The sequence below is a fragment of the Melanotaenia boesemani genome, chromosome 2 (genome assembly GCF_017639745.1).
Source record: "Melanotaenia boesemani isolate fMelBoe1 chromosome 2, fMelBoe1.pri, whole genome shotgun sequence".
NCBI lineage: Eukaryota > Metazoa > Chordata > Actinopteri > Atheriniformes > Melanotaeniidae > Melanotaenia > Melanotaenia boesemani.
Genome location: NC_055683.1, coordinates 29,257,040 through 29,325,834, shown reverse-complemented (window position 1 = coordinate 29,325,834; position 68,795 = coordinate 29,257,040). Strand labels below are relative to the sequence as shown.

The following is a 68,795-nucleotide window of genomic DNA, read 5'->3' as shown; positions in this document are numbered from 1 at the left end:
TTTAAAAAAAACAGTGCTGGGTTGACTCATTACAGCACTGTAAATGCACTCATTAGTCAGACTCTTTGGGCATTCAAAACAGCTCAAAAGTACCTTAAATGGTCACCAAAATTTACTGTGTACTGAGGCATTAGGATCATTCTTCAGAGGAGGACAGTCTATAATTCATTCTTTGAGGTTCATTGTTATTCTCATTGGTGAAGGGGACACTGTGGGGAATGTGATAGGGTCTTTTCTTACTATTAATTAGGAGAGCAGAGAGGTTGGTTTTTATTTTAACTTGTCATGAATGTGACACAAGACCATTAGGCGACTGGGAAATTTGAGTTATTGCAATATTGTAGAAACGCAATCCAGTTCTTGTCTCTTTTACAATGAGAGTGAATGCTTCAAAGCTCCCTCTGGATTTGTCCACTGCCTCATTGTGTGGTAATGATTGTGTTTAATTGTCAGGTTTCAGGGACACATGGAAACCTAAATATGACATGAATAAACATGTATCAGTGTGCGAGAGGCACTTTTTTTCTGTTCTTTGGCATTAAACCAACTAACAGAATACACCAGAGATTTTTTATGTGAAGCCATTATTATTTTATCTCTCTGTCAACCACTCTGATCCTTTCCAAATGTGCAAAATGGAGCCATAAGAATGCAATGACAAGTCCCTGTCAAACTCTATTAAAGCAGCAATTCACTTATCTTCAGTACACAAGGTTCTGTTTTTTTATGTAAATATAGGAATTGAGAAAGCTCTTTTACGCCCGAGTCATTAGAAATGCAGAATTTTTTTTCCTGTTTTAGAGCTGCAACGTTAAGAAGCATTAGGTTTTAGACTGATTTACAGACATGTACAATGAATTACATTTGTGTGTTACGTGTATCCTCAAATGTTTATTTCCGTTTGTTTAATGCAACTCTTTGTGCTCAGCCTGACAGAGCACTGTCAGGTTGCACAGATACTATTGTAAATAGTGAAAAGAAACAGGAATAAAACCACATGACAAAGTGCTACTTATAGAGATTTGACAGGCAATAAAGGATCCTGGACCAAGCTTAACAAATATATTACACCATTCCCCAAAGCTCAGGGACACATTAGTGCAGTTGGAGAATATTCATTCATAAATAAATAATGGTGAAGCAGCTTATGGGGGTTTGTGGCTTTATATTCATATTAGTTTCTGTGCTCAAGAAATCATGTATCATGATAAAGAGGATTCATGAATGCTGTGCTTCTTTTGAATTTGTTCTTTAAAGCCTTTTGTTCCAATGGAAAGGCATAACATAAGAAGTCATGTTACATTTATCTCTCAAATCCAGTAATCTGTACTTTTCAGAGCAAAATCGAGAATACATCTTTAAAAAGGAAAAATCTTAAATCAGATTTTTTTAAAAAAGGAAAACAGCATATTTGTGTTTGAGAAGGTTCAATTAAATTATAAGACACTGCAAACCTTTACAGATTCTGCTTTACTGTCCTCTAATCCAGCAGGAGACCATATAACTATAATGGTTTTAATAGTAACACACAGGACAGTATACTGGGTGCAGGATCATGATCCAGTCTCACCAGACCTTTTTCCCCATGTCCTCTTAACTCTTCTGTGGCTTCTGTGTTGATTTCAAATAGCTAATTTCTATTTAGTTTAGTAGAGAACTAATGATTTATTTTTTATTTTTTCATAGACATGTTGCTATTTTATTCAACAGTGTGCTATAGAAGTCTTTTTTTTTCCCAACATGTGAAAATTGCCATCTTCCAAAATGCTACAAAAATCTTCAATGTTGTAAATTATCATGGTTTCTCATACATACCACTTTGTCCTCTAGAAAGCAGTAAACCTGCAATTGCTGCTGTTAGGAAATCGGAATGGCTTTATGCTCTTTATGTTTTTTTAGTACATGTGAATGCACCTTTCCACAAAAATAGGTACTCAGGTATTGGTTTGCACACTTGCAGGTTCAGCCATGTTTTATGTTTTATCCCATGTTGAAAGGAAAAAAGAAATTTACCACTGGCGTAATTATTAAACACATTAAAATGCTGTCAGTAGAGGGGTTATTGCAACCATGAAAATTATTTATTGTATGAGATGCATGTCAGGTTTTTTAGTTTGGCCATGAGCATTTAAAGACTGTAACAGCATTCATACATTCACCTCCCCACTAAATATATACACACATCCTGAAGTGGAGCTTGACCCCTACCTGCACATGAACTTTTAAAATCTCTATTGTGACACTGAGCAAATAATTTCTTTAACCGTGCTGTTTTCATAAGAGAAGAACAATAAGTAAGGGCAACGCCGCAGCGACATTGTGATTGCATGTTCGTGTGTGCTCACATCTATATTAAAATCAACTCACCGTTTGGGTGGCTTTGATCAAAATCTGGAAGAGTGACAATTTATCTCACTGCTATCTTTGCGTGTTTGCTTTGTCTGGAAATACTAGATAAGGAAGGAGAGGAAATGACAGGACGGAATGATAAAAAAAAAAGAAAAAAATTCAATAAAGAAAACAAGGGACAAAACAGAGAAAAATAGCTTCCCATTTTCGTTGGATTTGACTCATCTTAAACAATGATGGGTCCCTTGGTGGTGCTTAAATCTAAGTCTTGAGGTGGTGAGTACCATTCAGCTGGCTTGATGACAGGGAGGACACATGCTTTCAGCAATAAGACCACACACACAAACATACACATCATTGCGGGATTTACCACATCTGCAGCTGCTCCACCTCTGCCCCACTCTGCTGTTGCCTTGGATCACTGGTCATGCCGTGCAATGCTGTTCCGCCTGGGAAAGATCTCAACTATCAATCTCCAAACTGTCAGGCCTGCTGACCCACCGGACCTCAGACGAATCCTGCAACAGAAATCAAACAACTCTCCCTCTCTGTTCTCAAAGTCTGTTGCTGTCTTGTTCTCCTTTGAACATTTTCCTGGGGGGTTGACTGAGAGGTCTTCGAGGAAAAAAAGGAATAACAAACACACAAAAGTGAAAATAGACGACAAAAAAGGAAACTATGTGGCTATTATGGGGGAATGGCACATATTAATACTCATTATGCGGCAACACATATCACATCATATTTTATACACTATTTTCCACGAGAAGAGAACATGTAGAAAGCCTTTTGTTTCACTTGCTATATGAAAGTACTTTTAATAAATAAAATTCCTGATGAGAGATGGAGCCACATTCGCAGTAACCATTATTCTTCTTTTATGTAAGACCTCAGTAACCATGAGGCCAAGACACCTTATAATGTGCTGTTACACAGAAGTTCATGTTGGTGACCTTTATCTCCAGCACATGCGTATATAGCTTAGTGTCTTTCACCTCTTTGCTGGTTCCTCTCTGTCTCTGTCTTCCTCCGGTCCTTCCCCTGAATTCTAACCTCCTTTCCTTGCCTTGTAAAATCAATTATTATTGATTTCTTTGCACTCTCTAGGGTGGAGTCAAAAGAGGGGACAAAGAAGATAAAACCACAGGCACTTTGCCAAAGTAACTTCACTGTGCCACGGGGGACTGAGCCGATCATCAGAAAGAAATCGGGTGCTTGTTTGACTCAACTTAAAAACACTGGAGAATAAGAATAAATGGCATCCGCTGCTCACCAGGAAATGTAAACTGATGCATGATGTGGATCTCAGCCAAGCTGACCGAGTGTCCTGTTTTATAGTAATACACATACACATACACACAAACCCCACACAGACTGACAGCTAAATATACACACAGAGATACTAAATGACTGGCAGCCATGATGAGCGATGCTTTCTTTCTCAGGTTATCTGGTTTAACCACCTACATCATTAACTTCTTTATCAGACCAAACTATAAAAGCTATACCACTCCAATTAAAAGATAAGCTGCCATCTGAAAGTTAACAGGGAATTATTTAATGATTATAAATATTTAAACAAATTGTCCATCATAAGAGAAATTATTGATCTTTTCTTTACAAACTGTGATAAAGAATATATCATGATCGTCCACTGTTGCAAATACTTTATTCACACATTTAAATATTAAGTTGTAAAAACTTGTTTAAGAATAATTGTGTTGATGCAAGGGATATCTGGGATACTCCTACTTCAAAATGTTTCTCTGTTCATGTTTAACTTTTTTCCCGCTAACTCTTTTGAAGAACACTGATCTTTGCGATGCACATCGACTGGCTTGAAACTACCCTGGAGTGCCTGGGGTCTGAGATGGAACAGCTTATAACTTTGTTTTCCATCCCGGCACAACACCATTTTGCTTTACAGTTCCACATGACATGCCAACAACTACACAATGACAAACTTTTCCCATTATAAATGAATAAATAAATAAATAAAGAAAGGTTTTAAAAATAAAAATAGTGTGGCAAATGAATCAAACAGACCCACGGCAATGAAGAAAAAGAGGAAATTGAGGAAAAAGAAATAAACTGTGCCAGTAATACACAGGACAAGAAGAAACATCAACTTGGATTTTACTACTAGAGAGATCTCAGAGAAAAAAAAATCAGGATGACAGAGCTAAAAAAGAGCTAGCTTTGTTGTTGCTATCAGTGGTTAGCTCTCTTCTTTTGGGTTATGTTTGCTTTGTTTGGTTCTGTCTGTGAAGTTGACGTTTGGTTTCATGGACGCCATCCAAGCAGCTGCTATATGAGAGACACAGCACACCCCGGACAGGTCGCCAGCCCATCGCAGGACCTTTTTGCCATAAATGATGAATGAATACATTGCATATGTACAATTAAATATTTCTAATATATATATATAGATAGATAGATAGATAGATAGATAGATAGATAGATAGATAGATAGATAGATAGATAGATAGATAGATAGATAGATAGATAGATAGATAGATAGATAGATAGATAGATAGATACATACAAAAAAATAGATTTTTTTTTGTCAGAGATGTCACATAATAAAATATGCAGTTTTATTATTGTTAAATCCTACATTACCATCATTACCATATAAAGCCTTTCTTCTTATTGTTTCTTTTTTGTTTTGTTTTGTGTTGTTTTTTTTTGTCACCATGGTCATCATGGGCTGACTGATTTCATGACAGTGGTGTCCCATCCTACAACTGTAGGAGGCACCAAAGATCAAAAACAAACTCTGTAGTGGGAAGTAAATACTGTACATAACAAATTTCCACTTAGGAAATGTATGGAAAATATAAAAAAGGTCCAAATAAAGCAGTCTGTCTGATGTGATATCACATATATGCTTATTGACATGCATATATTTATTTTCCAACTAACAGTGATCAGCGAAATTCATTCAATTAAAGAAAGAGTCAACCAAAAACGGCTCAAAGCTTGTGGTTAGAGTTTTCAGTGTTGAGCCTCGTCATAGGAGCATGATCCACAATTCAAATTCTCAGTTAAGCCAAAACTAATCTTTACATCACTGTCCAGCTAAGCTATGATTTTATCTTACTGACATAGGAGTTAAAGGTGTTATATTAGGATTCTCCTCATCATGAAAAGCTAAGCTCAGACATGCTTGCATCTGCACATCCCTGCTCTTGCACCTCTATATCGTGTGACCAGGAAAGCCTGCAATAATAAACCTACTAAGAAATTTAGGGCCACTGGTGTATTGCACAGCCTTGCAATCTCAGATAACGCAGTCTCTGCAGTAGGAAGCAGTGGATTTGTGCACTTTGGAGCAAACACAAAACCAGCTGATCATGAACTGGTTGGAAGGAAAATCTATTTTAACTTTAAAATACTGCTGATGTAGAACAATTTGTGACAAGTGAAATAAAATAAATGCTTTGTGGCAACAAAAATAATGGGGCTAAACTGCAAAACTGAAAACACAAATGAGTATTTACATTCACTTCAGCCCCAAGAAGAGACAGGAGGCTTCTGTAGAAATAATAATCTAAATACGTATACAAGCAAGTTTTAATGCTGCATCAGAGAATCTTTTCAAAGTGATGAAATCAAAGATCTGCGTGTTGCATAGCATCAAGCTGCAGACCGATTCATTTGAAGAGGGCTCCCTCTAGTGTAGAAATAACTATGAACACATCACACTAAAGCAACCAGTCTAAGAGTGTCAATAGTTTTAATCAGATTTTTCATTTTGTACTTGCATGGATAGAACAACACAGTATATACACATTTGTCCTTTTGGAGGAGAAAATAAAAAAGAAAAGTGCAGATATGATAGTAAAGATAATAAAAAAATAATAAATTAACATAGAAGTTTGACAGTCTAATGAATATACAGCTAAAGAATGTCAAAACTAAAAAAGACTGAAAATAAACAGGCATTGGCCGAAAGAAAGGTCCTAATGTTAAATAAAAAAATACAACTTTGACAGTTGAGATAATGCAGTTGTGATTAATAATGACCCTGATAAGACAAATAACGAATTACAAAAAACTTAAAAATGAAAACAAATCTCAATAAATGCAAAAGATTGCATTTTACAAAATCATTTGTGAATATATAAAACGTAAAGGGCATAAAAGTTAAAAAAAAATAATAAAGGACACGGAGGCATGCCGTGCATTTAGTACAATAGTATTCTTTAAAACGGCTTAAAAATAACATTTCACACAAGACATTCATTCATTACACAGCTCCCTAATTTCTGTCATCCAACAATACAAACTAACCGTTACAGTTTGTTTTGCTTAAGGCTTGTAAAAAGTTTCTATATGCTCCATTTGTAATGCTTACATTGGAAAAATACCCCCGGAGGCTTCTCAGAGCATCCCTCGTCCTAATAGCAAGGAGTCCACTCAGGAGTCAAAGGGGGTGTATGACTGGAGCGCTACAGAATCTGCTCGACCTCAGGATGCTGGAAGTTTAGCATGGGGGTTACTGCAGCTATAATTTTACAAAACAGCTGCAACAGAACAATAACTCCATACAGGATTGTCTAATCTTAATTAGCTTCTGCAGTGAAGCCTCTATTTACTTTCCCAGTTTACATTACCAGTCATCAGAATAAGAAAAATAATAGCAAACCTTTAAAAAAAAAAAAAAAACAGGTTTGTTGATGAACTGCTTCAGAATTAAACATATGTCGACTGAAATGTAAGTCGCTTTGGATAAAAGCGTCTGCTAAATGACTGTAGAATAGAATAGAATAGAATAGAAATGATTGATGTCATGGACACTGAAACCAGCATTAACTGAATATTTGAATGTTATTTTTGATAATTATAAAACTATAGATTTACTACTTCTCCTTATTGCATTTAGCTACATATACATAGAGCTTTTATACTAGAGGATAACCGCATCTTTGAGGCAGTCGAGACCATGGCAACAGCGATTTACAAACTGTTATCACTGAAGTAAACTAACGAAATGCTTTCCACAACACATACATACATTATGAGACTATTTAGTAACCACATAGATTATCGCAGCCATAGTGTTGTCTCTGCTGGTGTACAACAGTATTGAGGGGAGAAAAAAAAAGTAATTATAACCCACCAATTTGGTAGGAGCACCCATAGAGCACAGATCAGCAGAATTAGAAAAATAAAGTGAGAAAAAAATCTATAAATTATATAATACCTAAAGCAATTATGCTATTGTGTTTTTTTTCCAGACAAGATTTTACCGTTTAATCTTTTTACATAGAGATGAAATATTCTGTTTTACAGTTTCTAAATATTGCAATGCTGTGCAAATTAAGCGATGGGATATACGAGCCATGCATTGCTCTCTATTTTAAACTGCAGATTATTGCATAGTTGATAAAATACATGCATTAGCATTTTCATGCAATACTGTATTACGTAATCATTCTCAGTTTTGTACATTGACAAGTTTACAACAAAGTAAGAAAAATAAATAAACGCAGACAACTGCTGGAAAGAAAGCTAAAAAAAGGGAAATAATTAATGTAAAATAGTTTTACTCCAAATTTAGCATGTTGCACTAGTTTTTAAACAGTTAAATGAATAAATTCTCTGGATAGATCTTTTCCTGTGAATGCAGAACTCTTCTGGTCATTAGTGGCATTTTTGACCTTTAAAAGTTGACCATGGTACCTTTTCTATGTATCAAATAAGAATTAACTTAAGTAAACAATTGTAAAATAAACTTAGATCCCAAGCATTTTTTTTCATTTTTGTTTTCTTAAAGATGGTAGGCTAATAATTAGCAATTATTACATGGTTGGTAATTTGTCTAATACACTATATACCCTTTAAATATTGATGCTGTACAAAATATCCACGTTTCTGCTTGCCATTAGAATCTTAAACTCTAAACTACATTTTACATATCACTCTGTGTTCTACATCTCACAACATTATATGTTTTATATATAAAACAATGTCAGCAATATGGTTTTCATTTAAAAAAAAAATGTTGGAAACAAGCTGTGGCTTTTAGTGTTTTACATAAAAAAAAAAAAAAAACTTAATGTTTGCTCAAATAAAACTAAATTTACACAATATTGTATGACTCAGATTGCCAAGAGCCACCTCAAGAAAAAATTATTCTAAAAGTGAAGAGGCATCAAATTCTAATGCACTTGTTTTTGGCTATATGAATAAAGTCCATGATATTTATCTTCTTTTTTCAGGCAAGTATATGAATAGACTAAATAATGTAACCGCATGATACTAACAAACAACAGCAACTCATTTAGAGACTTCACAAAAAGGCAAATGAGACGAAGAAAGTCAGTTTCGCATGAAATCGTCCTGCTTTGATCCAAAGTGCTGTGCACATGTTCCTGATAGTAAATCGAGTAAAACTGAAAAGAGCAGCTACAGGAATACCACCAGACTTAAACATTCTGGATGTTATTTCTAGGACATATGAAGGAACTGGTTGTCAGCAAAGTGTTAAGTACAAATCATTATTATAAAAACTTAACCCCCAAGTATTGTATACTATATGTTGTTACCATGTGCAGCATTGCTCTGAGTCTCATGTCCGGTGTCCTATTTCGTAAAGAAATTTCCAAACCAGGTATTTTCCAGGTAAAAATAATTATTATTGTTTGCTGGTATTTGAAGTTATTATTGCTAATAAAAAAGGAGGTTTAAGCAGTTATTAGATCCAAATGTTAACTACTGCTGTTAAATTTAAAAAGCCAACACCCTGTACAGGCCACATAAATAACACAGTAATGTTTAAATTAGGTGGCATTTCCTGGAATTATCTGAGAACCTCTGTAAACCTGACAGATGGTACAAAGACATAAAGAAATACTGTAGAGCTAAAACCTAAACACTATTACTTTAAAGTAAAAATGATTTTGTGATTTGAATTTCAACATTATAACCACATTTATTCTTTGAAAACCAACGATGCTGGTATCTAAAGGATTAGTAGGCAGCTCTACAATGATGAAGCTCATTGTTCACAAACAGGCCAGCAAGCATCATGAAAGCTGCAGTGATCGTATTCTGCCTCTGCTTCTATCATTTTAGTGTAAAACTAATATTTCATGTAGTGTCCTGATAGTTCAGAAAGTCCAGCATACACGTCCACAACTCCCAGACAGCATCAGAGGAATCTTGTTAAATTACCAATATTCTGATTTAGGCAAGTGGAAAAAAAAAAACAACAAAATGGCAAAGTATATCTCCTATGAGGTACCACAGGTTATGATAAACATTGCCAACAGCTTTCAGGCTTAATGAAATGTGTCGTCACAGTTCTGAACATCATCTTTTGAGCGTGTACCCTTAAGAATATTTAGTGCTAGTGAAGCAGTGGCCTGTTGGAGCACCAGGTGTGATAAAGGGATGGTCTCTTTACTAAAGAACGACCCCTGACACATTGAGGTGAATGTACCCTTTTACCATTTCAAGCCTGTTGATTCTACTTTAAAATGTCTTGAACTCATTTCAATAGTTATGAGATTATAATCGCCATACTACATTATCAATACAAAGTGCGAACAAAACATTCCTACCCAGTGGTGCATACAGTAGAAGACTTCTATGTTGCCAAAGGCAATTATTTGTTTCCATCTACAGCATTGAAAGGCGCTTAAGATCATTTTCATCTTGCTCATAAAGAGAGAGAGAGAGAGAGAGAGAGAGGGGGGGGGGGTTAACATACCATATACTTTCTGTCAATATATGTACAGATGCATCTACATTTATTTACATACGTTAAAGGGTTTCATTCCAAAACATACCATCTCTTTTACGGAAAAATGACTGAACTGCAAATAACATTTCATAAAATACATCTCTATCAAAAGTGTACTCTTTTAAAAAACTAAAGTTTGAAAATATTGGAAAACTTTCTGAATTTGTATAATAGTCTTTTCTTTATCATGCTTTTTTTTAATATTCATTTTGGTCCAGAGCCCATTGTCATCTATGCATTATATATTCCTCAAATACTAATGCAACAGTCTCATTCGTTCCTGCTCCTCTTTATCAATCTTAGACGCTTTCAAGACATTTAGGGTCAAATTACCCGACACAGAATTGATTATCTTTTCCTGAAGAGCTTTTGATCAAAAGAAAACTCACTTAAAAAGGACCCTTATTGACCAATAAATAGGAAGTAGATATGTACTTATCGCTTTAAATCCTAAAATAACTCAAACTTAGGACTGTTTAGCCACAGTTATTTCGGAATGAAACTCTTTTGTATCTGCTTGCATGTCTACAAATCCCTTAAGTCAGTTTCAATATGAGAGGCTAATTTTAATGTTATGGTTCTGTTTACTCAGCTGTTCAGTTTCAAATGCTTAGAGTAGTGATTAAACATCAATAACCACCTTAATCCCTCTTAACCTGGAGAATGAGTCTAAATCAATGAGAAATATTATTCCACTACACTAATTCTGCATTACTGGTGTCTAATAGGGAATTACTACTTGGACAAGTAATCTTAATATTTAAGCAGATGCATTTGAGATTGTATTGGATTGGATGTGCCAGTAAGTAAATTAGGTTTTATGATCCTTTAATGCTCACAATAAACTAGGTTGGGTGTCATCATCTAAATCACCCCAGACTTTAAAAAAAAAAAAAAGTAAAATAATTAACAAAACAAACTCTTTATAAATCAATTTTGGCAGCATACCTTTGCATGTGCTTGGCACCCAGGTAGTGCTTTCTTTATCCAAAACAGCTCAAAACTGGTGTGAATATTTATATCTCAGAGCCAAATTACACATCTAAAGCCAGTGTACAAAACCATAACATTAAAAAAATATGTCTTAAATACATCTGTTTCTGACTGAAACGTAGGCACAAAAAATAGCTGCATTTGTTTGTTTAATATCATTACTACAGATGTATCATTGAGGCCTCTGTGCTGTTCGTGCAGGAGATTGCATGCTCGATGACAGCTTTCGGGAAGATGCCATCCTCTCAAGAGGTTTTTTCCCATTTGAAGGAGACTTGCTACTTATGTCAGATGTGGAAGACTTGGACTTGCCTACGTTTAGTAGACTGCGACTGAGAGAGCTGGGGGGTTTGGAAGACTCCTTTGTCACAGACTTTGTCTCACCTCCATGAGTTTCCATGGAAGTCTGCAAAGACGCTGAATCTGCTGTCTTTCCACCGTCACCACTCATCTCCTTGGCTTGTCCATTCTGCTTGCATGTCCTCTCTGAGGCCTTTTTGCTAAGCAAGGTGCTCTTTCCCAAATCGGCCGACCGGCGGCTTTCCCTTTGTCGGAGGGCACTCTTGAAGAAAGACAACCCTTTCTCCTCAGATTTGCTGTTACGCTGCAGGTCTCTGGTGGACACACTAGGTGAGCGCAGGCTAGTAACTGAAGAACTGCTGCTGGAACTTCTCACAGACCTCCTCTCAGGCCTGTTGCCTTCCCCGTTCTTGATAAGTGAAGAGCGAGCCACACAGCTGCCCCGGAGATTGTCGACCAGGGGGCTGGTGTGCATAGAATCTCTGCTGTAGCTCCTTTCGACCACTCGTTTCCGGCTGCTTGTGGAACTTTTCTCAGCGACACTTTGATTCTTCTTTGAAGTCGGTGAGGGTGAAGCTGAAGACTGAGGTGTGGAGCGGACGCATGTCTTATGTTGTGGTGTTGCCTCTTGAGACTGACTTGAGTCTTTTGTTTTGGAGGGAGTTCCGCTGGGTGTTGAGGTGCTTTTCTTTACACTTACACTTTTCTCTTTAGTGTTGTTTAGCTTTTTGCCTTTCACAGGTGTACCGGAAGACGTCTCAGAAGCAGAGGTCTTATAGGTTGAGCACAAACGTTTTTTAGAGGTCTTGCTTTGCTCCACTTTGCTGGAACTCTGTGTGGAACCTGTGCTTTCTGTCTTCAAGCCAAAACCTCCAATACTACTCTTTCTTTTCTGCTCTTTGGAGGGTGTAGCTTGAGTGGGTAATATGTTTTGATCTATAGCTGTAATCTCATTGTTGTTCTCAGTTGCTTCGTTTTTAGTGCTCTTCTTTTCTACTGGAGTGGGAGCTCTGCAATACATCATATCACAGAATCTTTTACTGTTGTCCTGGTCACTTAAGTTGCTTTCCATCATGGACAAAGGGGTCCTGCCACCAAAGTAACGTTCATGTCTACTGTAGCTGCCAAAACAGGATGTAGAAACCTTGTCATCACATGCCTCACCTATTCTCTCCAGGGGAGGGGAACACCGAGAGTCGAGGGAGAAACGTGAGGGTGAGTTGGATCTCATTTGGAGTTTGGCCGAGAGAGACCAAGAAGGTTTTATTCCACTGTCATTAAAGGCTAAAGGGCTGGCAATAGATGACCTGGACGACAAGCTCTGACGCTGTATACTTCTGACAAAAGGACGCACAGAGAATCCGCCTAAAAACAGGGAAACATTTATGAAAGACAATCATTCTTTGTTAAAGTAATAAAACATATTTTAGCTTTAATGTTAATAACATACATGCAAAGAGACAATATTTAAAATTACACAAATTCAACAGACTGGACATATCAGACTAAAAAAGATGCCTAAAGCTTCATAATGGTGTGCAACTTATGTTAATTAGTATATTAACATTATTAACAGTTGCATTTACTCACATTAAAAGCATCAGTGAATCCACAACATAAAACAATTCCCCCGTTGTTTTAAACAAGTTTTGACAACATTTGGCTTAAGACTAGAGCTAAGATGTTACCTAAATTTCAAACAAAATGAAAATAACAGATTTGTATCTTTTGATTCATATATTAATGGGTATGGCACTCCATTCGTACATTAATTAATTAATATTTTCCTTCACTTGAAGAAGTCCGATGTTGTTTGTGTGAATAAAACAAAAAAAACTCTAAGTGACTCCTGTGAATTAAAAGTTATCAACTGTAAATGTAAGGCTATCCTCACCATCATCCTCACTACGTTCTCCTGGAAACTCTACCGACTCGGCAAGTGAAGCCAGAGAGGTGCGTCTGGACGAGGCTCCAGAGGCCAAGCTAGCGGGTCTGCTGCCAGGCAACCTGTTAATCCAGTGGTCACACAGGGATGAACTTGTGGAACCTGTTTATAAGAACACAGTTGAACAAATTTTTCATTTACAAAGCTACAATAAAGCATTATCCCCAAGTAGGGCTGGGCGATTAATTGATAAAATCGATAAATCGAATTTTCCATTTTTGGAGATTTATTTTTATGAAAATCTGGATTTTTTTCTATAGTTAGCAGCAGATTTAGCCCTCTCTCCACACCAGAACGGTGTTTGTCTGACAGATTTTCAGTGAAGTGACCCTTCACTCATTCCTGGGATTTAGCTGTGCGCATAACTGCTGTGAGAAATGCACACACACACACACACATATAGGGAGACAGGTTATTGGCTGATGGTTGGATGGAACTGTTCCTTCTGGATCAGGATTGTCCAGCCTTCAGTTAGCCATTCAGGGGACCAACAACACATTGAAGCTCATGTCAGGCATCATAGCTGCTAAGATAAGTGGGCACATGGATCAATACATGAGCGCAGCACAGAAAGGCACTGGTAAAAATACCAGAGGAGCAAAACACCAGCTGCTGGTAGATAAAACAGTCGCTCGGGACTGCAGAACCAGGAATACCAATCTGTGCACTGCCTGGATTGATTAGAAAGCCTATGACTTAATGCCACACACATGGATCATGGAATGCTTGGAGATGTATAACATCAACAGGACTATAAGAGCCTTCATTGCAAACTAATTGCAAATGTGGCATATACCAAGGAGATGCCCTGTCCCTTGTGTTGTTCTGCATAGGTCTGAACCCCCTCAGCCAAATAATCACCAAGACTGGCTATGGATACCGACTCAGGAATGGGTCCACCATCAGTCACCTCCTCTACACGGATGACATCAAGCTGTACGCCAAGAGTGAGCGAGACATTGACTCACTGATCCACACAACCAGGATCTACAGCAATGACATTGGAATGTCATTTGGACTTGAGAAGTGTGTGCGGATGGTGACAAAGAGAGGGAAGGTAGTCCTTACAGAAGGGGTCTCACTCCCAGACGGCAGAATAGCAGACATTGAGGACAGCTACAAGTACCTTGGAATCCCACAAGCAAATGGCAACCTCGAACAGGCCACAAGAAAAGCAGCCACAGCCAAATACCTCCAACGAGTAAGGCAAGTCCTAAGGACTAAGCGCAAGGAAGGAGGTAGAGGACTAGTGAGTGTCAGAACCACTATCCAGGATGAATTGAATACATCAGGAAGATGGCCTTAATGGAAGAAGTGCTCGGTGAATGTCTCAGGCAGTGGAAAACAGATCATGTGTTGATGGAGGAACCATCATGGGAGGAAAAGCCCCATCATGGGATGTACCACCAACAGATAACTGAAGTGGCTGATATCAAGAAATCCTACTAATGGCTAGAAAGGGCTGGACTGAAAGACAGCACAGAGGCACTGATCATAGCTGCACAGGAGCAGACCTTGAGCACCAGAGTAATAGAGGCCCAGATCTACCATACAAGACAAGACCCCAGGTGTAGACTGTGCAAAGAGGCCCCTGAGACAATCAAGCACATAACTGCAGGGTGTAAGATGCTGGCAGGGAAAGCTTACAAGGAGCGTCATAACCAAGTGGCTGGTATAGTGTACAGGAACATCTGTGCGGAGTACAGACTGGAAGCCCCGAGGTCAAGGTGAGAAACACCTCCGAAGGTGGTAGAGAATGACCGAGCTAAGATCCTGCGGGACTTCCGGATCCAGACCGACAAAATGGTAATGGCAAACCAGCCGGACATTGTGGTGATGGACAAACAGCAGAGGAAAGCCGTTGTGGTTGACATCGCAATACCAAGCGATTGCAACATCAGGAAAAAGGAACATGAGAAACTGAAGAAATACCAAGGCCTGAAAGAAGAACTTGAGAAGGCCTGGAAAGTGAAGGCAACAGTGGTGCCCGTGGTCATCGGAGCACTCGGGTCAGTAACCCCCAAACTGGAAGAGTGGCTACAGCAGATCCCAGGACAAACCTCAGACATCTCGGTCCAGAAGAGTGCAGTCCTAGGAACAGCAAAGATACTGCGCAGAATCCTCAAGCTCCCAGGCCTCTGGTAGAGGGTCCGAGCTTGGATGGATGAGACCGCCCACGGAGGGCAAGGGGACTATTTATATATATATATATATATATATATATATATATATATATATATATATATATCATTATTTTATTTTTTTTTTTTCTCATCAAAGAAGAAATAGACTATGGCCAGTCTGTGAAGAATCACGAAGTACATGGAAAATGTTTCACCACCTGCAGGATGGTTAAACGACCCTAATGTTTATCTAACATAACATTGAAATTAAATATTATGTCATTTGTTATTTTACTATCATGTATGACTTGGTCTTACAACGTAATGTGACGCGTTCACTGAACGTTACGTTATACAGACGAGAAGAAAAAACTAAATACATCTTTTGTGACAGAAAGTTTTGCTGTTTAAACACAGTCAACCCAGCATGAGATGCATGGCTTTTATTCGTTGGTGTGCAATAGTCACAGTCTGTAGAAGAAAGCGTATTTAGTTCAGATTTGTGGTCTTTCTGTATTTTTACTGTCCCAGTATTATTTATGTGTCAAACAGCAGCTATTCTACTAAAGGAAAGCTGGAAGTCAAAGCTAGCTAGATGTTTTTCCTGGGTTTCTAAAGTAATGTTTAAAACAGTAATGTTAAAATTTTTATAATGCCGTTTCCAGAAAGAAGCCTCCCATGTTGAGGTAGCGGTCCTGTAGCATTTAACATATGTCTTCTCTGAGAGAAATCCAGAGTTAATATGCAGAATTTATTTATTCTTTAGGAAATTTAGTTGGAATGAGACTTTATTATATTGCTATGTTGGCATCAAAAGAAATAAATAAATAGAACTTAAAGACTTTTAAGCAGTTTTATGTAGTTTTACATATTTTTAGTGTTGGGAAATTAATCAACACAGAATAATTGTTCTAATCGTAAAATCATGATTATTTCTTTGACAATAATCGTACCAAGAAGCATGACATCCCTACTAATAATGTGAAATAGATACTGACCAGCAACAGAGCTGTTGGCAGACCAGGAGGGGATAGCAGTTCTCCTCTGATAGAACAGTATGTAAGCCGTCTGCTGACACACGTCATCATCAGCGATTGGTGAAACCTCGCTGTCATCAAAGCAGTACCACTGCCCATCGATGGAATTTTTGCAGTAAGCTGCAAACACAAACGAATGAGAAAATGTTGAAATGGACAATAACAATATAGCTCAACAATATTCACACAGTAGCAACAACAGATTACCAGTGTAGTGGCCTCCATGCATATTGCCATGATGGTTGCACACAGCATACAGGTCATACAGGTAGTCGTCAGGGTTTCTACCCAGCCCATAGGACCGTCTCCATGGTGACCAATGGGAGGGTAAACTCCAGCTACTCTGGCTTCTCTTGACCACATGTGGAGCCATGTCCATCCCCATTAGAGGAAACCTCACCATGTTCTGCATCTTCACCCTCCGGTCCCCCTCCTGGAGCCCAGACACAGGCTTTGATTAATAAACAATACTTTTCTTCTCCTAAAACAGAGCTCATGTAAAATTGCCTCTAGCATGTGTGAACATGCACTGAAGATACTGAAGATATATGAGTATATCGCAGGAAACTGTTGTATATTAGATTGTATTGAAGTCCAAGTTGCATAAAGGGGCTATATGAAAACAAAATTCAGATACTTTTCTCTCCAAATTAGTCTACCAACCATAATTGGATATGGTCTGAGTGGGTGTCCTTAATCTTTGAAAAATATAAACTTTAAAAACATGAAACTAAAATTCTGGTAACCAAAAAAAGCATCTAAGTTAAAATTCTAGTCCCACAAACCAAAGAAAAAGCTCATGATACGGTGCAAATAATGCATATTATGTCTGTTTTTGCACTTAATAACCAACGCATACATTATTTTTTTTATTTAAAGTGACAAGATGAGCTGGACTACCTGTCTAAACCTCTTGAGATGCAGTATGAGCACATCCGGCAGCGTCCACAGGCTGAGCTTTATACGACCCTGCTGCAGCTGCTTGCAGTGGGGACAGCGCCAAGCATCGTCTGGGGCCAGCTAAAACACACACACACACACACACACACACACACATTAAGCCCAAGAAGCAGCGATGAAAAACAAGTTCCAACCACACAGCTTGTAAAATAAGCTTCACACAGGATGAGGCCTGCATTTTCCTCCAGTTTGAATCTATTCTCCTCCAAAGCAGCTGAAAGCAAGTTAAACCACAATGTAAACGTTGGTCTCCGCTCAGAATCTCAACTTTATTTCAGACACAGCATCAGGAATAAATACCCAGTAAAACCATGGTGACTTAAAAGCTGTTTTGAAGAGAGCAATAACACCTTTGAGGAGAAAGCACATATGACACCACAATTCTTATATCAAACTACTGACAGGAAGAAGTTTAGGTTCTTAAATGCACCACACACCACAGTGACCGGTATGTTTGTGGTTAATATTGTTACCTGCTCTTCTTTTGTGTAGAGATGAAAGCACTGAGCAAGGGTGCAGGCCTGCGGCTGATGATGTTGTTCTCTGTGCAGATAGACACTCTCGGCATCTGGAATATACTCCTCCTCAGTGTGTCCAAACAAACTGGGAATGTAAAAAAAAAGCGAATTTAACTATAATGTTTTGCAAGGTTCCTCAGATGCGCAGTAAAACTTTGTGTTTTTTCATGTCTGTCATTTTAACAGTTGATGTAATTGTTAAACATGTTACTAGATGACAGCATAACATCTGCTAAATGAGAATCTACAATAATTCATGCAAAGCCAACATCTACAACCAAGTGCCAACATAAGAAAACTGATCAAGGAAAATTCTTAAGGAGCAGTGACTTCAATTTTACTAGAGGGGCCGCGTGTTAACGACACAACTGAGCCCTTAGCAACAGAAAGACAGCAGACATCTGACTGTGTGGGCAGAACTTCATATTGTGGTGTTTGGTTTAAAACCACTACGGTTTCAAACAAAGCACATCTGCTTGTAGATTGTGCAAGTTTATTTTTTCAAATCTGATAGTGTGGAAGACACCGAGGGACCCAGAAAAGGCTGAGAACTGTAAAATAACCTTCAGCTTTGGGGCACGTGACTTCTCAGAAACATATAACAGTTTAATTAATTTAATTTAGTATGTTTTCTGATCCTTTTTCAACAAATATTGTTTTATTAACTCAATTTCAAACAACAACAAAGTAAATAAATCAGACAGAGGTACATATTGCATATTAATCTTGTTAACTCACTAGTCCTTAGTCTCTTTATCCCACTCAACCACAATCTTCACATGAGGTGGTCCTCCTTGTCCACAGGACTTGTATGCTCTGTAGTGAAAACAATATCAGTGGTATTATTTATTTATTAAGTCTTTTAGAATGGTGCAATTTATAAAATCAGTATCAGTCCATTCATATATTTCATGCAGGCAAGTATTAAGAATGTTTCTAGCCAAAGTAAGAGGAAGAACTTTGATTTTACTGTGATTTGGACACATTTATGGACAAGCATTGCTTTCCATTAGTAGAAGATGTTAAACTAGGACATTAATAATAAAAAATGGTAAAGGCATGTCTTAAACTGATTAATGAGAGGAGGAAACTGATGGCGCATGCAAGTAAAGGCAAACGTAAAAGAGAGGACTAACATATTCTGACCTCACTCCCAACACACAAGATCAGGTATGTCTTTACTTTATATGTTAATTTTTCAGCCCATCTCACTTTTAAATGTGACTGAGATTGAGAAAATATTCAGGATATGATAAAAATGTTAAACAGTATCCTTTAAACTACTATAGCAAAAAGCTATCTAATTGTACAAATTGGTTTCAAATCTATTTTGTAAAAGCAACATTTATTTATATTCATAGACTGTATATGTTCATTTAATTGATCAGTTTATGTCAAGTTTCAATTTATTATTATAGTCACATCTCTGTTAAAAATAACCAAAATATAACAACAAATTTCAGGACTGACCTTTCAACAGTTGGGTGACACAGTGGTCGTTCGTCTTGGGGAAGGAGGTAGGTGATACCAACAACGCCAACCACCCGAAGACTGAAAGGTCCAATCTACAAAGAATAAAACACGAGGCCCCACCGTTAATATGTCTAGCCATTCATTAGTGAAATTTCAAACAGAATTACCAAAGTTGGACTTTACACAAAAGACCAACAAAGAGTTGCTCTTCCTACCTGAACATAGACCCCAGGCCTCAACAGGTGGCGCATTTTCTCCAGGATCTCTTTTTGTAAAGCATCCCAGGTCACAGTGCGCTCCATGTACAGTACAAAAGGCAGGCCAAACCTTTAAAAAACAAAATTTATAACTTGTATGTGCTGTCATTAGTTGTCCTATTTATCACAGACAGACACAAGACATTTATTTGGATTCATAAAAAGACAGGGGACAAGTTAAAAACACAGAGCATAAAACACAGTGAGCTGCAGTACCTCTTTCCTTGGTGGCCAGTGCATGCTCTGTTACACACCAAGAGGATCATTTTTTCCGGCCCTAGATTTTTATTGGGTGATCCAGTTACAGGAGTCATGGCCCCCTGCATGAAGGATGGAGTCCTGCTGATTTCTGTCCCATATTTCAAATTGTTATGATTCAGGTTTGCCAGAAGGCTTCCTTTAACAGAAAGAAAGGCATCTCAGTGGTTCCCAGTTTATTACAGCAAGTGTTAAAAAGGGAATAAAGAGAACAATATTATACAACAACTGTATAAGAGTTACCTCTTTTTGTGCGTATGTTTTCCAGTTTAAAGGTCTCGGGTGTCTCAAAGGCAAAGATGGAGTCGCTCTCTTGAATAATGTCGAGATCATCATCATCATCACAGAATGAACGATGAAAGCCGTCATAGTACATTTCTGTCAAAACAAACTTCAAGAGAAAAGGAAAGTACATTTCAGAAGGTGCAAAAAGAAGAGGGCATATCAATCTGTAGAACTTGCCACATCCTATCTCTGCTGTCATTTACATTTAAATTAATTTAGTCAAGAGCAAGTACTACAGGAAAAACCCGTCAGATTTATGCATTACTTCCTAACAGCAAGTAGAACTGGTTTTACAAACTCTGCACAGACACCTCGAGCCTGTAATATAGTCTCTCATTGTCAGACCCTGACCAGAGACAGGAATAGCACCTGGTCCATTGGGATCTTGGTCTCACGTGACACAGCATCTCTGAGGCGATAGACAGTACTTTTGAGAGGAACAGCAACTCCAATCCTCATACAGTGAGAGTACTTGCCCTGGTAAACCACCGTCACATACAGGGGCCTGGAGGAAAAAAGAAAGAAAAAAAAAACTGTCTATATTAAACTGTTTCCTCTGCAAAAGCTCACTCTTTTTAAAGTAGCTGTTCATTTTTGTTAATATGTGACCATGAGAAAGTCTTGGAATATTGCCCAAATATTTAGTAGCAACAATATTTGTTCTTCGGTGTCTCTGCATACTGTACAAAATACTGTACACACTACTTACAAAACATTAGGGAAATTCAGCTTTTTCTTTGATGTCAAAATGCACCTAAAATGCACTATGACTTTTACAGGTGAACTTGTGTAAAACTCTTTAATATTTAAGTACTTATTGCAAAACATGCTGTTCCCTAACAAGATGCTTAACCACCAAAAAACTCTAAGAATGATTTGTACCATGAATCGATCACTAAATTCTGGTTTAATGACGGCTGGTGTTCCAACAGTTCTCACATTAAGACATCAGACCAAGAAGACACCTCACACATTGCAAGTTGTCACGACATTGAGATTTTATGTTGTGGTATCCCAGTACTGTTGTTGTTTCAACAAAGTGTTTGAGATGAAGGATTTAACTTTGTATGATGCTACTCAAATACGCTACATTCCTGATTTAATATCAGCAGCACAAACGTTTTACATTTTCTGTAAATTTAGGCTGGAAGTTGAATATCCCTAACTGAGTACAGTATTACTATAGAGTATACAAAAGTGGAAACTGTAATATACAAAAACTCAACAAGTATTCTCCCATTTTCTAGTTTTTTTTTTTTTTTTAGCTGTTCATTTGAATGTAAACCATATATCTTTTACAGCTCTTTTAAAAGTTTTTCTTTTTCTTTTTTAAGCCTCGTCATTACTGGTCAACTCCTCAAATTGCCAGACAACCACAGCAAAGTAGTCAGCCAAGTCTTAGGCTGGACTTACACCAGAAGACTTTTAAAAGATTTGCACAAGACTCTGAAAAACTACCAGCTCACATCTAAAGACCAATGTTTAGTCTTAAGTCTCAGCCTAGTCTCAGACTGAGATTTGACCAAGACTGTGAATCTTGTAGGGTCACAAATTACAAGACTGCAACTAGATTCTTTTAGCATTTTATTGTGATATGTTGGACAGCTGATCTCAAACAGGGCTGATCTGCCCACAGTAAAGCAAACAAGGGGAGAATTTCACTCCAGGAGGGAATTACACATCATCATTATTAAGTGTGGCTTTACATCTCCACCAGGTGTTACAACGACTCATCAGAATCTGGAGGGATGAATGAGTTTCTATTCTTCTCTCATTTGTTAGATCATTATACTGTAACACATAAATGATCCACAGCAGACGTTTACTTCTTAATAACATCCGCTTCTCTTTCTGGACGCTCCACCAACAACGTTTCATCACCGCTTCTTGTTCATATTTTTTCTTTTTTTTTTTTTTACGTCCGTTTTTGCTGGTGTTCTTACTGTCGGGATTCTTGTTTCTGCTTTTGTCAGAGCTCATCTATTGGTTGTTGATCGTGTTTCGTCACTGCGACTTGCGATAATATCAAACATGTTTGATATTGTCGCAGATCCAAGACTAGAGTAAGACTGACATCAAACAGAGCAGATTACCAGCTTACACCTAACCACAGAGATGACGGGAGCGCGCTGTGACTCCAGAAAAACTCCCAAGATTTCCTGAAGACTTCCGTTTATAGTCTGCAATCGTGAAAATTGTTTGGTGTGAGCCCAGCATTAGTCGCATGTAAGCTTTCTTTTGCTTAAAGCTGAAAATATGCTGCTATGTCTAATTTTGAACAACATTTAGAAAAAAAAATGAATTTTACTAAATTCAGGAGCTGAGATGTGAACTATAACCATTATTTCATCTGGAACTCAATATGTTTGAAGAACAAAAAGAGCACAGTATACAATCTCAACTTTTTGCTCTATAACATACCAAAAACATCTCACTTTTGTAGTTTTTATTAATCTTTTTCCCCTGTATGTTCATAATTTTTCATGTTTTGACATATTACCTAATGCTCCTGCACCTTAAACCTTCCCACACACTCCTGCCAAAGCAGGTTACATTCTTCCTTTTGTAACCACACACATTCACTCACTGAGGTTTGCTTCACATGCCTGTAAACTTGTCAAAACACATACATACACAAACATACAGTTTGACCTTCAATGAAAGCTGTCAGCCCTCTGAAGACCTTTAAATGCAAGGTGTTTGCTTACAGTCACTTCTAAGAACAAAAACAAGTATATTAAGCAGCAATAATCAATCAGAACATGTAAGAATCTGTCAAACCAGAACTGTAAATTGGTCACTCCCTGCACAAGAAACTCACCGTGTGTGTGGAAGTGGGATTGGTAAGGAGATACAGAGGAAGGGATCAAAAGTGTTGCTCTGCTTTTGGCAATGTGGACAGGTAAGCGAAGACCTGTGAGGAAAATATCAAATCTCTCAATATGATGAGATAACCGACAGAGTGACCAGATTTTGTGAGTGAAGAACCTACCGGTACTGTGCCTGAAATAGTTCCTGTACAAATGACCCAGCAGAGAGAGGAGGAGATGGCCCCTCTATAGTTTGGTCATCTTCTTCAATAGGGGGCTGGTGAGACACAAACAGGTTTTATTACTCTGATTACTGGTCTATCGGGTTTATAAGCCAGATTGCTTTCAAGTGCCTTGTTATTATCAGTTAGAGTTAAACGTAAGTAAATAGGGCCAGGAAAGTCAATCAAGTTAATAATTAATCCATAATAATTAAATCTTCACACAATAAAAATGATCATTCACTGTTTGGCAAAGACATTTGGGTAAAGACCCTGATTTTACAAATTAAAATCTGGCCAGTACTAACAAACTAAACATTAGCCTTTGACCTTATCATTGCTCAAAGGATCTCTTAATTCACCTTTATAGTAGGCCTGCTGTCGGGGTTCACGGTGTTGAGGTCCTCGTGTACTCTGTCCAACAGCCACAGAAGAAACTCTTGAGCGTCATGCTGAGCGTTCCCTTTAAACTGTGTGGCATTTTTGGACACAGTATTCTGGGAATAAATAGCATGATTAAAAACAATCATGATATCTGGCACAACTGCTAAATTATTTATGCTTACATGCCTAAAAAGAAACCTTTTATAACAAGATATCCAAGGTCAGCATTGTCACTTTCAGCTTTAGCTTATGTCAGTATAACAGCTTTTTTCAGCCTGTGCACCAATACATAATAATTTCTAGTCCTTTCTTATATATACACATTTTACATGTATACAAATTTATTAATTTCTTAATCAAAATGTAATGAATAATCTCTCTGCAGCCTTGCAGAAGAGTTGGATATCAAACTCTGGTGAATACACAACAAAGTCCTAGTTACTATACTATCTTGCTTTGTTTGATTCTCACCTTGAATTCCCTGCTATGCTGGGGGGTATACTCAAACGTCCACAAAGCCCGAACAAGTCCTGACAGTTGCTCAGTCACTTCTCCTTTGGTCAGAGGACCCTTCTTCTGCAAAAACACGCCATTTGTCTTTGGTTTGTCCTCATCCAACTCCTCGCCTTTATAGTGCTCCAGAACGAGGTACTCAGCAAAGAGTTCAGTGTTACTGAGGCACTGCAGAATTGCATTCATAAAGCAGGTATTCCCGTGATTTTTCAGACCTGACACTCCAGGAACTCTCTCCCCAGATAGGAAGCACCCCAGGTGCCCATCTTCCATGGGAACATCCTTATTTCCAGATTTAAAGGTGGAAAATCCTCCATCATCCTTTTCGTCCTCGGTCTGTACTTCGGATCCAAAGTGTGATAAGGCTGTCAATGTCCTCAGGACTCTGCTCATAAAACTGCCCACGGAACGTACAGAACCTCTCCTGAACAGCTTCTTGCTGAAGCTGGACTTCTTGTCCTTGGTTGCAGCTTTACAAGACATGATTTCCCTTTCACTCAGACAGATGTGCTATGCTGAACGAGTCATCTCACTGGCGATCTGCTGCTCCATCTCAAAACATGGAGACAGCAATAACGCCAACTACTGGTTAACATTAAAGTCCGTCTGCAGGAAGGTTGAGAGTGTTAGCTAACCTTAAACATCATTAGCATTTTGACCGAGTTCTTTTTGTATAAGCACGAAGCAATTAATCTGATAATTTCACTTTTTCAAATAATGTTAGCCTGTCGTGCAAACTATCGATTTAGGCCATTTGCGCAATAACGTTAAACAAACATTACTTTAGTTGCTTACCCCTATAACTTAATCCAGAGTTACCTTGTTTTTGCGGTTTACTGCCCCGCAGCAACAAACCGACATCAGCGACGCTGGAGTAAAAACAGCAGCGTTAGCTAATTCAGCCAAGGCTAGCGCTAGCTCCAATAACAACACAGAAACAGTGGCAGTCCTTTTCCGTTGAAAGTCCAGCAGGAAACTATATCTTGCTATGGTACGCAGGCAATCACGGTCAGAGTCAACTGTGTGAAATTTGATTAACCTCACATCTCTAATACATTTGGAGGTACATTCTGGCTAGCAGGCTTGCTTTACTTCTTCTTCCTCTCCTTTCAACGACTAGCAGAAAAACTAGCCTACTTCTCAATTACTGCCATCTAGTGGACTAAGATGAGAACTGCAACCTAACCGTTCAACCTCTATCCATTTGTTTCATGTTTGTTTTTTTTTGTTTGTTTTTTTGTTTATTTGTTTGTTTGTTTTTTTTGTTTTTTTGTTTTTGTTTATTTATTTATTTATTTTATGTGCTGGATATTTTAACTGTTAGTAATTAAATAAATACCAGCTACATTTCCACAATCTACTTTAACGTTAATATAAAGAACCAATCTAAACAGTAACTACACCTTAAACTAATAATGTATCTTTACACTATTTTCAATGCATGGCAAAGACATTAGGCTACTTTTGAAATGTTTCACTCATGGTTAATTTTTTTACCAAAGATTCTAGATTCCTATTCATGAAAGATGAGCATTATATTATTTCTGTAAAATCATATCATGTTTTGAGTGAGACAATGAAGTGGTATGAGAGAAGCTTAAAACTGATCACAGTTCAGATCAAACATGACTAACAAAAGGCTGATGATGTTATATTTTTAAATCCTTAAAAGCTGGCATAGTAACTGATTTCTATTTCAGTTCTTTTCTATACCTGAAGGAGGCACAATAAGCATGGTGAAAGAAGAGAAACAGAGGGAGACATTGTGTTAAGCAGTGTATCTAATTGAGTACATTTTTAAATTAAAAAAGCTAGACTAGAAGATAGTGAGTGTGTGTGGTTTGCACACATGTGTGATAGTGTTATCTACCACAGGACTTGACAAGAGCTTCACCTTGTCTGATGCTCAGACTATGAAGGCTCAGGTGCTTTTTCAGGCACTTTGTTGGCAGTTATACCAGAGTGAAGTGTTGAGAGCAATTTGTGTCTTGTTTGCTGAAGAGCCGTTATGTTGTTTTAAGTTGTGCTGACCTTGGCAAAGACATCACTGATAATCACTACGTTTGAGGCAGCACTTTCATCACTTATTTCAACTGGCAGGTAGTGTACTGAACCCAGTTTTTTCCCCAAAAAAGAGTCATGCAGAACAAAGTAAGGCAGATACTGAGACATTTGAATGAGATAATGACAAAGCAGTAAAAGTGACTTGAAGACTGAAAAGTTGTGACAGTTCCCTACGTGTTAGATTAAAGCATAATAACATGTATTTAATTTGTTTATATTTCTTAGAATTAAAACCTATATAGGACTGGATTCCATTAAACATAAAACATATAAAAATAAATGAAATTAATTCTCAAATGCAAAATATCCAGTAAATACCCTGTTTGTTTTTTTTTTGTGGTTTTGTTTGTTTGTTTGTTTGTTTGTTTGTTTGTTTGTTTGTTTGTTTGTTTTTTGTGGTTATGGCCAAATCCTTCACTTGCTATTTGCCATCAACACTTCAAGCAGTTGGAACCAGATGGGGAAGTTCTCTAATGATGTGTCCATGGAAACAAGGCAAATGGTCACATGTGTTACATCACTCAACACAGGGAACGCCTTCTGCTGGATCCTGCTTGGGATTTTGAAATGATATCGAAGCATATTGCCTTTTTTTTTTTGCTGTTATTGTTGTTTTTCCTCATTAGTGTATTTGATTTTGAGTCCTTGCTAATCTGTTCTGTCATTTTATTATTATTATTATTGCTATTATTATTATTATTATTATTATTATTCACCCCTAATCACATCTTTATAGACACTCACAATCAATCATAATGAAAAATTACCCTCTCTTAACAGGTAGTTAAAAAAAAATACAAAAAAAAGAGAAAAAATACTTAGAGTCTTAATTAATTATCCAATCATGACCCACCCAAGGATCAAGTATTAATTAATAATGCACCAAAACAGCCAGTGTGGGATTAATATTGAATGCTGAACTACAGATATTATGTGATTTTCAATTTGATATTCAAATTACTTTAAGTTACCATGACCTTAAACCTTTGGAGTAATTTGCTGTTTGCGGCACTTATATACTTCACTTTCTTCAGAACAGATTACTTGTTATTTCATGTTGTCTGGGCATGATAAATACATTTCACTCATGCAAACCAGTCTAAATCGTTTCCTTCCATACAACAGAAAATTTAGTACTGGCTGTTCTGGGTATTCTTGATGCAGATCATTCATGTAAATTATGATAAGGTTAATAAGATGAGCTTGTGGATGCTGATGAATAGCTGCATCTGTAAATTACAAGTACTACGCTATGAGATGCTGCCTGTTTGCACCTTCTGCTAAAATGATCTTGTGTGAAATGCTTTCTACACTAAGAGACAGTCACCTATCCCCCTGCTGGCATAAAGCTAATATCCCTGTGCCTATTTAAAGCGTTTTCTGCACATGTTCTTCCATTTCCATTTACTAATGAGCAAACAGAGGAGTGAGAAAACACTTGCTGGACCTTATGTACAAGCTGTAAATCTGACGTACACAAATGATGATAATAATAAATCCTCTATTCATTTTAATGACCATGACATAAATTCAGTTTCATCTTAAATACTTACTTTGTAGTGATTGTGTGGTAATATGTGAAACAAACTAAGTTTGGCCAATGAATCTTAACTTTCATTGTTCACTTATTATCTGATCTTCTAGCCTCTTTCTTCTGTTTTTTTTTTTTTTTTTCCTTCTTTTTTTTTCTTAACGATGTACCCTATAGTTTCGTGAAATTCCTGTGATGTCTTTTTGGTCTTCTGGCTTCTTTCTGGTTAAAATTAGCCGACATTAAACTCTGTTTAGGTGTAACGGAGTCGTTAAAAGACTGTATGAGCTAATTAATCTGAAGAAAGAAATATCCATGGATTCCATTTTGATTGACAGCTGAACTTGCTCCCCTCTACCAGGGAGAGGATTTTTTTTCTAGGCGACGTCCCTCAGCAACAGTCAAATGATGCCTTCACGTACATTCGGTTAAATAGTGTTTCATAATTCACTCAGTGGCTTGTGCCGTGCTGAGTAGTAAACATACTCGTGGGAGAATACTTTTACTCTTGAACTGAAGTGAAAAGTCCGTTAATCTAGAAAAATACGTATTATTAAAAAGTCAAAGTATTTTTTAACTCTAATATTTCAAAATATCTCAAATAAATCTTTAAAAAAATATTAATTGATGTAAAAACATGTTAAAGACGTCTACAATGTAGTCATAAATTGGTTCTACAATGGCTAATTGATTTAATAAATTTTGAACCACTTATAATTAGAATGCAAGCTCTGTGTTCTCCAGCAACATGTGGCAATACTGAAAAGTTTTTACAACCTCCCAAAAACTAAAGTTAAACCAATAGGGTAATAGTTGCCTACAAACACATGTAAAAAGTAAGAATTCGTGTTCCTTTTTTTAACTCACGTCTTTAAATTTAATTTGTCAACTATTTCTAAAAACAAAGCGTTCATTCCCTCCAAAACATCACGATACTCCCAATTTTATAAGGGTTCAGCCGTCACACTGTAGTTGCGCTATTTCCGACAGTGGGCAAGGACAGTGAAGTCTCGTTGCACTTCCCATGGCCATATTTGGGTGAGCATAGGGGGAGCGTGAGCCCAGTAAAGCATTTCGAGGGGGTTAATATGAGCTTTTGTCTGTCGTCTATCTCAAGAAAAATATCCAAACGGCGTATTTTCATAAGTTGACTGCGCCACGTTCACAGCGAGAAGCGACGTCCTGATGCAGTGATCAGAGCTTTTATTCCCACGAACTCTGACACACGCAGCAGAAAAAAAAACACTTCACACTGGAAAACTGTCAGCAGACACAGGTAAGATTAATTTTATAATTTAGCTACATAAAAAATAAAATAAAATAAGAAAAAAAAAATCAGCATTCGGAAAAAGAAAAAAAAAAGAATAAAATGAGACACCAACTGTACTGGCTCCTACTGATATTTTTAAAAGGATGTTAAATTGACACCTGTTAATTTAATTTTTCTTCACTTGGAAAATCATATAAAATTGGCCTTTTTGAGGACGATAAAGTTCTCCTGATGCTCAGATAGTCTACATAAAAGTATAAAGGAATATGTAGATGATTATTGATGGAGTTTATAAAGATGTATGACCCAAGAATTAGAATTTCTAAACCTATTTAGGGAAAAAATATATTTACTGCACCATATGTCTGTTTTATGAGCGGAACTTTCCCCTCTATTAAACATTTTACGCATGACGCTGAAGACCGATCAGTAGGTCAAGTTGTCTCAGAGTGATACCAGGCAGACAGCACTGACACACATTCAAATGGAAAAGCTCAGTCCAGTGAAATGTCGACTTTTATCAAAACCCTGAGAGAGAGAGAGAGAGAGAGAGAGAGAGGGGGGGCGTCTTACCTGTTTTTTGTGCATATGATTTGGTAAATGTCCCTTGTTTAAGAAGCCTGCCCCTCAATTTTTAGAAATGCTCCACACCCTTTAAGACACACAAGCACCCACACATACATACATGCATACAGGTGCAACAATGCAGCGTCACATAAAGGTGAATTGCAGACATCCTGGTCCTGGTTATAAACAAATGGCATTTACTCATAAAAACATTTTTGGCCCACTTTAGAGCAGTGCTTTAAATGCTGCTTTTAAAAGATATTTTTTAATAATTGTAAAGGGGAAAAAAAAGCTTGGTTTTGTTCAGAAATCTTGATCTTGATGCAATTTTCTGCACTTCACCAGCTGGCTTTCAGAGCTTCACACTGGGTATAGATCGATCTTGTGCTCTGGAGAAAACCTGTGGATGTCTTTTGCTCACACACACTAATCCATGCACACACAAGTACACACCAACATCACAGCTCAAACTATTTTTCTCCCTTAAGTGAAACCACAGCAATTCAGTGCCTTTAATTTACCTGTGCTGTGTAAATTGACAATAATTAAAGTTGATTAAAAAGGTAATAAAAAGCATTATGTTTTATAATTTATAGGCTAAATGAAACCGCAGGCTAATAGAAAATAATCTCTGCTCTGTGCCGAACGTAATCATCATGAATGTCTGTATTTTTGAGAAATCATCTTTCATAATTCCTCATCTGTGTGACTCTGCTTATTGTCTAAAGAAGCAGGCTGGTACCAGCAGGTCGTAGCCTCACTTTAGGCTAATCATTATGAGTCCATTTGTCGTTATTTACTCATTACCTCTTATTTTATAGTAGTTTTGTGGTTATGCAGTGAGGCAAGACTAAAAGGTTATAAATTACAAAACAGCTGTGTTTATGAACGCGACATTAATTATAGCCCTCATGAACAGTTGTATGACTTCAGAGCATTGTGTTGTAGCACAGTGCCTTATAGATGCAGATTGATGTTTTTGTGTAAACTGTGGAGGTGGTGTTATTGCATCTGCAGAAAGACTCAATGGCTGCTATTTTTGACAGGAGTGTTAGTGCTGGAGTGTTATCACGGTGACAAAAGATGTATTATCTGTGTTACAATGAGCAAAGATTTGTGCCATTGTACAAGTTTTAGATTTGAGGCTGTCAGTGATTTGGGCTGCTTTGTTGTGCTGCAGGCATTCTTTACAAAAGCTCACAACCTTCGATTCCTGGAGTATTCTCTGGCAATCAATTCTCAAGCCAAAATGTCTGTCATGTGTGTGTACTACAGATAGTGTGAGCTGCTGGGAATAGATATATACCATTTTTTTTTTTTTTTTTTTTAGCTGGATTATGGATTATGTGTTATCCACAGGTGCATTCATTATAGATCACTGTCATGTCTACACTTTTTCACATCCATCCCTCTGGAAAGCTTATTAAAGGTTTGACACAGACCTGGCGGTTTGATCCATTTAGCCTATCTGTCCCTGAGGGCTTGTACGTAATAAGGCTAATGATCAATGATAAGGCTCTTTGCCTTGTCTTAAGGGTCATCTGGAAACATAAGCAACACTACAGAATAATCTACTTTGCGTTATGATATGATTTGAGTGTGTATCCACTCTGGCTGACATCATAAAATGAAGTCTTGAGGAATATAAAGGTTGTAAGTGCATCTTCTTCTATTTATTTATACTAACTGAAAGTATCTTTATGAAAGGAGAATTTTTATAATTCCCTTTCATTTCACAGACTTAGTAGGAATGTAATATGTAATGCTCTTAATTACCGTATATACTAAAAATTATCACATAAATTACACAAATCTACATGTGTCTGCTTGAAGCTAAAACTAATCAATGAGCTTGATCGTCATTCCCTAGCCCTTTTTGGATTTATGTATTTTGGAAACATCAGATAGGAATAACAGCTGTGACCAGTTAAAATGTGCAACCTGATAACTCACAGACATATTCTCATGGCTGATTGCACCATTAGCTTTAAAATTGAGAGACCATTTAGGTGAGGACTTGTTGTATATGAACCTTACACGATGTGTTACAATCTTTGTTTCTATCCTGGTTGTAACAGACTGTTAAACCTGTCAAAATAACCTGTTTTTACAGGTCAACACATTTTTTCAGCCTTTGTAGAATTCCATTACCTGTATTTATCAGCTCCTTTCCCTCCACTGTTACCATAGAGACACTCCATCCCTATCAGCGAGCCGACTTTGGCTGCAGGGCTCATTGGCTCTCAAAGGAGAGACACTGGAAAGCAAGTGTCTTACTGGCATGACTTCAGCACCAATGTAGCGAGAAAGGCATTTACTTAGCTTTGACAGTGTTTCCTTGGCAGCCGGTGCCCCAACGATGCCGGCGCATCGCTTCGTTTTGTCACTATGAGTTGACGGCTGAGACAGTGTGAAATCCAGCTGGGAAAAATCCAACCCTATAATTGAAATGAGTTCACCTGGGAGACAGCTGCTCTGAGCTGCCTGTTAGCTGTCACAGTCCATGCTTACGCTTGCATATAGGCTAGATAACCTGACAGAATCCCTCGACAGGTCTCATTCGCCCCGAGACACCATCGTTTGAAGGTGGGACGCATTTTTTCATTCATCACTTCATCCACATATGTGGCCTGCTGATGGTGTCGTGAACAGCACTGTTAAATAGATGTTACTAAATTGCTGCACTGTACAGGGAAATTTTACAAATATACAACAGCAACACAGCCTGAGGCTAGAAGTGCTCACTCATGTGGATAACTTTAATCCTTTTCTTGCTTTGACTTCTAAAAAAACTCGTTAAAGTTTTAATTAAAGTACAAATAAAGCAATTTAGATATCTGCATGCAAGCTATGCTAGGTATTACATAATAGCCCCATAAACTGAGAACTACTGTATGTTGTCATGGATGTTGGCAGGTAAACCTTGAAACAGTTTTTCACCTCAGGATTTTTAGAAAGGTCTGAAATTTGCTCCATAACTCAGTGAAGTATGTATTAAAGGCAAGCAAAAGTCAACTCAGCCCAGAACAGTGAAATGTTGAAAAAAAAAAAAATTACAAAAGCCCAATTGCATTAGATATGTATTAGCCAACCATTCTGTCTAGCTGCATATCTGACAACTGTTCTGCCCTCATCACGGTAATGTGTCTTCCTTTGGCAGTCTAATTAAATAGCAGAATAATGAGACAAAGAATTGGATTCATTTTATGAAGAGAAAAGTTGGACTGCACTATCTAAGATACCGGAGGGACGTAGTGGATTGAAAGACAGCATTAACTCACTGGCGGTGCATATTGTGGGCTAACTTTGTGAAGATGCAATGCCAGACTTCTCAGGTTTGAAAGCCATAACCATTGTGGCTGCAGAAGTATGGCTAGTGGACATTTGATGGATAGATTTGGTGCAAAACCATAATGAAGGGAGGCTAAGAATCACTGTACCACATTTTTCACCTGGTTTTACAAAATTTTACCAAACAAAAGTTTGGACGTAACAGCTGGAGGGGACTGAAACATTTATTATCTGCAGTCTGCAATTCAGTTTTCACATTTATAGTTTAGTTTGTTTAAAACAAGCTCTTCTCTGTTGCCTCATTTGTGCAGTTTATGTATCCAAGATCTGTTTCCTGTGTGAACACACCCCCATCTCAGAGCACTACTCATTTCTTATGATACTGAAACTTGATTTTGTGTACTTTTGTTTGTCTCAGTAGTTTATGACATGATCTTCTGTGACATGACAAACAAATTGCCTTCAGTGTTATCATCTCCTGTGAGACTTCCTAAATACATGGGCTTAACCAGCAACGCTGCCTCACTTGTTAACCAGAAAAAAAATTGGATTTCTACTTTTTAAAAGAAGGATATTGCGAGTGCAAAGTATGGATAAGAATTAGAAGTGACCTTTCCTGAATATTATCATTTATTTCTGTCTCTGGACCTTGTTAAAAACATTCAACATTTTAGTTGGGAGTCCTCTTTGCAACACACTAGCCTTGTTTTTGATTGGGCTTAATCGAGGTGAGAAAATGCTGAAATAATTATAAACACATTGTAATTATACCAAATAAGACATAATTTGAAGTGTTTCATAAGGGCCCTACAAAAACAAATCCATGTTGAGTGGTCTGCTCAAAAAGTTATCTCTAATTGTTCCTTGTCCTTGTGATCATTGCATTTTAGAGATCCTAAACCGAGGTAACGTTTTGTTATTCTGAAACGTGTCATTGGTTCAAAACCATGTTATCATGCAATTCTTATTAAATCAGGACAATCTATGTCATTTTAAGATGAACAACGTAACATATTTTGCTTTTCAGGAGACCTACAAACTTAACCTTGTATATCCGTGGCAAGGATACAAATATTCACCCTTAATTTATCCCTCCGGACAACTATATTCCCATTATGTGAATTTGTTGCACTGTTTGCTCTAACAACACAGAAGGAAGAGCAAGACCTTTACTTGCACAGAGTCAACAAAGTGAATCAGAGCTGCAGTCATAGATGCTCAAAAATGGGCTGTGTGATCACAAGCCTCTCACATACATACATGCTTCATGGTGTTGTGGTCTACAGCAGTTGGTTTGTCATGCTGTTATGTTTAACTAGTAATTAATGGACCATGTGTTGCAAGATCGTTCTATTCTTACATAGATGTGTATCTAAATGTAGTTGTAATGCCTTTTATGTTCATGTCATTTGCTTTTCAGCTACAAGGTGGCATCCAAAAAATCTACAGGAATAAATAACAATGAAAATAATCCATTATTTATACAGCTGTAATGACTAGAGCTAGCTTTGTCACATGCACATCCACCACATCTGATTGAAAACAGTAACTTTATACCTAACTTCTGCCATTAAAGTAAATCAATAAAAAAGTAAAAACTTTGTGATGCATTTGAAATGGCACATTGATATTAGACACAGAGGGAGTATTGACCCTTGAATCTAACAAACTGTACGCCAAGCAGATTACTGTACAGATGGCAGCCTTCTAAATCAATAGCAGATTATTCTTTGGCTCGACTAATAATGCAACTTGTACCACAAATTTCTGGCGTACTCCGAGCTGGAAAGCTGAGTGCATCCCGCTCGCTGCGTAGTTGGCACAGAGCACTGGATGATTGCACTCAAACAGGCCAATATGTTTCATTTGCTGGATCCATTTGGTGTAAGCACTGTAAATCAAAACAGGCAACCTTCTATAGCGCCATCCAAAAACAAGAAGGAAAAAAAAAGTTAATCAGCATTGCCTGTAAAATGGGCTGCATCAGCACAGACTTTCTTCCTACAAGCACACAAGCTAATTATCCTCTATTACCGACTTTCTGCTGTGTTCGGCTGGTGGAAAAATCAGAATGAGCCTCAGCCCATGGCCCATCGCTTCTTTTTCATATAAATGTGCTGTCATCTTTTGAAAAGATCGTCTAACTGTCTGAGTGTGTCTGTCTGAAACAAATTCTCCATCAATCAAACTGTCTCTGTTGTGTCTTTGTCAATTCTTTTTTCAGTGTTCTGTCTCCTCGTCTTTCACTGCTGCTCGTGGCACATCGACTGTTGGAGTTTCACAAAAGACATGCAGTCATCCAGGTGGAGCAATATCAGTTCTCTTTATACCCACCTTACATTACGCCTAAAAGGACATGCAGGATTAAAAGGAGATGCTCCCTCGTTTCTTTGGTACCTTTTAAGTCTTTTGCTGCACAATAATAATGTGTGATTTAAAACCTGCAATCGGATCTTTGTAGTTTTTAACTTTCATGCACAGCAGTGTTTCCCCAAACATTATACTGGGGGGTGGGAGAGGTTAAACGAGCTAAATATCAGACAAAAATAAGGAAGCTTTTTAAACTCTCCCATGGAGGTGAAGATGGAAACACTCATGCTCCAGCGAGGAGCAGCCGGAATATTTTTCATGCTCTACCAGCTTCCCCTACCCCGGTGTTACCTAAAGAATGCTATGCTCATCACGAACATGCACAGCCAAACAAGCTGAATCTACTGTCATTGTTTCTGAGTTGTATTATGGCCTAAAATGGATCCAGAATTCTTTGAAGGTGTCATTTTAAGTCAACACGTTGTCTGAGATCTGAACTTTTTTTTTTTTTTTTTAGTCCTTCATTAATGTATTTTATGGAAAATAATCTGCGATGAGGTTTGAAAATGTGACATGGCTTCTCAGCTGTGTGTGGCTGTCAGATGACAATTTACCTGTTTGCTACAGAGTTCAGCAGAGCTGGTTTAAGGCTGAGATTTACATCCTGTTGTTAGGCATGTATGGAAGTTACACATATGAAACATAAGAGTCAAAACAGACTAATTATTATCAGTCTGTTTTAGCCAGCCAACTGCAAAACGAAGCTTAAACAGCACTGTAAATCATTGTATTGCTGCAGTAATTGCATGTGATATTGCTTTAAAAAATAACTTTTTGTGGCTCCTGTGCAGGTTGGATAGCCGACTGGTATTTACAGACCACCAACCTTTTGTTGTAATTAAAAGGATTAACTCCTAAAGAAAAGGTGGATACTGCATATATATATATATATATATATATATATATATATATATATATATATATATATATATATATTTGACAAAAGAAAAAGGTCATAAATGGACATTGCACAAATAAAATAAAATAAAAAATCACTCCAGTATTGGCTCTTACAGCTTTGTGAAAGGCTACAGTGACTTCAAATATAATGTTTGTTGTTTGTTCAACAAAGATGTAAAGTTTACTTCCTGTTCATTTTCTTTCCCTTTGCCTTTACCCTAATGTGTAGTTTCATTAAATATCTCCAAGCAGTACAGTTTGTCTCATTCATTCTTTGACTCTTCCTCTGTGGAGAGCAGTGACAGCACACAACATGGTAACAAGGTTATATGATTCAGTTATATCTGGAGGACTCCATGAAGCCAAAATGAGAATTTGCTTTATGGCAAGCAGCTCTGAGAGCCACCAGTCTCAGAGCATTGCTTAGCAACACAGTGCTAATCTTTTTGAGGTCGCCAGGTGGGCTCAGACTTTTTTTAAAAAAAATTTTATTAATACTTTTTAGTCACAATAACCCAAAAATAACTTTTCATCTGCAAATAATTGGAAGACATTTCTACATTAGTTGAAGAGAAAAAAACTCTTTCATGTGTTATCTAAAATAAAATTAATAATTTACTTTGTATTTTCTTATAATATGTGTGTGTCCTGGGTGCAGATAAATTTCTATCTTGTCTTATTGGTGCTACACAAACCTACAGATGGATTAATCAGTGTAGTGAGCTGAGGAAAGATTAAACAAATGTAGACCTGGAAAAAAAATAAAACCTTTATTATACGTATATGTTCATATTTATACCTTTTGAGCTGTCACTGGTCTAAAGATACAAGAGATGTGCTTTAACCCTTTAAAGAAAAATCAAACATTTTAGTGTTAGAAGAGGAGAACAATGCCCCCCTCACTGTGTTAAGTTAAAAGTCCACACAGGTGTTAACATTAGAAGGACCGGGAGGAAAACTGACAAATGTCCACCTGTGAATTGTTTTAATTTGTAGCAGGAATTTTTAAAATCTGATCTTAAACAGTATGAAAAGAGTCAACCTGTCTGCATGTCAGCTGAAGCAAATCTCATTAACAAGCTAAAAAGCACTCAGAGCGTAAATTCCACCAAGCCAATGTCATTTTTTTTTTCCAGTGATGGTTAGTAGCTCTAATGGCAAAATCATCCCATCTACCCATAGTAAAGAATCCTTTAAAAATTCCTGGATCCAGGCAGTAATCCGGATCACCTCCAAAATCTAATCACTTGTTCCTTATTGCATTTCTGTGATTTCCTGAAGATTTCATCAAAATCTGTCCATATCTTCTTGAGTTATGCTGCTAACAGACAGACAGACAAACCAACGCTGCCGAATACACGACCTCCACCTTGGCAGAGGTAATCAAAACAAAGTTACACAGTTATTCAATTTTTATACCTTTAAAAAATATCAGTCTTCATTATCAACTACCGACAAACTTATTGAGCCTAAAATCAAATTAAACTTTGCTACTATAACACTATAATCCTCATAAAAAATATATATTTAAATTTGAACAAATTAAGTTTTACAGTGTCGTTTTTAAGTTTTCAGATGAGACACAGACAAGTCTCATCTTGTGCTATTCTGTTTTTGTGATCAGTTATTGTGACACTGCTCTAATGTATTTTCTGCTCCTCCGCTTAAGCTTTTTTTATTTGCATATTTAATAAAAACTGTTATCCCAAAACTGGAGCTTGTTTGACTGTGAGCAGATCAGAATAAATGATAGAAGAAAAAATTTCATGCTCTGCAGCATCATTGTGATTCCAACAGAAATTAAACACACAGAAGGCTTGTTTGTTTAATTGCTAAGAAAGTGGCTATGAAGTGGATTTGATGAAGAAAAAAAAGTAAACCAAGTATATTTCTAAAATCAACTATTTTCATTATACCCCCCTCTCTGTTTTATTTTACTGAAATGTATTTTTTCTTTGCAGTTGCAGCACAGTCTTTATATTCCCTCTTTGTCTTTGTGTCAGTGAAGCATCATGACAACATTACTGGACCTGAAGAGTAGTGTGCTGAGGCAGGTGCAGAGGAGCCAATCGCTGAGAAGCCGGAGGGAGCCGCCTCCCACTGCCAGCAGCCCCCTCACACACAGTCCGGAGTCCTTACCCCGCAGGTGAGTCACTGGTGTGAACTATTTCACACATGACTTTATTTACTGAATGGTTGAGGTGATGATTTTACTTCTGATTAATTTTACATCCCAAAGTTTATTTCCCTTGAAGTTCATTATCTGCCACTTGTCTGGTGTTTTCTGAGAAAACTTAAAATGTGAGTCATGATATAAGATACAGCGCACTCACTTCTTCTGCTTTTAGATTATCTGCTGTATTACTGTTTCACAAAACCTTACATGAATGGAAATTTGAGCGAGAATCAGTGGACAGGGTCTCTGAGGACAGACACTAAGATTTTAGCTGCAATAATAACTCACTTGATTGAGACCATTAAAGGACCAGCAATCACTTTGATTATAAGAGCCTTTTTTGGGGGAAATTAAAGTGCAGTCAGGAAAGCTCCACAGATAATCACATCGCTTTGAAGAAGGCAGCACAGGCTCTGAAGCCATAATTTATGAATGTTATTCATTTGTTTTCCATTTGCCGTCTTGCTGAAGCAACAGGTCATAATTTGTTGTCAACACAATGTTTTAAAAACATGGCATTTATACCAAAGCTGCAGCCATTCAGCCATTCATTAACCACACCATTACATGCAGGGGCAGGCTCTCAGGAGATTGCAAATGCTACTTCCTTGTATATCAGTTTTACACCACATGATTCTAATGTCCAAATGTCTGCTGCTTTTATCTGCGTCGTAGAGCATCTTTTTTTTTTTTTTTTTTTTGATGGGGCAGGAGATCAAACCTCTTATGCATGTGTGTCAATGTATATACACATTTTTATGTACAGTATATGGGTTTGCTTGGTCGTGTTTGTATGTGTATTAGAATGTGTGAATAGTGCCATTTTTTAGTAACGGTTGACTCCATTGAGATGATCTTGTGGCTGAATGCTGATGGCTATGGTTTTAGTTTATAATTATCCCTTCAGAGGAACGATTTCACTACAAATCCATACAAACTTCCAATGAAAAAATCTGTCCTAAACAGTGTGGTTTCTTCTAAGCTGATGCTGTCTTAACTTAGATGCTTTATACATGAGCAGCCATCACAACCTGCCTGGGTCCATACCTTTCAATCTGCCCACTTCACTTACTGATTAGTGTGGCATCATGAAATGTTAAAGTCGGTGCAATGAGTCCCGTATGAAGACTATTAATGGGCCAATCACTGCTTTGTGTGTGATTAATTGTGTTTTGTTGCTGCTTTTTAGTGTAGGCACACTGCTTCAGAGCCAATCGAGGGTCAGGGACTAGTTTGGAAAAATCAAATCTACCCAACTAAAATCAGTTCAAGAGCATTGAGTACAACCTCACAAGTTGCACACAGGTTTTTATTAAACATGTATGTAGGGCTGTGATTAATGTGGATAAGAAGTGATGTAAATGGCCAAAGTGTGTTTAAGATAGAAGAAAGATGCAGAAGAAAATGTAGAGACCTCTAAAGGAGCAGGTGCTCCAAGTCACAAAAGGGGCACACCAAACCTGATTTTAAAAGACTAAATGTGTGGCAGGAATCTGGTATGACACATCTGTTACAGTTACAATGAACTCCATGCATGTAACACAGTGTACTGTTATATACTGCAATACATTATATTTTGACATGGACATCACAATTACAAACCAGATGCAAAGTGAAGAGGGCAAAAGAATCGGGATGGTCATGACTGCAAAAGTAACAGCGTTTATTTTAACACCATTATTCCTACTATCACTATCACTATCCCAACATGAAAACATTGCATGGCATGGATACTAACGATCTCATTTCAGTCACTGACAAGCACTTGCTGGCTACAGGACACATGTCCAGCTGGGGTGGTCAAGTCAGAAAAGTAAGAAAAACATGCATATTAATTAGCTTTTGCCATGATTTGGCAGGCTCTTATGTAAACATGCCTTCATTTTGCAAAATAAATGAAAAGCATTCACTTAATTTATATAGACTGACGGCAACTGCTCTCTGCTCTGTTCTGCTTTACTCCTACTTCTTCTTCTTCTACTTCTTCTTCTTCTTATTATTCTCTTGATTAAGAGCGGGTTACAAACCAAAGTAAGTAGATGCATACTGCCATCCACTGCACCAGAGTGTGTTGAGGTCAATTTCCACCAGGTGCATGTGCACCACATTCCAGCTGCGCCACGGCCTACATGGCTATTTGCGGCTGTTTTAGTCAATGGTTTGATTCACACTGGGGGCGCGGCGGTGCGTGTCAGAAGCATCCTAGAGGCGCCTTGTTGTGGCTTACCTCTAAACATACACGCCGAGTCTATTTTTGACGGAGCGAAGATAACACGTCAAGCATTACGTCATTAATCATTCAGGGGCCTCAGTGTTTATATTTTCATAATGGATGACGAGACGTTTATCATGGAAGTGGAGAATCACAAGATTCTCCAAATCTCATTTTAGCTAGGATATGTACTTGCAGGCACTCCTCATCTGATACACTCCTGGTGTGAATTGTCCCGTCGCTGAGGTTGAAACGAAACCGCAGCGCAGCCGGAACACAGCACACACAGATCCAGTGGAATTTGGGGGTTACATCAGGCCCTACAGGATTCCCATGGCTAGTCAGCTTTGCATGTCACGGTAGAATTTAGGTGAAGGGTCATGTGGTGACATAATGGGAAAGTTAGATCATTTATTATAAATCACTAATTATAATTCTTCTTGTGAAAGACAACAGAAGGCCTGCACATTGAAAAAAAAACCCTTTAGAAAAGGATATTTGGGCATCTAGGAGCAACAAGAAACAGTGCTCCAGTCTCTTTAGCCCCCCATTAGCTTGACGCCATTTTGTTTTTTGTTGTAGTCTGGAAGAAAAGGACCCCAATTTTTATACTCAATGTTTACACTTTATTATTTATTTATTTATCTTTTCTTTACGTATATTTATATTTAATCTATTTACTAGTTATTTTTGTTTTGTTTTTTTTTGTCTAGTGGAGAGATGGAGGTGGAATTTTTTCTGTGCCAATCTTAATTTAACACATAAAGTAGCTCAGGTGAAAAGAGTCATTGGATTTTTTTCACTCTAGTTTAGAGCCTCATCTGAAGCCAAAAGTGATAGTATGAACCTGTGGTTTCTATAGCAACCTAAACAGGCTGCTGTCACGATGTGAACTTATACTTGACAATATAATGACAACTATGTCTATTTTTACCTCAATGCTGTGATGCACACTGCAAATTTTGGATTTAAAAGGCCAATGCTGAACATGAATCTTTCTTTTTTTTTGGCTTATTTTTCTAAATTTGTTTAATATCTAAATTGATCCAATGTTATTATGTTTTAATTATATTTTATAATGCAAAGAAAAGCTACTCTTTATTAAAGACAAATATGAACTGACAGTATCTCACCTTTCTCTCATTTCATATAGCAGCTCCTGGTGCTGCTGCCTTCCCACTGAGCCTCAGTCACAGCGCTCATCATTAGGCTCAGGCTGTTGATCTTTGTTATCCATTCACACTGCAGCGGACCTGACTGCACTTTCACTTTAATTGAGAATTTGCAAATGAGGTTGGGTAGATTTGGACTGCACCATCCGCAGCTGTTGACCCAGTGGTACAGTCAGCTGTCTGAGCTGAGGCTCTCCAAGCAGACACTGACACATTAGAGATGAACCATTTAATTCAGTGGAACAAATTATGGTTTTACCTCACTGTGATCTGGCTGATAAATCTCTGGAAATACACTAAACAGAAATGAGCTTGGCCAACTTTAGAAATAAACCTGTAGAGGTTTTATTTGAATTTCTGTTTCAGTATATTGTTGTTCTATTATTTCACCGTACTGTCTGATCTCTGTGAGCAGCGGTGGAGTTGATATTTCACAATTGACTTCATTGTGTTTTGAATTCCAGCCTCGCTGCAGTGTTTTTAATGACTCCTGCTCCTCCGTGTCACGGTGTCCAGACCTTTATTCCTTAATAATGTAGACCAGAAACCTTTCAAAACAAAATTAATCAGATGCTCCTGCTGGATGTGCAGCAACACATCACTGAAAACGCTGTCAGGAATGGGAGTATTGTATATTTTCTCTCACTACCAGCACATCAAATGGAAAAAAACAGAATAAATAATATGGAAATCTGTCATACACACACACACACACACACACACACACAGAGAGAGAGAGAGAGAGAGAGAGAGAGAGAGAGAGAGAGAGAGAGAGAGAGAGAGACACACATATGCAAGCAAGCAATATATAAGGCAAGCAAAAATTTGAGCATGTATATTCATTTATTATATACAGTGGCCAGGAAGTGCGGAACAATATTACATCAAGTGAAACACTTTTACAAGTTTACCGAAACACAGTTACAAAGATGGGTGTTACACCAAAATCTGTGATCCATCAGAATCTGTGACCACAGGGTGGCGATATTGTACATTTCTCTGCATGTACGTCTTGGATAACGAGCAAAGTCTTGAACATTTTTATTGAAAACACATTTCTGATAGCTACCAGAATGTTTTACTTTTCTGTACCTGTATTAAAATGAATTTAGACTTTGCTCGTCTTCTAAGACGTACATGTAGAGGGCTCCCTGCAGTCACAGATTCTAATGGGTCACAGATTTTGGTGTAACACCAATCTTTGTAATTGTGTTTCAGTAAACTTGTAAAAGTGTTTCACTGGATGTAATATTGTTCCACACTTCCTGGCCACCATAATTTATAAGAACAATAAAATATCCACCAAACTTTACTAGATCTGATGGCAGATACACTGAAAACAACAACTTCTGAAAAGAATGAAAAGTCTGAATGTCTGACAGAACAACACTGGGGGACTCATTCCTCAGAGAACAACAAACATCACACTCTAGTCGAGGAAAACAATGTTCTCATCTGCACATGGAATTTAAATCCAAATCATTACTGTTTCATTTAAAATCACGTACTTATTGTGTCTGCAGCCAGTAACCCTTTCTGCATGAATTCTCAGGTGTACCACCTCACCTGTTCTCTTATCACCCTATTCATAGCTGACATGTTGTAAATGAACCCATCTTTATTTCAGCTTCTTCCAAACCATGGTCAGCCAGAAGCTCATCACCTGGAAAAGTTTCTGTAGAAGTCCACTGTTCTCTATGTTTAATCTATGGATGAGTCTGAAACCAAATATAGAAATGTTTAATCCAATTGCGTAGATTCGAGTTGGAAATAATTTTATTCTGAGCTACTGTTTTAATTTTCAGTAGTAGTAGCTTTGAGATCACAAATTACTGAATGTGGAGATTTAATCAGGGCTTTTGTGATTGTTTTGTATCTCCTCACTGAAGCCTTGCCACCTGTAATGTTCTGTTGATTAATCAAATGTGTAATTAGAATAAAACACAACAAAAGTCTTTTGTGTTGTCGAGGGAGATCCTTGTCACAGAGATCTTTGTTTATGATGCGAGGCACAGACTCGTGTTATGCAGCGACAACCATGATAAATCACATTTAAAAAATCATCTTATTTTATTAGAAAGCAAACAGACGTCACATTCTTTTTCATGCTACAGATGACAGTGAAGTCTGCAGTATTAATTATTATCTATGCACTGCCATATTATGTTGAAGTTTGAAGAGAAAGGCTGCTGTCACCTTCACACACCCAATTAGTCATGTTTAAACACATTCTGCCTGATAGAAGGAGTACACAGTGTTCATGTTTTTATTTATGTTTTCCCTCTGATTTACGCTCTATGCAGGAAACCATGATTGAAGCCTTTGGATTAATTCTGAAAATAAATTCGAATAAAATGAGTTTAGCAGAAAAAAAAATCTGTTTCCTAGCAACATCAAGTCACTTTGTTATTCTGGTAGTTTGCATGTGTGTGTTTGTGCTTCTGCAAGAGGAAGATAAAAGGGGTATGGGCATTGCTTTATATATATATATATACATATATATATGAATATATTTTATTTCAAAACAGTATTGACTGTGCGTGATTTATATTAGCTACATTTTTGCCAATAAAAACATCATATCAGGTTAAAAACAAAACAGGACAAATCCTCAAGCTGGCTCAGAAAAATGGACAAAGTTCTAGATAGAAGAATGCCCTGGACAATTAAAGATGGCCGTGGAGAAAACAGGGCAGCTCAAAACAAGTGTTACCAACGAAAAGAAGCTGACTCACAGAAGTTCACAGGAGTTATTGACTGATTATAGACTCAGTTTGTGGCTCCTTTTCACTTTAAAACATGGATTTTTTTTATTTATTTTTAGCTAAATTAAGAAACGCTCCAGGAAACATAAAAGGTACAGACTTGTCTTTATGCATGAAAACGTGAATCAACAAGATAAATGGAGATTTTGCTTTAGATTGCAGTGAGTTTGTTGATAATATAAGATTTAATCTAATTCTATCCACTTCTGAAGTTGTACAGGCTTTGACACCAGTAAACCTTACCAGTTCTCCCAGCATGGCTGCCATTAGTCTCCATCAATATCTTGTGGGTTTGCCATCCGCTCCCCCACCATGGGGAGAATCAGTGGGTGCTGGGCTGGGCTGCCACACACCTGCTGTGATGGGATAACGCTAATAAAGGAGCGAGTCGGGGCCTCTGTGGAGAGCTCTTCTGTATAATACAACGATGTTGGCTGATAGATGGGGAAGAGGACTGGAGCAGGGAGGGTGGGGACGGTGAGGTGTTAAAAACAGACAGTCTGACTGATCCCAGTGGTTCTGCTACTGCTCACATCAGGGCGGCTGCCTGCCGCGGTGATTTCCATACAGGCCCGGAGGAAGGCACCTCTTGAGAGTTTCGGGAGGAGGGAGAGTTTGAGGCGAGGATGCTTTTTGGTGGGGATTCCCAAGGTGTTCAGCCAGCTACTCTTTCTCTAAACATGCCCGTATCACCATGACAACAGGGGCCGACTGGAGTCCAGGGATTTACTCGCACCTGGAGGAAACAGAGAGCATCATTTGCATTTTGCACACAGCCATACTAATCAAACTAAATAACATGTTTCATGCAGAGCTGACATACTGAAATCTTTTTAATGGTTGACACAAGATGGTGTTTGATACCTGATAAAACAATGAACTGCAGGCGATTAAGTCCTCCAGTTTAACATGAACAGATCAAACAGATCACATATTGACAGATGCTCATCTGGAGTCATTAAAACCACTATGTTTTTATTTACTACCCATAGATATTTTTAAAGGTAATCTATTTATCTACCCTAGTGAAATGTGACTTCCTGCCTCATTATTTTCCATCTTAAGTTTCAGAGTTTATCAGTCTGCTTCATCTTCTTGGCAGGATTTCAGAGGAGAGCGTGGAGTTCTTTGAACGTATGAATGCCATCCTGCAAAAACAGGAGAACATGATGCGGGCGGCCCAGGCTGAGGTAACCCCCACCAAACTTCCACCTTTCCATCTGTTATACAATTGAAACATGTTCAGCTGGTGTAACAAGATGGGCTCAGAGCTGTCTTTCCACCCACAACCATGGTCACTATGACGTTCATTGACAGAAGGACTGGGTTAAACAGGGTGCTCAGAGGACTGGGAGCTCAGCTGTGATAAGCTGCTGTCCATGGATATGTTTAGTTTCTGCTGCCAGAGCTAGGCATGTTTGCTGGAAGCAATTCATCATTTTATACCCAAACTGCTGCATGTCAGCATAGTGACAAATTAGAGAAACTGGGGATCCTGTTTCAGACATATCCATCACTGGCAAAACAAACTTAAAAGGGCTTAAATTTTGGACTGTTTTCCTAGTTGTGAGTTCATTTTTCCCTCAATTAGTGTAATCTATCATGGTGTGGTGAGGAAGAAGGACCCAAATGTGGGATGAGGAGATCATAGGAAATGAATAATTATTTCAAAACAACAAAAAATGCAGCATAAACAAGTCCATTATTAAAAGAGAAATAAATAAAAAATTAACTCAAAAACAGACTGACAGCTATGGCAAGGAGCACTAGAAAAAAAACAGGACAGGGAAGATCAGGAATAACAAGGATCTGTGTCAGGGACCAAGCAGTAAAGCAACAAGAACACAGAAAGTAATTTCAGAATTGGGTTTTTATTGACACAAAATTAATACAAAAACCCAAAAGAATGAATAAACTAGCCAGCCTATAAAAGTGGTCAACTAAATATAACAATACTCAAAGTGTAACAAATCAAACTCAACGGGGGTAAACTGACCTAATACAATGTCACATGAGGGTAACTTATATAATAGTTTGGCCAAACCAAATGACACACACAAGGGAAACAAAATGGCTAACAATAACTATAGAAAAACTAAAAACTAACCAAACTTGAAACCCACCCCTTATGATCCAGTGGCGCATGGTAGAGCCAGATTTAAGGCTTTCCTCAACCAGGGAAGGAAGTAAACCACCAATGCAAGGTAAGCATGAAAATAAATAAATAATGTTTAATATTTGTTTGCAAAGAAATCAGTTGTGTGAGACAAAATGTGACATGCATTGCCATTGTTGGGCCATCACAATCTGGCAAGGAAAACCAAGGCGTACATACCAGTGTTTCTCAGTACTGGTCCTCAGAACCTCCTGTCCTGCATGTTTAGATGTTTTTGTAGTTTAACACACCTGACTGAAATAAGTGGCTCATTAATAGGCTTGCAACGAACTTGACAGGCAGTTCAGTTAATCTGAATCCGGTATGCTGGAATTAGAAACATTTAAACATGCAGGGCATGAGGACCAGGACGGAAAAACACTGATATACACGCAGAGTGAGTTAATTACTGAACGATGAGCAGGTGTAGTAATCAGCAGAGGACCATATGCAAAATCGGAAGATGAAGGGAAACACAACAGAATGTTGAACCTTGACTTTAAGACAACTCTCAGGGAATAAAACCAGAAACATAAATCTAAGATGAACAGACCAAAAATCTAATTAAACCCTACAGATCATAAAATCATTTGATATCCATATGAAATTGTTGCATCAAAAATTTACTCACAGTCTTAAAATATTAATCAGGTATACTAGATGCTACTGGTTTCCTGTTGGAGGCAACTCCTGACATAGTATACAGAAAGTAGTTTGAAATAACCAGAACGTGACACAATAAAAACTTTACTGCATATGCACAATCTGCAGCTGATGAAGTGAATCTTTTTGTGTTATAAATTTGATTCTGTTTTATGCTACAGTAAGAATACTTTAAGCTAGCATACATGGATACATATGCATAGTTTCTCTGAGATTTTTAAATGTGCAGCATAAATATATGAAATGAAAATTAAATGAAAAATACTTTATTTTTCCCAGAAGGAAATTGCAGTGTTGTAGTAGGGTTTTTTTTAAAGCTGGAGATCAATGTTAACATAACCAGTTTTATGTAATTTGTCAGGTTAGACATGATGGATATGACATGACGATGGAGGAAGCAGCTTTGTTCCCGAGGCTGAGTCAATCCCAAACCATCATGTTCCCACCACTGTGCTCCACAGGTGGAATGAGGTCCATCTTCCAGTTTTCTCCTTTATGTTTTTCCTTTTTTTTTTCAAGCTGGAGTTGTGTTGATTTGTTCTTTTTTTTTTTAAAGGATTTTTTTCCTACAGCGATGTCTTTCTGATTTTAGATACATGCACTTTGACAAAAGCAGCAGGAGTTAGCTGCTTAGTCAGTGATTAAAAAAAAAATTATAAATTATAAAAAAAAAGAATTTGCGAGGTTAGAAACTTGTTTCAAATACATTCCCAGCATCTCGAACTCACTGCAGCCTTGAAAAAAATCCATGAAAACATATATGCCCACTTCAGATGGGCATGGCTTTGTGCAGCGTTTACCAGCCACAGCAACTGTGAACTAGGGACATAATTGTCCATCGAAATCACAGCGAGCTGTTGTTCATGCTGATGACATTTACTGCTTTGTACTCTTTTCCGCTTCCCTGTACATTGCTTGCTGAGCAACCTTTGTAACCTTTTTAAAACCACTTTGTTCACCTTAAGTGACACATAACGATATCTAACTGTGACTCAATTAGACTTTGGTCCTACTCAGCATAACCTGTGTTGAAGGCATATTTTTGTTTTGAATAAACTGCTTCTGTCTCCTCACAGTGCCAAAAAGGGGCCTGCACAGTGCCGCCACCACAAGAGTATGTGGACCAGGCCTTTATCGCTGAAAGAATCAGCAGGACGGAGGTGTGTAGGCTTCATTTTCTTTTCTTTTTGTGTGTTTTGATTCATAATGATTAAGCAGGGATTATATAAAAAAAAAAAAAAAAAAAAAAAAAAAAACATTTTTTAAACTCTGCTTTTGATGTGCAGCAGAGCAAAAAAAAAAAAAAACTGACAGCAGAGGAATACTTGCATTTATTTCTGAAAGGCAGTTATTAAGTTGAGTGTGTTTTCATGTAGCTGGATCTGCTTTATGAGGAAGCTGTGTACACGGTGGTCAACAGGGTCGGCGTTCCTACACCAGAACATGTGAAAAGTGATGACGAGCTGTTTGCTTACCTCTTGAAGGTATCTGTGTGTCTGTCTCTGTCTGTCTCTCGGTTTTACAATGATAATGAAAGCAGATTCAGAAGAACAGACTGTATTTCTGGAGCCCCATTATATCTCTGCCAGTAACCCTGATGGTCGCCTCACAGAGAGCGTTATTTGTTGTGAGGAGGCTGTAAGAATCTGAGCAGATGCCCTTGGATCAAAACTGATTAAACATCAAAGCTCAGTCACACTGTGTTCGGATATTCAGCTGTGATGATGAAGGACCGTGGCCTCTCGTTTGTGTGGAGTGGGCGTCTTTTTTAAAGACTCTTCCAAACAGCAAAGCAAGAAGCGACAGAAAAGAGGATGTTCTAAAGACATTTTAATCATGTCTTAGTATTTTTTTCATCAGCTTTTATGTGTAAAATTTGAAATATTTTGTTTTTAGTATTAATTTTAACACCATTGCAGGTTGGTACAGGTTATTGTTGCACAAAGTAATGCTTTTATGACTGGTCATCTTTCCAAGGTGTTTGATATGGGTGAGGAGGAACATGACATTATTCTCCAAAAAGTTCAAGAATCAAAGGTGAGACGTTTTATGTCGAGCTACACTTTGGATTAATATTCAATATCACAGTAAAAACTTATGTTATTATTGATGAAAAAACTGTCACAAAATACAATTATAACATTTCAACAGGGAAGTATCATGGCATAATTTTTTTTTTTTACAAAATTTAGGGCTTCCAGTTTTACATCAAACATTAAAGAGTGGAGTCATCATGACCAAACACTGAAAAACTAAGAGGCATACCAGTATTTTTTAAGTTATATGTCCCTAAAGTTTAAATGCCTTCTTTTGCCTTAGGCTATATTTTTTAATATTTCAATATTGTGACATATACAAGCTATTGATCCATTGCATTCTTTCTCCATGGTGCATGCCAGTGATGTCTTCAACAGGATTGCATTGGAATGAAGCCTGTTGGTTTGCTCTGGAAGCATTATTATTCTTGTTTTAAACTGAACAGACCTTTCTTTTTCATAGCGAGCCAGTTTTTCCTTGAGAGTTTCTGTCATGAAAGCAAAAAATCTGATGGCCAAGGATGCAAATGGTGAGACTTTTCAAGCATAAAACGCATCATCTTATAATAAAAATAATACATTGAATGACATTTATAAAGAAACTAAATTAAATGTAAGAGCCCTTTAGCTCACTCATAAAGTGAACTGATTAACCTCCCACCCACTAAAAATGAATAGTTTTCAGCAACAGATCTGAATAGACTTGTTTAAAAATGCTTGTACTGGTTTGACCAGCAAGTGATTGCAGATACCTGACTACAGCTATTGGTCTGCCTGTGTCATACTTGCTGTCACACATCATGCATGTCCTGACTTCTTCTGCATCAGGGTACAGTGACCCCTACTGCATGCTGGGAATCCTGATGGGCCAGAGCCCCCGGGAAACAGAGGAGAAGAAGGAGAGAAAGTTTAGCTTCAGGAAGAGGAGGGAGAAGCTGGAGAAACGCTCCAGCACCAAGGAGGTGTTACCTGCCAGGTCTATCCAGGTGACTGAGGTCAAACCAGAGACTCTCAACCCAGTGTGGGACGAGCATTTTGTTTTGTGAGTACAACTTTTCTCTTTTTAAAGGACACCATAAGGAGTTGTGCGTTGTGTTCAGGAGTCACAGTTGGATTTGTTTCGCACTAATGCCTAAAACTGACAGTTATTGTGTGACCACGGCACTGTCTTGTCATTTCTGTTAAAGAATAAGCTGTTTTTTGTTTTTGTTTTTCAGGTCAAGAACAAATAAAAATAATTCAGTTAATGATGTTCCTGTTTTTAATGTATTTCTAGTGAAATAGACGATGTCCACAATGACCTCTTACACCTGGACATATGGTAAGATTAGAGAAATTTTGTTTTAATGTTATTTTTTTTCTTAAATTTCAGAAAATTTTTAATTAATGTTTACATTGAGTCATTTGGTTATACTACCAAAAAATAACAGCCATGTAAACTCTGCCACAAATTCATGTCAGTATTTCTTTTCCCGCCATTCCTTTTGTCCTACTTTTCCTTTCCACATATCTATATTTTTTAAATACCAACTATTGTTCAGTTTAACTGTGTCTGGAATAAAACGGTGACTAAATGCTACAGAAGAGTTTTGCTACTGAAGCCCCACGAATGCAAGCAGGGGCTTCTTCTTCACTTTTCTCTGCCCAGCATGAGCAGCATCTGCTGTTCAAGAGCCATTTTACAAGTACAACCAAGATCAAAACATAAACTTCTATAAAAGGTGATTGAGTCACAGCTAATTTCAAATCGGTTTCAGCTGGTTAGTCTTAATGAGTCATCGTCTCTGTTAAGACATATGGAAAAAATCAAATGAGGATTTAGTTGGATTAAAATACACTGTGTCACAGCAAAGCAACAGAAGCAGAAGTTGCTGACACAAACCCTGACACTTCTTGACAGTAGGTGTTATAGAGTGGTATAAAATAATAATAAAAACTCAAATATAATATTGGCAAATTCTGAAAATACAAGGGTATAGTTTTTTTGGGTTTTACACTACACTTTAATTTAAACTACAGTTTAATTTGAACAACTAAACATGTCAAACAAACCATTTGCTCTACCTTCTTTTTTTTGTTGTTGTTTTTATTTTTCTTTCTGCTATACTGTAGTTTTCAAGAAATGGAAAGGCTTATTGTAGATGGAGTGAAACAAACATTTATTCAAACTGTGGGTATGGTTTTATACATTATATTAATACAGACAGAATTACTTTTTGGACCAGATGTGCTTAATTCTAAGATATTTCCTGCCCTCAGTTTAGTGAATTCTCACTTTTTTAAATCTCTCTGGGTCTTGATTGTAATTTAATTTATTTCTTAGTTTTATTCATTAAGATAAAATACGGTATGTTTATTAAGGAAATAATGGGGTGTAAAGTCTAATTTCTATTTTATTTTTTTTCCATCAGGGATCATGATGATGACGTATCTGTTGCGGAGGCCTGCAAAAAGCTCAATGAAGTTAGTGGACTTCGAGGAATGGGCAGGTAGATTAAAACCCACTCACTGTAACTCGAATATAAAAGACATATTTTTTAATAAATGTTCAAAATTCTTGACAAGCACGCATGCAACAGGTTTTGATTTTGTGTACAAAATGTTGTATAATTAGTTAATTCATTCACCCTGACAGTTTTATGGCGGTAGAAATTAGTCAATTAATTTGTCACTTAAATGGTCATTTACACAAATAATGACAAAAATGTCATTTAATCATGATTAAGCACCACCCTGCTTGTTGATTCCACAGGATTGGTTGATTTTGTCCTTTGAAAGGTACATACATGCAAGCCTTGTGCCCACAAAGCTGTGCACATACAGAGGGGAGACTGCTAAAAAAATAGTAATAATAAAAAAAAAAAAAAAAACAGGCATACATAATGAAAGCCTGAGAATGTCAGTCAGAGCCAAGGGACCAAAGGATCCCTTGGCTGTGCCAGATAAGTTGTGATTTTCATTTCAACAACAAAACTAATGAAGAGCCATCTTGAATTTGGAAATTAAACTCATTCTGCTGTTGCTCAAATTCCCTGTCACTGAGGATGAGAGCACAAGTTAAATGCCTTGAAACTGAAAACTTCCGACTTTAATTGAATATTGCAGGATGTTGACAATTATCCTTGTGCATTCTTCTGCATTCTCATTCATCTTCTCAGGTATTTTAAGCAAATAGCCAAATCAGTGCGATCCAATGGATCGGCATCATCAGGCTCTGAGGAGAACGCTGATGACTTCCTCGGATGCATCAACATCCCTCTAAATGTGAGCATTTACAGAAATGCATCTCTAGTCGGTAGTTCTCAGCTATAACGTGAATTCAAATACAACTAAATGAAAGGTAGAAACACTAATAGTGAAGGATTTTGAGACATTTTCCTCATAATTGTTTCTTCTTGCAGGAGATGCCTGTTGTTGGCTACGACACCTGGTTTAAACTGGAGCCTCGATCAAGTGCATCTAAAGTCCAAGGGGAATGTCACCTGATTCTGAAATTGTTCACCAACCAGGTATTTACAGAGCAGCAAATATTCCATAGATATGCATCACCTTTTCATCAAAACTTCCAGCTTCCAATGTTTGTTCTACCTTTAGAGAGACACAACTTTATCCAAGAGGGACCCAAATGTCTCCATTCACAGGAAACTGTTGACTCAGATAGTGGAGTATGAGCACGCTCATGTTAAGGTGAGTGTCATCCAAAATGTTCATTTATATATTTTTTGAAAATTCCTATTCCTAATCTGATGCTGCATACAGCCTTTCACTTTGCATACTGGTTTTTTGTTTTTTGTTTAGTAACATTTAATGTATTTTTTGTGTGTTACTGCATTTAGCAACCTAAGTAAAAACATACAGTAAGGTGTTCAGGCCAATTTGACTTTTTCCATGTTTATTTAAGCAAATTTTAAAATGAGTTGTTTTCAACCTGAAACAAAACAGCTTTCACTCATTTTCTGCAGGAAACCCAACAACATGTAGAGGAACATGTTATCGTTTAGTACACACTTTGTACTCAACCTATTTATATCACATGCTGTATGTGGCGTTCAGGGTCAATTTACCCTGGCTAATGAGAGTGTGGCAATTTTAGTTGACAAAAGATTTGGTGGAAATGAAAGGAAAAGCACTTTTAATGCACCTTTATTCTACTTTAAACCCTAGGCTGCTGCTATTGTCTCTGTGTGTTTCTAAATGTGTGTGTTTTCCTCCATTTCCTTTTGATAATAGAGTTTCTATTTCTGTTTCAAATGTCCGTCATTCTTGAAGAGGAGCTTCTTAAAAGATGTTTATTTTATAACAGAAAATAGAATTCCACTTTCAGTAATTAATTTGAGTTAGCAGAGAAAATGAGACATTTTTAACTTTATTTGCCACCTTTTCTTTAACTGACATCATTTGTAAAGTTTTTTTTCCATTGTTTTGAAAAATTAATAAGGTTGCAAGATGAACAAAGGAAAAAATTTAAATATTGTAAATATCTAGTTGGTCGTCCTCTTCCTTGAGACAAACCACAGCTGGACTGTGTTTCATGTCATTAGGCTTTTATTAGATCTGCAGGAGAAAATATTTTGTGTATTTAAGAAAGTAATGAAAGCTCTGCATTCATTTGTAAGTAATTCTGTTTCTGCAGTAGCTGCATATTAACTGTACTAGTTCATTGTGATGGTCTAGTTTAAAAAATAGTATCTCTGATTTCAGTTATAAATTCGAATTGATTAAAAAAAACTGTTAGTTCAACTGCATTAGTTTATATATTATTAGTTTATATGTATTTATATATTGCTTACTGCTTTACTGCTTATGTGCTATTTTGTGAAACAAGTAGCACCTTACACATCTCATGCTAGGAAAATTGTGACTAAAAGTAAATGATTGGTTTCCATTACAATTGATAGAGAGAGCCGTACAACTGGAATGGGCAGGTTTCTCCTCCAGCTTGGACTGTGCTCACTCACCATGCTGTGCAAACTGATCTCTCACCTCTCCAGCAGGCTATTATGTAAGTATTAATGACAGAATAAAATTGATCAAATCAACTATGAAAGCTGTAGCATTGGGTGGAAGGTGTGCATTTTCTTTGTGTTATGCAGTCGCTGGCAGTGCTACAGCAACCACCATCGAAACCAGAGGGTGTGCTACTCCCTGCTGTTGCGCCTCCTGAGGACCATCGATGCAGAGTGGGATCCCCCTGCTGTGCGTGGAGACCTGGTAGGTTCTACATTATCAGCTTCCCAATAGGAAAAAAGAAAAACTTTCATCGGCTAAAAACAGTCACCTCATTAGCTCAGCTCTTCACTGACATTCATCAAGGTTTTTGGTTCAGCCAAAAATGAATCACAGCCAGTGTACTGGAAGCTATAACTGAGGGCCCTTCCTGTGTCCAGGAGAGGCAGCTGTCAGACAGCTTCAGGCTGTACACAGAGCACTGCCTGTGTCTGATGAAGAACATGCGTCAGGTTTTCCCCTGCACCAGCGCCGCTGCCATTACACGCTACGAGCTCATGCTGAGGTAAAGTCACACCACCATCGCATCAAGCACTCGCCTCTGCTCTCATATCAAAACCACGCTCAACCTGTCACCCCAGCAAACACAGAGAGACTACAACCAGTTAGTCACACTCTGTGCCAGTAATATCACAGTATATTACAGCAGTAATATCTTGATCATTTCTCATTACTCATCTTAAAGGAAATATTGAACATTTGTTCCTCGCTACACATTCTGTTGCATTAATGCTGAAACACGGCTGGATTCTGTGTATCAGCATATTGACAGAATGTCATTTTACTCTTTTTTCCTTTTTATTGTGGAAACGTTTGAACTAAATCCTACTATAAATAATGGTAAAGGGGCAAACCATTCTAAAAAATTCTAAGGATTGATGTTATTTTTTTATTTATTTATTTTTTAGAGAATGAATGATATCAGTGTTGCTGATATCTAATAACAATATGACAAACATGGCCATTTTTAATGAGAAATCCCAGGTAGTCATTAAAGTATGAGCAGCAGTCCTTGGAGGTACAAATCCGGTAGACACCCATATAGATTACTTTTAATTATAACAACAGAAAATCAGCAACATTTGGCTTTAACCTTTTAAAGAGGGAGAAAGATCAAATTACAGAGGCAGTCTATTTCACATGAATACAGGCTGGGAAATTCGCTAATTATCCAAGTTAGGTTTTCTGAGTTGGACTCATTTAGAGGAGACTGTATTTGTAGAATCTTGTGCATTAAAAGTCAAGTTCTGCCCAGTGACTACCTCAAGGGATGTTTTTAAGACATGCACACACAGAGAGACACACACAGTTTAACAGTTTAAGTTACATCTCTCCCCTCCTGAATAAAATACTCCATTATCCTGCAAACAATCAGACTGAAATGAATTAAGTGAGATTGCATCTTTTATGCTTTCTAAATTCTGAGAACATCCTGTTACTGTGTGATGAGTTAAGTAGCTATTTTGGTTTGTAATGAGTTTTTTCCTGTCTGTGCATGCCAGGGGTATTGGCTACATGCAAAATATGAGGGCATTCAAGACTGTTTGCCCTCTTCGAAATGAGCTCCATTTGGACATCACTACCGCTGTCAAGGTAACAAAGAGAGTGTAATTATAACTACATTTGTTTTGAAGTATACTGAAAGATCATTAGAAACGCTTTGCATGTAGATGAATAACTCATTTACATACTGTTTGATTGCACGGAAGCAGCATCATTACATGTAAACAGAAGAATATGGGAGAATGGGCAGGAGGGAATCAGATTAATTTTGAATTTCAACATTGGTTGGAGGATGATTTCTTAGTGCTTTTTTCATAGTTAAATACCCAGTTAGATTCCTTTATTTAAATCCATTTGTGTCCTGTTTGATGTCACCAGAAAGGAACAGCTGAGTGGTACGAGAGCTTGATTGCTCAATACAAACCAGAGGAAGGGGTAAGTTTGTGATGGTTGAAGCTAAAAAGTATCTTATAGTGTTACTGCCTACTAAAGAGTGGTATCTTGTCCACTGTCTTCTGACAATCCAGACTCTGGAGGAGCAGCTGAAGAAGCTGGTTCAGGTTGTTGATGCAGCATGTGCAGATGTACAGAGAGCCCAGAACATCTACAACAAACTCTTCTACAGGTAAATACCACTTTACTGCAGCTTTACTATACAAAAGGCACCTCTTTGTAGAAAGGCTATGTTTACTGACACAAAGACATTTATGTGTTTAATTGTTAATCTGATCTCCGTTTGTTCTCACAGTGCAGTGAAAGTAGATTTCCTCAGCATTTCATACAGGCAGCTGGAAAAACAGGTATGTCTTTGAAAAGGCGACGAAAATGTCTTCTGAAGTCATTGTGAGTCGTGTTGTTGCTAAATTTGACTCTTTCAAATGAATTCCTCTGGCAGGTAGCAGACGATGTAAATGTAGCAATGGAGCGGGTGTGTGGGACGCTGGAGCAGGAGAGCTCCAGACTGACTCAGGCAATGGGGGAGACCATCTTTGAGCTTTTCATGTCCTTGAAAATCCTCAAAGGCTTTCGGGAGTTTCTTCCTCTCAAGTTTGTTTGACACAGACTCATATACCCTCATGAAAGCATTTAACATGCTTACATGCTACAGTTATTTTAGGAAAGATTTGTGCTTTTTTCCAACAGAGATGCCAAAATGTTGGCCTTGACAGGCTTCCATAACTGGTTCAAATCTTCGATTCATAAGTGGTTGCAGATTGTTCATGATAGGTCCTGTGACAGGATCCGTATAGCAGTGGAAACAGACAAGGTGAGAAGCTTCAGCTCTTTAAATGATTGAAATAGAGTAAGTTGATCTGTAATGACATGATGTGAAGGTACAATTGCTTTATGCTGTTATTTCATATATGAAAAGATTGAAAGGGAGGAGTGTTTTACAACATGTAACCTCTTATACAGATTTATCTGTAAACGTCAAGGAGCCTATTTTAGGTGTTATACGTTAATTTAAAGTGAATATAAGCTATTTATGAGAGGAGCTACTGATAAATGCATTAATAAAACCTTTATAACTGCTAGAAATTGCATCATGTTTTTGTGTGTTAGAATATTGTCATCTCACTTTAACACACAAAAGCTCCCTTTTTTTTTTTTTTTTTTTTTGAGTAAATGAGTTTTTTATCAATAAAGTCTTAAAAAGGATGTGTTTTGGAACAGCTCATCCCTGTGCAGCAAACCAAGCACAGTTCCTCAGCAGTGGAAGTGACAGCTTGCTTCAGCCAGGTACGCGAGATCTGGCTCCAGCTGGCCTGGCCAGACTCTGCGGGGGCCTTCATCTTTGTCACTCGATTGACAGACGTGAGTGCCACTTTCAGTGTTGCCACACATACACACTCATATCCTGCATTCATACAAACATGACTCTGAGAAGGCACACATGTACAAAAAGTTAAAGAAAGAAGTACTGGTCAGAGTGAAATAAGGACAAGCTGTAGAAATAAAATCATTTTTGTCTGTCACAGAATTTCTGCAGCGAAGCTGTCTGCTACTCTGAGATGATAACACGCAAGGTTGAGAGAAACCAGCAGGGCCGAGACCACAAGAGCTTCACAGTGCAGGTAACACCAGCACCAAGATCGAACTGGAGAAAAGAATCTCCCTTGGTATTATAAAGGGCCCACTGGGATAGCAGAAATTTATACACACAAAAACAAATCAGTTGCTTCTTAATAACAATAACATCAGTCATTTACACACACAACCCATTCCTCCACTTCTGGGTCGCCCTGTTTCTTTTCCCACTTTTTATCTCCTCTTCCACCCCGTTAGCTCTGCATTGCCCTGAACAACACAGAGCATGTACGTGTTTTCCTGGGTCACTTGCCCCGTGATCTGGACTGGCCAGGTGTGGAACGGGCCATGGAGGAGTCCTGTGGAGTGGAGGGGAAGGAGCAGGTTTACAAGGCCCTGAATGGACAGCTGTTCAATATGGACCTAGACCTGCAGAGAGAAGCCAAACGTCTGATCTCACTGCTCAGTGACAAGGTGAAAACTCAAAACCAAACCACCGGTTCTTTAAAGCTCAACTAGCAGTGATTTTGAGTAATTTAAAAATAACAAATTTTTAAAAATCATTCAATTGTATTTCTTCTTTAAGATTTTTCTCAAAGAATTTTCAGCATGATGATTAAAAAAGAAACTACTGAAAGTTTTGTATTTATTTAATTAAAATACATATTTACCGCTCTATCAAAATCACCTGCTGTAAACTTTAATTGCTGTGAAGAATGCAGTTTTTAGTTTATTATGTAACAGTAGAAACCTCCATCTCTCACAATCTGTTATTTTTTCTATTCTGTGTAGGCTGCATGTTTATATGTTGACACTGACATGTTTCACTCTAAGTGAATATTTGTGTGCAGATGTTGCCTGAGTTACGGAGATACATCCAGCACATTAGCCTGTCTCCAGATTCCATCAACAATGATGATGTATGTATATATGGCTGCCAACCGTCTCCAATCTTGTGTCCATTGTGGGCCAGTCAGAGTAAACCTGTACATGTAATCTTTGACTTTTCCAGGCTGTTGCCCCTCTCATGAAGTACCTTCAAGACACTATGATCATCCTGACGGAAAACCTTGTAAAGGAAAATCTGACCAGGTAAACTACTCCTGAAACTCACCTTACTGTCAATATTAGGCCTCTTCATTTCTTTATTACTAAATGAAAATACAGGCTTGCCTTTTGGGTCTGTTGTTCTATTTTAATGACATCAGCTTACCAGTAAGTGAGTGAGTTAGTTTGGATGTAATTTAGCCAGTTATTATAGTTAAATATGATTTGATTCCTGTTATACACCTTTATAAAACAATCCTTCAGTGTAAATTGAACTGATAAACGTTAAAGAAATGCTAATAGACTACAACTGCCCAAGACATGTGTATTGAACACTAGCCTCAATTTCACATGTTACGATGCTGTATGACTTAAGAAGTGTAAAGCAATGATTTCCAAATCAGTCCTATGTTTATCTTTTAGATATTTTTATGTTGAGAAGTCATGTTTTCTAGCCCGAAAAGGAAAGACACCATCTAGCTTGTTGTTAGCGTTACTGCACATTGCATGGCTATGAATATATATGAATAAACCTGTAACTTTCAAGAATAGAAAAGCATTTAACTTTTAGATGCAAATGTTCAAGTTATCAAATATGTAAAGTGTTATTGAAAAAAGAGGTGTTATACCTGTGTAAACAAGTCCCTATCCCAACATTTTAAAACATTTTGCCATCATATTCAAAATGTATGTATAGTTTTTTTTTTTTTTTTTTTTTTTTTGTAACAATAAATTTGCAATATCAACCTTTGATTTGTTTTCGTTCCATTATGTTCAGTGAAATGCAGTATAGGGCTTAGGGTAGGGTATATAGGGTAAAACATTGCATTATTCTTATATTTCATTTTTGCATATGGTACCCATCTTTATTGGAAATGGGATTTACATTAATAATAATAATCATAAGAAAATGGAATATTAGTGGAATACTGGTTTCTCACTTTGTTGACTGGCAGAGTTCTACAAGGCATGTGGGAGCTGCTCCTGCGGATGATCCTGGACACAGTCACAGAAAACAGGGGGGTTCAGGTGGAGTTTTACAACCGCTTCCAGTACACAGTGGAGGTCAGTGATGATTACTACATCAACCAGCACTCTTGTAGGTTTGCTTGACAGAAAAACTATACAAAACAGTTGTTTATAAAAGCATGTCTACCCTGTAAAGACCGCCATCATAGCTGTTTCCATACCTCCCTAATTGTGTCTCTGTATGCTGGTTGTGTTGCAGTATTTTGCATAAATCAGATATTCATGACGTCTTTGGGAACAGTTCAGTTCTAACATGAGTTCCCTAGTGAATGACAATGTGGAAACGGTTGTATATTCCAATGCTAATTCAACAGGCTGGCAGGGGACATAGCACATTAGCATGAGAAGTCATGTTCTGCCACACAAGTGGGCTGAGTTGGGAGTTTGGCAGACACATACCACGTTTGCCTGCTTCTATTTTCAAACTGTTTGTGTGAACAAGTCTTTTTTCTACATTGAGAATTCCATCTATCAAAATGTAAAGAGTACAAGTGATAAATAATAGCTCTTGTGTTTATTTTATTTTTTCTTAACTGATGTTTTAGACCCTGCTGCAGTTCTTCCATATGCAGGGAAACGGTCTGTCTCTGGAAGACATGAAAAGTGGAGACTATAAGGTAGAGAGTCATTTGAAGTGTAAACCAATTCCTTTGATGAACAGGCACCTGGTCAGATTTATGCTGTCTAATCCACTATATCATTTATTGCTTTTTCTCTCTGGCCATCTTGATTGCCCAGGGCCTGGATGAAGAGCTCAGACTGAATAAATGCTCCTCCTTTGAGCTGATTGAACAATATTATCTTGAGAAGATTTCCCACCAGGTGTGTTTCATCTTCACAGACAGACAATGACATTTAAGTGAACTGAGGGATATTGATTGGAAAGCTTAAAAATGCCCTCTTATGTTGTTTTACCCCTGATTAAAAATGTCATTATTTTAATATCTTAAAAACATGCAATTACGTAATGTAACATAAAAATAGATATGTTTAATATTTTTTTTAAAACTGCACGATAAAATAATTTTCTTTTAAAGATATTTCTGCTAGATAAAACCTAAAGATTTTATTTTTTTAACTTCATGTAATGTTTTTTAACATGTTGCAGAAAACACTGAAACACACCCGTTATGGCCGGATCAGTGTAAAGTGTTACTATGATGCTCCGGAGCAGAGGCTGACTGTGGAGATTCTGCATGCTGCAGATATTATTGCACTGGATGCCAATGGTAAAACTGTATAAATGTTTTCATTAAAAGTTTTTTTTTTTTTTTTAATGTCCTTTTTATGTTTTTTAAAGTTAAAAGTCACTTTTCCTGGCCTTTCTCAGGTTTGAGCGACCCTTTCGTCATAGTGGAGCTTTGTCCTCACCACCTCTTTCCATTGGCAAAAAGTCAACGCACACAAGTGAAACTGAAGACGCTGCACCCAGTGTTTGATGAACTCTTTTACTTGTGAGCATGATCTCCTTTCTTTCTCCTGCTGATTATAAGTATGCGCTACACACCTAATTTCTTTGCTTGTGTTATTTTCCAGTCACGTCAGTCCTGAGCAGTACAGACACAGATATGCCTGTTTGACCTTCACTGTGATGGACTATGACTGGTTGTCCACCAACGACTTCGCCGGCGAAGCCGTCGCTCCTCTCAGCGACTTCTGCTGGCCTGGGAGACCAAATGCCTCCGCAGCTGGCAAGAGCGTCCAGCCTGTCATTCTGCACCTGTCGCGCAGTAAACCCAGTGGTACATATAGCTTCAGGCTGTATCAAGTGTTTTTTTGTTTGTTTGCTTGTTTTTGTTTGTTTGCTTGTTTTTCTGCCAACACACATGAAATTGGCTTTTGTTTTCTCAAAGGCCAGGGGGGCGTAGGCCTGAACTTCCACTTACTTCTCCTTTACAACATCAATCAGTCCAGATATATTTGTTTCCAGGTGTATAAACCTTTCTCATCTGTTTGCGCTCTCTTCCAGAGAAGCCAATCATGAGGATACTGGATGCTCGTACCGGAGACAGGGAGGCTCAGGAGTTTGTCCGCAGGCTCAAGGAGATTGAGAAGTCAATGGAGGAAGAGTAAAAGCTGTCAGTATTGGCTGTTTCGGTGTTTTCTGATAACGTCTTGCGACATGTGCTTTTGTACTGGTAAAATGTTTACAATATTTGATTTTTTTTTTCCTCCAATGTATTGTTTGTTCAGTAATTATACCAAAATGAAAAGAAAAAATGAGAAAACAGAGACATGTTTCACTGTTTTCTAGCTGGGATGTGAACATCCTGTCACTGTGCAACCATATACTGTCTCAGTTAAACTACATTTTAGAATTTAATGGATAGTTGATCCTAAATGTTATTAGTCTATATTTTTTGTAATGAAGTAATTGTTATCTTTGTTGTATAATCTTTGATATGATAGATTAAATATAAAAAAAACTATTTTGTGGAAGTAGCTCAGATATAGCCTATAGTTGTCAATCTAAAGTCTAAATCTATACCTCAGATGTGCTCATTAGTTGCAGGGGAGTTTAACATTTGTCAAGAGTTTTCAGATTCTTCACAAACACTGGAGGTAAATTGCATCAGAGATTTGTAAAGATTTAAATGCCTGAACTCGCATTTTTTTCCCAGTTTATACTGTGGTTTGCCAGGAAACAATTATAAGTAAGAATAGACTCATCTTGAAGGAAATCATGAAGACACCACATAGCTCTGGGGAGTCTGAGACTTGGAGTTTTCAGGCCAGTCAGAGATCAGCAGCAGGGAGGTCTGACACTCCCCTGAGGCACACCCCACCGCTTGGGTTCATTCAGCTTTTCTGATTGCTCTTCACAAAGCTTGCAGCGGGTCAGTGAAGAAGCCAAAGATGGTGCTATGTTAGAGGAAGGAAGACCAGTTCTTTTAAATCAGTCCCTTGTGTCGGCACAGCACATTTAAAATTTTGAAGATTTTTTTGTCAGCTTTACTGGAAACAGCACAGTAAAAGTTAATGATCTACACCAAGAAGTCCTGATTCCCAATAACTGCAAGTGATAAAAGATAATACAATATTTTGTCACAATGGATGGTCATATAACAAAAGATATTTACCAAGCTATTTGCTGTTACCAGTTCATGAAGTGTTCAGAAAGCTTTCTATCTTTAAATTAATTCATCTGATTTCTCTGAGGATAATCTTTATAGTTTATGCTGTGCTGTGAAGCTTAATGTCTAAAGGTAAAGATACAAGAAAAGAAGAGGGAATCTTTGTAGCGGTATAATTATACGTAAATGTCTTTTCTCGCCTGCAGCTGCTCTCATTGGCCCAACAGGTAGAATCCAACATTATCTGATGCCAGTTTCCCAAAGCTGTGTGAGTGACTGAAAGACAGGGATCTTGATGCTTTTTCTAAACAAATGAAAGAAGGAATTATTTAAAAGATTATTAAATTGTTGCATTGTTATGCATTTTAAAAATAAAAAGAAGCAATTTAAAAAGCACAAATTATTTATATTGATTTTACTCTCAGTAGGTCCAATAGGTCTGTTTTCTGAAAAATAGTCTTTAATCTAGAATAGTTAAGAATGTAATAAGGATACATATTTTCAACAAATTGTGAAATTGTAACTTTTAAAACAGAAGTTATGGTCTAATAAATCTCTAGTGAGGGTGATAGCACAGCTTACACCAACATAAATGACAGTTTATATTTAGAAAATAAAGTACACTGTTATTCAACCTCACTTTCTTAGTGTGGGTTAATTTAAGACTCATTTTGTCAGGAAACTGGCCCTCAATGTAGAAAATGTTTACAACTGATAAGCAGGTCCAGGTTAAAATATTGTGGACTCTTATCCATCCTAAGCAAAAGCACCCAAGAAACAAATGATGTGGATAAGAGGAGGTTTTATTTGTGTAGTAATATGTGTTTTCAGAAAATTAATGGTTAAACTTGTGGGAGTCATTAATGCGTGTATAAAAGGACAGTTTTACCTTGAACAGCAAGATTTTAAATAGGACATTATGGATAGTAGTAACGGACACGTAGTGAAGAAACACTGAAAAAAACACTGTAGCAGGTAGTGAGACCTTAGCACCAAAATCTTCACACCGACAGCATTTTGATAGTGATGTAAGTTTACAGTAGCTGCTTGTGTAGTGCTTTGTCGTTGCCCTGTGGATTGTGAGGATGAAGCACGCAAAACTATTTCTATGCCTGGAGGCTGTGTTACATGACAGGGATTGTTCAGATGCTGGAGGAACCTGCTTTAGCTGTGCAAGAAATCCTTCAGGCAGTCTGAACATTTGCTTTTATATTTTGTTTTGTTTGTTTTTATAATATTTCAGGTTGAATCTAGATCAGCATTAACATAACTTGTCAGCTTAATTACATGAAACATGAACTTTGCCCACTGTTGTTGATGATGTTGATGATAATGGCACTTTATAGTCAGATGAAGCTGAAATTCTTTTTGTATCACACTTTGTATCAACAGTTATTTGAAGATATGCAAAAAAACAAAATTGCATTCCCAAAAGGAAGTATTTAATTAATCCCTATTATCCATTTAAAGTAGAATTAATCTGGAACTTTCTCTCTGGTTTAATGATAAATTTCTTCATCAGAATAAGAATGAGCCTTTATTGTCAGGTCATTTTGCACAAACAAGGAATTTGTCTTGGGTTGAAGGGGTTAAAACAAAAAAAAACAGCATTCACAGTCATGTTTCTGCAACAGCTGACCATAATGATTGATCAGATTTGTATTTGATGGAATAATGTTGACCCTTAGAGCCTTGTGCCTCTTTATTTAGGCTTCTGCCCAAAACGTATCTCTGTCCAAAAATAGTATCTCTCTTGAATACTTTTTGAGTCATAGTAAAGGGTACTCTTGTCAGATTTGTCAAGAAGTGCACATATGTGTTACTGGTGAGTAAATAAAGATGACATGTTGCACAAATGAAAAAAAGCTTCAGGCTTGCCTTAAAAAAAAAAAAAAAAAAAAAAAAAAAAAAAGTGAAAATCAGTATTTCTCTGGAAAGATGTAGCTCTAAACCTCATACAAATCTTTGTGTAATATGTGAACATTATTTCTGCAAATGCCAACTCTGATAAAAATTAAGCAGAAGAAGATCAGAGGCGTTAGTACAGTCTGCAAAATGGTTGTTTGGGCAATTTGGCAACACCTGTTCTCAAAGGTCCCTCTCAATGGATGTACGGTTTTAAAGGGTTGAAGTTGGAAACAAACACATGTACCTTAAAATACCTCAATACTTAACACTCAAAATCCCAGAATTACAAACAGAAAATAAAAAAACTGACAAAAATCTATTTACTCGCCCCATGTACCCATGAATATGGATTTTAAGTGTGATATTTTAATAGTGAACAGTGTTCAGGTGGTATTTTACTGTATTGGTCTCAAAACTATCATTTTGGTCTATTATTTACAAAAGAAAAAAAAAAAAGAAAATGCAACCTCATTAAAAATAAATGAATAATTAAACAGCTGTTATATTTTCAACTAAATCTTATATTATCCTGTGTAATAAAATCTGTTCACTTACATCTTTGGAACAGCATTGTTCAGTGGGACTATTTTAAATTCAGATTCCTTTTTTATAAAACTGTCTGTGCTCACAGTATGCATAACGTCTTTAGATTACCCTTTAAAAGGTGATCTATTTAGTATTAGTTCCGTAAATTGATTTCATCTGGCAATTTTTCAAAACTATTATATCTGTAGTTTTTTTTGTCAGCATGAAAAAAGCAGCTAACTTTATGGCCTTAGTAAACTGTGAGGTAACATGATCTCATGCCTTAGCTTTACAATTGTCAGTGCCAACATGATTTTTTTAAGCACACATGATATAGAACTATTGTTTATTTTTAGAAAGGCACCATGGATTATCACTCAGATTTACCATACAGATTTAAAGGCAACAGCTGGTGAAAAGTATGTATAAGAGGTAAAACACCTTCAGTTTGTTATTGTAAAAGTGAATTTTTTGTCCTTGAATTGTAAACGCCTGTGTTGCTGTTTATTGAATTATACCTTTGGGAGATGTCCATGTCCCCAATAAAGATTGCATTTAAATTTCAGCTTTGTACTTTCATTGACATGAGCACTTCAGTGCATCACATGGATTAGATTTATAGTCTAAGCTATTGCTCACATACCTGTGTATGCCATAACTCAGCAGGTGGTTTTAGCGTAAAGAAATTCCACGGGCTGACATTGACCTTTTTGTTCATTCATCCTTCCCATCAGTCTCTCAACTTCCCTCACCATCCTTCTACTCTCAGTGCTGTCTTTCTGGCCATGTTTGACCTTTTATTATTTTCCCTCCAATCTGCAGCAGCGAGCTGGAGATCAAACATATCCTGTGATACAGCAACAGCTCTGCAGAATAACCCCATACAAACACTGAGAAACGGCAGTGTTCATTATGTCCACTGTGAGATTATAGAGCCACAAGATTTAAGGGTGACACAATCACTTTACTGTCCACATCTCTCAAAGGGCTGCTGTGGTAGGACATCAGACGTGTTTTTTTTTTATAGCTGGAGGAGATGAGTGTCTGTAGTCTACTGAATGAAAGTCAATACATTTTAAATTAGAAACCTGGTGATGACAGAAGGGTTTTGAATTGCATCTTTGCTCAGGTGTGGAGAGGACCCTGTCATGTAATGTAGACATCATGGCCTGCAGTCAGAGCCTGCACTCACTGCATCTGTTGGTGCATCCAACAGTGTTGTTCTTAAGCTTAGTTTAGCAATACAAAATACAAAATTAATTCAGGGTTTGTCCTGATAACATGCATGTGGACAACGAATATCAGGAAGAATTGTTATTAGGAGTCCATATTCACCCACTAGATGTCCTCGTAATTTCACAAATCGTCCCTCTGCCTGACTCATAATGGTAGTTATGCAGCCTTCTTAATATTCACAGAATTTCTTCTTGGTGAGATCAACACAAAGTATGAAATTAAGACCTGATTTCCTTAATCCTCTTCAGGCTCATCTGCTTTCATCAAAGAGACAGTGCTTGATTACGGAGAGCTTTTAAATGATCAGATCATGTTTCCTTACAGTGGTGCTCTGAAACAAAGCCACTTAAAAAGATGCAATACACTCATAAAAATCTGTTATTCAGTAATCATGCAATTAGAGATGCAGTAATGCATTTGAGCATTTGATAGTTATAAATTATCATTATTTTAAAGTTTGTAGATGGTTAAGCTGTTTTAATGTTATGTGTAAAAGTCACCTGAAAATTAGTTTTAACTGATGCTGTCATCTTATTTAGTCAAGTAAAGTGAAGATTGAGTACAAAGATTAAGTGCCTCAGATTTGTAATAAATACTTAGTTACAGCCCAATCCAGCTAAATGATTTTCTAGAACTATCAGAAGCACATTTCTCTCTTTGATAAACCTTCTGCTCTGCTAAACACTCGCAAGTAATGCAAAACACATGGTTACTTTCCAGGTTATTTCAAAGGCTTCATTGTGCTTCCCTTATCAGGTGTTGTTTAAGTTTTTGGTGGCGAGGTGGGAAATTTTACCTGCCGTTGATCCCCAGGAATGTTGGCAGAGTTTCTGCACTGCTTATGCTCCTTTGTTGGCCCTGGCAGATACAGTTAACGGCACACTGATCCTGCAATGTCTTATCTCCCCTCAAACAACCCTAATCCTCTACACAGAAATGTTACCCTGCAAATCAGATCTACTCCCTCTGTAGCTGCTCAACCTGGATCCCCCACGCAGACACAGATGTAAGATGTCACACCTGCAGACCTACAGAATGCTTTATGCATCTGTCAAGGGAGGAGGATAATAATAATTTAAGCAAACCAAGCTATCATGTGGATATCAGTTCGCATGCATGTGCTTGCTTGCATTCTGTCTGCAGTTAAAAACAAGAAAGGTATGAATCCTGACACCTCCAGAGTCCCTTGAGAGTCTAGATAAAATATGGTTCTATTAGACATAGTACAAAATAAAAATCTTCTACTGTCAGAAGATTCCTTTAAAAAAAAAAAAAACGAAAAAGAGCCCAAGCACATAAACACCTGTGTCTGCAGGTGCATCATTTGCTGATGAGTCAGCATAATTAGGCACTTCTGAAGTCAGCCTCTCCTCTGCAGCATGTGTGATGTTGGAAGAAGCCGACACAGCAAGTCCTTTATGGTTTCGGGGGCCTCTGTTGGAGTGAGCAGAGATAATATTGGACAGCTCGCCCTTGAGGAATGCAAATGGGACAGCGCTTGGGCCATAGCCAATGACTTGCTGAGCCTTTCAGCCAAATCCATCACTGAGTCATCCCTTTATCTTCAAACAGAACTGTGTTGACTGATGCCAATACAGTGACTGAATGAGTCCAGTCTTGGTGTATGATTTGGGACAAATAGGCCAGACATATTCTAATTAGGTTTACCACACTGTAAAATCTGTAAATGATGGATTCTGCTTTTATGCACATAAGCCTACATTCGGTCATGTATCCTTTTCATTCTGTAGAATCACTCACAGTTCATACCATAGTTAAATTATTAATACAAATGGGAAACCCAAACCACAGATTTGGCATGGCCAAGTTAGATTCTATATGTACAAAAATGTAGAATTCCCTAAAAGAGGTTTTCCAATTTGTTAATGCCTTCATATGATTTGAGCTAACAACAATAAGACTTTGCCAACATACATATGGTAAAGCTCATAAGTATATTGTCATAAGCCTCACTTTGCTGCCCTGCAAAAACCTTCACAATTGTATTTGTGCGTGTGTGTTGTAGAACATGTGGCATTTGGGGTCTCATGTAGTTCTGAGAAAGACATTTTTCTTGACAAGCAAAC

At 37.5% G+C, this 68,795-nt stretch overlaps 2 protein-coding genes across 3 annotated transcripts; one reads left to right on the top strand and one right to left on the bottom strand.

The window, feature by feature from the left end:
- Positions 1–6,071: 6,071 nt before the first annotated feature.
- usp31 (ubiquitin specific peptidase 31) lies at positions 6,072–25,260 on the bottom strand. The gene is made up of 16 exons (XM_041972696.1): positions 24,138–25,260; positions 23,645–23,779; positions 23,244–23,338; positions 23,073–23,165; positions 20,621–20,756; positions 20,210–20,357; positions 19,925–20,105; positions 19,667–19,778; positions 19,449–19,543; positions 18,717–18,794; positions 17,934–18,063; positions 17,401–17,520; positions 16,708–16,933; positions 16,462–16,620; positions 13,290–13,442; positions 6,072–12,760 (listed from the first exon to the last, which is right to left on the bottom strand). Exons 1-16 carry the CDS (start codon positions 24,660–24,662, stop codon positions 11,268–11,270), a joined length of 3,879 nt encoding a protein of 1,292 aa, XP_041828630.1. The 5' UTR covers positions 24,663–25,260; the 3' UTR covers positions 6,072–11,267.
- A 3,677-nt stretch (positions 25,261–28,937) lies between these two features.
- Positions 28,938–66,037, top strand: baiap3 (BAI1 associated protein 3). Of its 2 annotated transcripts, none has more exons than XM_041976299.1 (34): positions 28,938–29,050; positions 38,181–38,318; positions 45,600–45,687; positions 48,392–48,475; positions 48,692–48,799; positions 49,293–49,352; positions 49,815–49,881; positions 50,180–50,393; positions 50,628–50,672; positions 51,763–51,840; positions 52,510–52,615; positions 52,753–52,860; positions 52,946–53,038; positions 54,250–54,353; positions 54,445–54,562; positions 54,739–54,863; positions 55,861–55,951; positions 56,240–56,296; positions 56,389–56,486; positions 56,610–56,661; positions 56,757–56,908; positions 57,005–57,128; positions 57,536–57,676; positions 57,841–57,936; positions 58,148–58,363; positions 58,741–58,809; positions 58,902–58,981; positions 59,893–60,001; positions 60,511–60,582; positions 60,704–60,787; positions 61,074–61,194; positions 61,296–61,419; positions 61,502–61,707; positions 61,935–66,037. In XM_041976299.1, exons 2-34 carry the CDS (start codon positions 38,185–38,187, stop codon positions 62,036–62,038), a joined length of 3,528 nt encoding a protein of 1,175 aa, XP_041832233.1. In that variant the 5' UTR covers positions 28,938–29,050; positions 38,181–38,184; the 3' UTR covers positions 62,039–66,037. The 2 variants fall into 2 exon arrangements, with proteins under 2 accessions (XP_041832233.1, XP_041832224.1); XM_041976290.1 differs by having other exon boundaries at positions 38,176–38,318.
- The last annotated feature ends 2,758 nt before the right edge of the window (positions 66,038–68,795 follow it).

Bases quoted from the DNA above. Each gene is read 5' to 3' on its own strand.
- usp31 (XM_041972696.1), bottom strand. From the start codon at position 24,662: ATGTCTTGTAAAGCTGCAACCAAGGACAAGAAGTCCAGCTTCAGCAAG. The intron at 17,521-17,933 runs GTAACAATATTA...TGTGTGTTTTAG, and splicing joins TCTACACAAAAGAAGAGCAG to CTGGCCCCAGACGATGCTTG. The intron at 16,934-17,400 runs GTAGTCCAGCTC...TCTGGGCTCCAG, and splicing joins ATCTCAAGAGGTTTAGACAG to GAGGGGGACCGGAGGGTGAA.
- baiap3 (XM_041976299.1), top strand. From the start codon at position 38,185: ATGACAACATTACTGGACCTGAAGAGTAGTGTGCTGAGGCAGGTGCAG. The intron at 53,039-54,249 runs GTGAGTGTCATC...TACAATTGATAG, and splicing joins ATGAGCACGCTCATGTTAAG to AGAGAGCCGTACAACTGGAA. The intron at 56,487-56,609 runs GTAAATACCACT...TTGTTCTCACAG, and splicing joins TACAACAAACTCTTCTACAG to TGCAGTGAAAGTAGATTTCC.